This window comes from Lithobates pipiens, unplaced genomic scaffold, assembly GCF_037356315.1.
Source record: "Lithobates pipiens isolate NorthernLeopardFrog02 unplaced genomic scaffold, aLitPip1_a1.2 Scaffold_23, whole genome shotgun sequence".
Lineage (NCBI taxonomy): Eukaryota > Metazoa > Chordata > Amphibia > Anura > Ranidae > Lithobates > Lithobates pipiens.
The window spans coordinates 267843410-267915498 of record NW_027507785.1 but is presented as its reverse complement, the minus strand read 5'-3'; the positions used below and the strand labels follow the sequence as shown (position 1 = coordinate 267915498).

Here is a 72089-nt window from a genome sequence, read left to right as displayed (position 1 = left end):
GCAAAAAATCCTACCAAGCAGTGTAGAATGAGCGGCGCTAAATACTCAGTGAATATGCTAATAGTGCACACTCTAAACTCAAATGTATCCAATAAAGTATACACATAACATAAGTAACAGTGATTATTACCACTTTAAACTATAATAACAGCACCCTGTGAAGTAAATAATTGCAACAAATTATATGAATAAATAAATAAATAAAGTGTTCAGTTTTTAAACACAAAAAGTCCAACGTCCATTAGATGGTGGCCAGTGAATCAATTATAATTATAATTCATAAAGACTTCCAGGAACACTCCTCCACCACACCGCCATGACTGTGACTTCAATCTCCTTTTGTGCACACAATCACCAACTGTTTATGCCTCACACTGCCGTGTTTGGCTATAGACGCTTAAACCCTCTTTTCACAGGGATGAAGAGTGACGGATATTCAGGTATCAGTCAGATGCAAATGCACAGCTCCCGATTAATCCTCTTTACACACAGCTGTTTATGCCTCACACTGCCATGTTTGGCTATAGACGCTTAAACCCTCTTTTCACAGGGATAAAGATTTTTCACAGATGAATTACTAAACTTGTCCTTATCTGAGTGATTCTTCTGTCGTCCTCTGACCATAACTCTAAGGATAGGAAGAGTCACCCTTTAAGTGAATACACTTTTTATTACATCTACAGTAGGTGCCACCGATATTGTGTTTCCAGCGAGATCCTGTCGCGCTGGTTCCCGGGGTCAGGCTTCTCTAACCAGCGCGATCCTATCGCGCTGGCTGCAATAGGAAAATGTAATTTTCCTATAGTAGCGAGCGAGAGAGATCGGCGACAATTTCGCCCCACGAATGAAACCTGCATGCCTCCAGGGGCATATCAGGCCCTTAGGTCTGGTAGGCAGGGGCAGACTGACAACTCATGGGGCCCCCGGGCAACAGGAGATAATGAGGCCCCGCCCACACTCAAGCCACACCCACACAAAGCCCCACCCCCCAGCTTGCATTGCGGGGATGCCTCAATTCTGGGTTGAACATGAGATAAACAATGCACAGGAGGCAGCAAGGCAGAGCATGGGATATTAAGCAAGCACAGTACACAGGGGGCACCAGGGCAAAGCATGGGGGAACCATGGAAAAGTATATATGTCAGTAGGTCATATCACAGGGGGTCAGGAGGGCAGGAGGGCACACAAGGGCACATTACAGGTTGGGGGGGGCACAGTAGGACACATTACATGGGGGAGGGGGCAGCAGGACACATTATAGGGCACATTACATGGGGGGTGGCAGAGGGACACATTATGGGGCACATCATAGAACATTACATGGGGCAGGAGGGCACATTATGGGGTACAGCAGAGTATATTACATAGGGGCATGAGGGCACATTATGGGGCACAGCAGAGCACATTATGGGCTATATTACATGGGGGCAAGAGGGCACATAATGGGACACAGAGCATATTACATGAGGGCACATTAAGGGGCACAGCAGAACACGTTAGGAGGGATAAAATCTCATATTATGGGGCACAGCAGGGCACATTATAGGGCATATCACATGGGGGCAAGAGGATACATTATGGGGCACAGCGGGGGATATTACATGGAGCAGGAGGGCACATATAGGGCACAGTATGGTGCACGCAGCAGAGAACCCAATGATGCATCATGGGGCACACAGCAGAGAACATCATATGGCACACAGCAGGGTACAGGGCACATCATGGGGCATACAGTAGGGCTCAGGACACATCACAAGGCCCACAGGAGGAAATTGGGCACACAGTGAGACACATAGAAGGGCATGGGGCACATAGTAGGACACACCATGGGGCACACCACAAGGGCATACAGTAGGGCATATCACGAGGCACACAGCAGGGCATGGAGGCACACATCAGAGCATGGGGCGGGCAGACATCTGGGCATGGTCAGACAGCAGGCCATGGGGCACAGAACAGAGTGTGGGGTAGACATCATGGCATGGGGGCACAGAGCAGGGCCTGGGGGCACAGAGCAGGATATGAGGCAGACATCAGGGCATGGGGGCACAGAGCAGGGTGTGGGGGCATGGAGCAGGGCATGGGGCAGACAGCAGGGCATGGGGACACACATCAGAGCATGGGGGCAAAGAGCAGGGCATGGGGCAGACATCAGGGCATGGGGGCACAGAGCAGGGCATGGGGCAGACATCGGAGCACAGGGCAGACAGCAGGGCATGGAGACACACATCAGAGCATGGGGGCAAAGAGCAGGGCATGGGGCAGACATCATGGCATGGGGGCACAGCAGGGCATGGGAGTGCAGGGCATGGGGCAGACATCATGGCATGGGGCAAAGAGCAGGGCATGGGGCGCAGAGCAGGTTAAATTGTAATGTAATAGAGGTTTGTACAGCTTTCATGAAGGTATCCCTGGTTCTCACTGTAGTCTTCGATAACAGAGATTATGTTTCTAGCTATGAACAGGCTCCTAGAATTAGAGAAATTCACAGAGGAAGCTTTGTAGAGAACAAAAAGTACAACAGGATAACATTTTTGTGTAAAAATACAGTTTTCACCTTCTTCTGTTCATGTTTTCTCTCCTCTGCAAATGCACATGTCAGTTATGCTGCTCAGAAGGTTAACTTAACACGGGGGAAGTCACTGTAAACATACCTCTTGTGATGCGTGCCTCCCCACCAGCCCCTCCTCTCTTCTCGTCAGTCTGAAGTGATGACAAACACAAGCACCTGGAATAGAGGGGAGGGAAGGAGGGGCAGGCGGGGAGACGTGCATCATGAAGTCTGTTCACACTGCAATCTCTTCTGCAGGGAGCAGTATTCGGGACCTGATCTCCCCGTCAATCACAGCTAGCTGACAGGTAGATCGGTTTCCGAAGTGGAAGCTATCATGGGGCCCCCTACTGGCCACGGGCCCTCGGTCAGTGCCTGAACTGCACTATGGTCAGTCCGCCCCTGCTGGTAGGGATTTTAAGTGGAAGCCCCTTCGTCGAAAAAAATGGCGTGGGGGTCCCCCCAAAATCCATACCAGTCCCCTATCCGAGCACGCAGCCCAGCTGGTCAGGGAAGGGGGTGGGGACGAGCGAGCGCCCCCCCCCCCCCCCTCCTGAGCCGTGCCAGGCTGCATGCCCTCGACATGGGGGGGTGATCAGGCCGCCGCCAGTAAAAGAGCTGGAAGAAGGAATGGAAGCCCGGCAAGAAGAACCGAAGAGGGGGACAAGACCTCCAAAGTCGGAAGAAGAGGCGGCGGCGACAGAAGACCGGGCCACCGCTAGTAAAAGAGCTAAAGGAAGAAAGCGGAGGCCCGGCAAGAAGAACCGAAGAGGGGGACAAGACCCCCGAAGTTGGAAGAAGACCCCCGGGCAGCGACAAAGAAGAAAGCCGGGCTCCTCCGCTAGTAAAAGAGCTAGCAAAAGAGCAGAAGATAGCGGAGTCTGGCGAGAAGACCCCCCAAGACGGAAGAAGACCACCGGAGCTGTGCAATAAATTATTTTAAGAACATGTGTTGTGTTTATTTTTACACTTTTTCCACAGGTGAATTAGTAGGGGTACATTGTACCCCATACTAATTCACATAGGGTGGGGGGCCGGTATCTGGGGGCCCCCTTCTTAAAGGGGGCTCCCGGATTGCGATAAGCACCCACACGCAGACCCAACAATCAATGGCCAGGGTTGTCGGGAAGAGGCCCTTGTCCTCATCAAAGCACCCACCCCCCCATGTTGAGGGCACGCTGCCTAGTACGGCTCAGGAGGGGGGGCGCTCGGTCATCCCCACCCCCTTTCCTGACCGGCCGGGCTGCGTGCTTGGATAGGGGTCTGGTATGGATTTTGGGGGGACCCCCACGCTGTTTTTTTCAGCATAGGGGCTTTCCCTTAAAATCCCTACCAGACCTAAGGGCCTGGTATGCCCCCGAAGGCATGCAGGTTTCATTAGTGAGGCGAAATTTTCGCTGATCTCTCTCGCTCGCTACTATAGGAAAATTAAATTTTCCTATTGCAGCCAGCGTGATGGGATTGCGATGGTTAGAAAAGCCTGTCGCCGAGAACCAGCGCTACAGGATCGAGCTGGAAACACAATATCGGCTTCCCCTTAAAATACCTACCAGATCTAAGGGCCTGGTATGCCTCCGGAGGGGGAACCCATGCCAGTTTTTTATTTAAAATTTGGCGTGGAGTTAAGATTCATACCAAATACAGTGCCTGGTATTGGCGGGAATACAATTCGGATCCTCGCACCAGTATGAACCCAGCCTTAATGTCATCAATGCTTGTCGCTTATTGGGAAAAGAAAATAAACATTTTTCCTTTGCCGATGCGAGCCGGCTCGGCGCTGGCTCCCACGACGGGGCTCGCAGGGTGTCAATCTTGCCGATAACAGCGGCGAGATTGACACAATATCGCAGTCACCAACTGTAGAATCTGCTTGCATAGATATATATACTGAAGGCTAGTGAAACTGCTTCACACACCATGCTTTGCAAGTTTCTTCTGAAGTCTGCAAGAAGCAGGATGCGCCTATAGTCAAAGCTGACATTTAGGTATTTCATACATAGAACATATAGGAGTGTTAGGAACATTGTGCTGCAGTCAATGTTCAAGGTAAGAGCTTAAAGAATAAAAACATTGTTGTGAATTCATTAAGGGCCGGTTCACACTGCGAGCCGCGGCGAGGCGTCTCCGACTTCCTCGCCGCGACTTGCAGGGGGGGTCAGCGGCGACTTGCAGAGGACTTCTGCATAGAAGTCAATGCAAGTCGCCCCCGAAGTCGCCCCGAAGTAGTACAGGAACCTTTTTTCTGAGTCGGAGCGACTCGAGTCGCTCCTCTCAGAACGGTTCCATTGTACTCAATGGGGACAACTTGCGGGAGCGAGGCGAGGCGAGCCGTGTCGCCTCGCCTCGCGCCGCAGTGTGAACCGGCCCTAAGAAAAAAAAATAATAATAATACATTTAATATTTACTGTCAGAGAGGTGAGATTTGTTTAGGCCTCAAGAACAGATGAACCACGATTTTGCTATCATTGAACTATTACCTCTTGGAGAACACAAAATACATGATCTCATGTTTACTACATCAACTATTGAAAACTTTTACAAGCATGCATTGGGACAGAAACTCGCTGAAACAATGGTATTTTCTGTCACCAAACAAAAAGCTGTTTACTTATTTTGTTGGTTAGAGTGAGAAGACCAAACTTGCATAAGTATTTATCGCATGGAAATAACCCTTAACTAGAAAACCCCATTGTGCGTAAGTAAAAAAGACTGTTTGGATAGTATACAACCATGCAAATATATATGGCAAGGTTTGGGCTATACTTTGGAGTACCTGTGACCAACAGCCATTAAACCTGAATGACCAGAACAAATATCCCATTGTCTCAGAAAGTGAGAGATCAATAAGCCAAGTAGTCAGTATTGTCCTAGCTTCTCATGAGACAATGGCAGGAGAGATTTACACGCTAGGATGATAACAGTTATAAAAACCGAGAGTCGAATGACAGGTGCATATATCTGGGGTGTTGTGTCACAATGTTGGAGTAAGATTCATATACCAGTATCATCCATATTTTTCTAAGCCATTCAAATTATATATATAGGTCACAACAAGGAGATATTGTGGTTTGGTATCTAGTGATCTGGGGAACTTTGTCATGGAGAAATTATATATGAAAGTGTGATCATAAGTAGAAGTGTTTTAGCAACAAATTAGTATTATGAAAAACATATAATCATGATTATAACTGTATAAGAATTTAACCTATGTTTAGATAAACAAATATTGATTGGATACCCAAATTATACATGTTTCCATATAGATAATAATTGTATGTGATATTGTTTGATATATATCTAACCTGTGTCCTTTAGAAATGGACTAAAGATTAACAGATATACATTGATATGCATATATATCACCATTTTATGCAAGTGATTATTCAAAATTATGTTAAGCGTATTTTATATTATACTATCATTCCTGAACACGCAAGATATATTTGTTAGAACATATATAAACAACGAACGCATATTATAGAATAAAAATATTAACTTAACCACTACAATACAGGGCACTTTCGCCCCCTTCCTTCCCAGCACAATTTTCAGCTTTCAGCGCTCTAGCGCTTTCAGTGACAATTGCGCAGTCATGCTACACTGTACCCAAATGAAATTTTTATCATTTTGTTCGCACAAATAGAGCTTTATTTTGGTGGAATTTATTCACAACTCCGTTTTTTATTTTTTGCGATATAAGCGCAAAAAGCGGAATTTTGGAAAAAAAAACAATATTTTATTTTTTCTATTTTAAAAGAAATCCAATAAAATCAAATTTTGTCATAAATTTAAGCCAAAATGTATTCTGCTACATGTTTTTGGTAAAAAAAATTCCGTTAAGTGTATAATAATTGGTTTGTGTGATCACGGACATATGTACGCAAATGATCATGTACATATGTGTGCAGGTGATCACGTACATATGTGTGCAGATAATCATTGGGACATGTGATTTTAGTGGGACATATGTGGGGGACATGTTTTTATTATTAGTGACATGTGTTTTTATTATTTGGGGACATGTATGTTTTGGGGACATGTGTGGGGACATTGTGTTTATACTGTGTGGTGTGTTTACTGTGTGGTGATTTGTGTGTACACTAGACTAGTGATCAGTGAGTAAAAAGCTGTAAAAAAACAGCTCATACTCACTGATCATCAGCCAGCTGCAGCGATCTGCTCTCCTCTCCTCAGCGATGACTTCTGTGTGAGGAGAGGAGAAGCCGATTGCCTAGCAACCGGCTGTTTGTTTACATCACATGACGGCCGTGATTGGACACGGCCGTCATGTGATCAGGAGGGCCAATCACAGAGCCCTCCTGCCGATCTGAGATGCGCCGTGTCCGGGTGACACGGGCGCATCGGGATCGTGCCGCTACACGAGCGCGCGCGCGCGCACGATCCCGCTCCTCCTGATGGACGTTCCTGAACGTCCTATCAGGAGTAGACGGCTCCCACCCGGCCGTATATGTGCATTGGCCGGGTGGGAAGTGGTTAAAGAGATAAAACACCAAACACATGTGAGACACCTGGTGGTTGAAGGTACTATTACATTAAAATCACGAGACTACTGGGAAAGGATCCTTAAGTCTGCCTGCCAATAGGAAAGGGACACATACCCTCTGTGCAGAATTTAGTATAATTTTATGACCTTTTTGTTTAAGAGGATATTTAAGAAACTAAAAAGTTGGAAAGCTCGGAGGAGAGCTGGGGGGAGAGAGTCAGGGGGAAGCTTAGGGACCCCCCCCCTGAGAAGGGACACTGGAAGACATGCATGAATACACATTTTTACATTCATGAAGATCCCTGCTCCTTGGAACTCGGAGGTCACACAAAGTAATTCCTCTGTAAGAGAATCCATGTTGAAAGCCACGGCAGCCATCTTAAAATTCCTGGTAACCAACACTCCACACTAATAGCCATATTGGAAATGGGTAAATATATGTTTATCATCTATTCTATGTTCTCTTAAATATTGATTTTTTTGAATATTCTATTATTGAAATATTTCTCCCGAATCAATAACCGCCTTTTAGATTTTTCTCTAAATTAAATTTTTCATTATAAATTTCTTTTTGCATAGATGCCAATTTTATTGACAAACAAATGTCTAATTTATTTCACATTGTTAACCACTTACTTACCTGCAGTATAGTAACGGTTGGACGTGTGAAATACAGACATTCTGTTTAATTGTCAATTATCAAAAGGTTATTGATTCTACCGAGAAGTGATAATGGTGATAATTGTGTCCAAGGTACTATTATGCCCAGTTTGAGGGTGTTTCCATTAATTGTCAAAATGATCGAGTAATGCAATCTGTATTTTAATATTTCATGTAAATATTCGTTTTCTGTCAACCAATAAATGTAGCTATTTTGTATGATCACTCGTCTCCGTGAATAAGTTTCACATACCGTATATACTCGAGTATAGGCCGACCCGAATATAAGCCGAGGCCCCCAATTTACCCCCAAAAAAACTGGCAAACTTATTGACTCGTGTATAAGCCGAGGGTGAGACATGCCTGTCCATCCCTGTGTGTGTGTCCGTCCATCCCTGTGTGTCCGTCCATCCCTGTGTGTCCGTCCATCCCTGTGTGTCCGTCCATCCATCCCTGTGTGTGTGTGTGTCCATCCATCCATCCATCCCTGTGTGTGTGTGTGTCTCCATCCATCCATCCATCCATCCCTGTGTGTGTGTGTCTCCATCCATCCATCCATCCATCCCTGTGTGTGTGTGTCTCCATCCATCCATCCATCCCTGTGTGTGTGTGTATCCATCCATCCCTGTGTGTGTGTGTGTCTCCATCCATCCATCCATCCGTGTGTGTGTGTCTCCATCCGTGTGTGTGTGTGTGTGTGTGTGTGTGTGTGTGTGTGTGTGTGTGTGTGTGTGTGTGTGTGTGTGTGTCCAGCCTACCTGTGTCCCGAGCCTTTGTCCCGAGCCTTCGTCCCGTCCCGTCCCGTCCCGTCCCGTCCCGTGCCGTGCCTTGCCTTGCCTCCGTCCCGTGCCCTCTTCGTCGGCGGCCATTGTAAAATTCAAAAGCCGCGCCTCCTCCTTCGCCTGTGATAGGCGGAACACTGAATTTCCCAGCAGCCTGTGTTCCGCCTATCACGGACGTCGTATCATCCTCGTCCGTAGTACGAGGATGAGACGACGCCCGTGATAGGCGGAACACAGGCTGCTGGGAAATTCAGTGTTCCGCCTATCACAGGCGAAGGCGGAGCCGGAGGCGCGGCTTTTGAATCATAGAATGGCCGCTGTCTGTCTGCTCGACACGCTGATCGAGCGGGCAGACAGCGATGACTCGAGTATAAGCCGAGGGGGGCACTTTCAGCCTCAAAAAAGAGGCTGAAAATCTCGGCTTATACTCGAGTATATACGGTATATAGACTGTGTCATATAGACTGATTCTGTATCTTAAAAATATCTTTGTTAAAAATTACTTAGTAAATATTGTGCGGGAAATTGTCCTTAAAAAGCACAACAACATATTTAGACATGTTCCACAGAAATTATTTCTGGGCAGAAATCCCCTAAAAATGTTGCTTATTGTATGACTAACATAGATGTGGATGTATACGATTGGTTGTGTTTTGTGTAATTTGATTGGTTGACCAAGGGGCCTACCCCCTTGGCCTTCTGTAATGTCTGAAGTGCATAAATTCTGTATTCAGGAAATAAAGAATCGTATTCTTAACAAAACTGGTTGATAGGGCTTTCCAGTGTCCAATAAAGTCCAGCTCGAGCAGAACCAGAGGGGCACACCTTACAATAACTTGATGCCATCAGTCAGGACGTTGTACAGGAGACTATCTAATCTCCAATCCGTGAAGTCCACTGATGGCAACTCCAATATTTCTACAAATTGTTGCAGATCATCTTTGGTTCTAAGTATCGCTGTTTTACCATCCCATCATGGGCCCCTGGGCAAAGTAATGCACTGGGGCCACTACCAGGAAATGGTGACCCGCGGCTCGCTACATGCACCGTGGGAAAAAGGGTGTGGCTAAATCATGCTATATATTGGACCTGGCTTTTTGGTTTGATTAGAAACAAAAAAAATACAACCAGGGAATTATCCCAAATTAAATTCACTCCCTATACACACACTACACCTTTGGGACAGAGAAAGGGACTGGGGACATAGATTCCCCAATCCCTTTTTCCGTAGCCTCAGCTGCACTGGAGAATAATAGGAAGCACTCTGAGGATTCCTGTTTATTCACAAATTGAACCATAGTAAACTATTTACTATGCTTCAGTTATGAGTGAACACAGTGAGCGATGGGTACACAAAAAGGAAAGGAAAAGGAAGGAGCAGGCAAGTATGATATATTTACCACTCCTCACCCCTTTTCCCTGCTCTCCATCTGAAGATCCCCTGTGCCCCGTAACAGCAAGCAGTGATGCGGGGGGGGGGAGCGCACATTGTATGACAGACACATGGCGGGGGGTATTCAGCGGGGGCCTGGACAGCAGGGGAATCTCATGTGGACAGAGCAGATGATCAGTTCAGGGTAGAGGAAATGACTGGAACCAATCTTCGGTGTAGCTCTCTCTGCAGCAGCTGAAAGCAAGCATGAGGGAGGAGGAGATTCCAGGTTTCAGCTGCTGAAGGAAGAGCAACACAGAAGGTCAGATCCAATCATTTTCCCCAACAGCTACATGAATCAGCAGCACCCCATTCAATGCGGCCCCAGGGGCACATGCCCCCCTCTAGTTTCAGCCCTGGGCTGAACCATTCTACCATTCACAAATCACAGCATAAAGGTCGTCACTGTGCTGTGCTTTGTTAATGGGACAGCAGAGTGAGGAGGGCAGAACAAACTGGTGTGGTATCATTCATAGACTCTGTTTCGAAGCAGCAAGGAGCTACAAGTGTGTAAGTGGGACCCATATTCACTGCCCACAGGGGAATAGAACTCACATGGAAACTGGTTGATTGTGTAACATGTACTAACGTGATAATGCTGATAAAGTACAATAACTCGGAAGACACGGCCACACTGAACCAAAGCACTTACAATAAACCAGGCAAGGGATATCTATGCACACTGTAGACATCTGATGGGGTCCCTGAATGAGGAAGGCTACTGCTTGAGACACAATGACAGTCCATACTCTGTCCCTCCTCCACAGGAACCTGTCCCTATGCTAATCCAGCTGTTACTAACCAGTGGGAACTCTGTCCTTGACCTACCCACTATGCAGAACGAAAGTCAACCCAAGGGGACAGTGGTATTTTTTAATACCATCCATACCAAAGATGGTCACAGAAGTGAGGACGGCAGCATCCAATTGGGCAGCTTCACCCCTAACGACACCTACAGAGACCTCAAAGGAACATTGTCCTCCACCCTATCTGCACAGCAGCTTCTAAACAGCGCCACCCTTGCAGGGAGGCCAAACCACACCTGCCTAAAACTGCAGCTTCTGCTGTACATCAGTGGAGCTTAGAGAGAGCTCCTAGAGCAGTGATGGTGAACCTTGGCACCCCAGATTTGGAACTACATTTCCCATGATGCTCTACTACACTGCAGAGTGCATGAGCATCATGGGAAATGTAGTTCCAAAACATCTGGGGTGCCAAGGTTCGCCATCACTGTCTTAGCCCTTGTACACACGGTCAGACATTCTGACAACAAAATCCGTCGGATTTAGTCCGAAACTTTTGTTGCATACACACGGTCGGACAAAGCTGTCGGAAAATCTGATCGTACATAACGTGATGACGTTATTTTGTTACGACAGGACTACTTTCAGGCTAGTAGCCAATAGCTTTGGTCTAGGAATTTGATCTGAGCATGCGTGGCACTTTTTCCGATCAGAATTCTCTACACAAAATCAGACAAAGTCCGATCGGATCATGTTGTTGGGGGAAGTTTTAGAGCCCAGGAAACAGTCCGATGGAGCCCACACACAGTCGGATTATCCGACAACACGGTCCGATCTGACATTTTCCGTCGGAATGTCCGACCGTGTGTACAAGGGCTTAGAGGAATAAAAATATTTGTGCTTTTATTGCAAGAATTACATATTAAAAGAAACAGCAGCTATAGCTTTGTCTGGAGTTGAGCTTTAAATAGTAAATCCACTTTCGTGGGGAAAAAAAAACTAAGTAAAAAAAAGATTATAATATGGCATATACACTACTCAAGTCATATTGTAATTGAATATTATTAAAAATGACCTTTCCTTTTCAATCTGCAGGTCTGTAATTTTCTGTAAAATGCAATGCAATATGGCTACCTGGAGGTATTCTGTACACACAATGTGCACAGAACACCCCTCAGTAACATAATTTCCTGCTTGTGTGATTGGCTCACTGATTTTTCCAGAAGTCTGCACTAAGATACAAGTCAGATATTAGGCATGCCCTGCAACAAATATTTCATTTTGGTGAGATACTCCCAAAGGGAAATCACATCTAGAAGGACACAGACCCTGCCTTTTCTTCATTAGAGTCCTGCAAGTGCAATAGCTGATTGATAATTATGAAACCACTCCCATAAGATTCACTTACCACATGGACACAGACAAAACCAGGGATTTCTTCAGAATAACAAAAAGGTAGGAATCTCCAATAAAGTTTGTTAAAACCCTTGCAATGTACATAGACCACCCAGAGGATAACAAAAGTGGAGTTACTCTTTGTCAATTTTAAGTTTCATACATTTTTTTTTTTTTAGGTTTTTACTCTGTTATTATGTTTGAAGATCGTTTTCATAATTTTTTACATTTTATTCCTCATTACACACTAGTTCATGAAGACTTTTGCACTTGCTCTGTTCCTCTATTGGCTGTGTGTAGTGCTAAAAGCTGAATGATTGTGATGGGACTACATCATTAAACACATTGAATTACTAAAAAATTACTAAAACTGAAGCACACAGAATCTAGTGCAGCTGTGCACAGTAACTAATCAAATTCTAACTTCTGCTTCTTCAATTAAGCTTTGAAGTCGCACTGAGGCGGCTTTGAAATCATGCAATTTCAGATGAAGTCACATGATTTACAACTCGCATTCAATGTGAACGAGGGCTAAAATCTAGAGGTTGATTGGTTACTACACACAGCTTCACCAGATTCTGTGTGCACCAGTTTTAGTAAATCTCCCCTATAGGGGGACAGAATCTTCACTCATTGTGTTAATGTTCATGTCCAAGATCCACTTGTTTGAAATGCAATTTCCTTTTCACTTTGAATACCCAATCAAGTGCAGATGCTTATCACAGGATTCGAAAAAAGTGAATATTCACACAATTTTTTAAGATGGGATTCTCAGTTCCTTTAGTATATCAGCCGTATTAAGTTGAAATAAAAGTGTAATTTCACGGTGGTTTAAACAGCAAGCACAGTATGTATGTGTGCTGTAAGGTTTCCCCTTGTGTATAATTAGAAACCACAAAATTTTTTTAAATATAAAAAAACACAGAAAATATTGCTTTATTTTGTACATTTATACAGATCTTTAAAAAAATAAATACATAAAGAAAATATTCAATCAAAAGGCAGTTTTACCCTGATGTCATTGTGAGGTCACCCCAACACAATATATAATATCTATTAGGCTGGCTGTTCTCAACTTTTCTAAGTCGGGGGAACCCTACAAAACATCATTAGGTCTCAGGGAACCCCCAAAATAATTTTCTGATCTATAGATCATTATTATAGACATTATTGGAATCAGTTTGATGTAGATGTAATAGTAAATCACCTAAATATAAAAATTTACATTAAAGTAGTTCTAAAGGCAGAAGTTTTTGCATTGAGATAAAAAAAAACTTCCGTGTCCAGCTCCCCCTCAGCCTCCTAATAGTTACCTGAGCCCCATCTCGATCCAGCAATATTCCACAAGAGATTTGGCTGTCCGGGACTCTCCCTCCTGATTGGCTGAGACACACAGCTGCACCATTGGCATCCACTGCTGTCAAAGTCAGTGAGCCAATGAAGAGAGAGAGGGGGTGGGGCCGAGATGCAGCTCTGTGTCTGAATAGACACACAGAACAGTGGCTAGGCTCGGGTGCCCCATAGCAAGCTACTTGCTGTGGGGGCACTCAGCAGGAGGGAGGGGCCAGGAGAGCCAGTGAGGGAACCAAGAAGATGAGGATCTGGGCTGCTCTGTGCAACACCACTGCACAGCGCAGGTAAGTATAACATGCTTGTTATTTTTAAACAAAAAAATACAAGACTTTAGTATCACTTTAACCCGGTAGCTAAGAGAACTCTTCTAAGCCTCCTATTATTTTATGCATGTAAAGAAATCGCAAAGTGTACTGGAAGCAGGCCTCTCCTCTCACGATACACTTCTGGATGCATTTGGTAAACTCTAACCTGCCTTTTATCATCAAGTCACGTATGCCAATAGGGGCTATCCCTGTAAGTTTCGGTCTTTCTGGTTAGCCAATACTTCCACCGCTGCAACGGTAACAGATCATATGACTTAGGAGGTATAGGTATACGTTCTCAGCATTTTGGCTAAGAGCAAGTGTAGTACCTGTATTATCAGTGTCCTTGCTGGAGTGACTGGCTATGTACCCCTGCTGGAGTGACTGGCTATGTACCCCTGCTGGAGTGATGGTGGCTCAGGCTGTCGGGGCATGTGTGTAATTCCATTGAGTAAACTAGAAGAGCCCAGTTCCTCCTTTTTTGAGTGTATCTATATTGTCTGGCCATGGGCTGGGAAGGCAAAGAGTCTGCATTGTCTTTGCCTCCTTGGAGTAGTCGCCCTAGGGGTGCGCTTCATAACACTTGGGTGTGGTGCCCCACTATGTGAACAGGCACATGATCACAGTCACTAAAACTTTTTCTGCACTGCGCCTTTTAGCTAATTCCAGGCCAATTTTTGTCTTCCAGGTCTCAGGGTCCAGCCAGTGCACATGAACGGCCACTTATTTACTTTAAATTATTTTCCCTCCACTGTTTGTCACTTTCCCTTTTATGTGTGTATTTTCTCATTAAGATTAAGGGTGCGAGTCTGCCATAATGTCACAGTCCCAATAAAAATCGCAGATCACCACCATTACTAGTAAAAAAAAAAATGTATAATAAAAATTCCATTTATCTATTTTGCGCAAACCAATCAATATATGCTTATTGCATTTTTTTTTTACCAAAAATATGTAGAAGAATACATATTGGCCTAAAGTAAAAAAATTATATATATTTTCGGGGGTATTTATTATAGCAAATATTGCGGGGTTTTTCAAAATTGACGCTCTTTTTTTGTTTATAGCGCAAAAAATAAAAACCGCAGAGGTGATCAAATACCACCAAATGATCAAATTATCAAATACCACTTGTAGTGCAAAGTGGATTTGCCTTTCGTAAATAACCCACATTGTTTCCTTCTCAAGTTTTTCTGATTCCATGCTTACAAGTATTTAGTCCTGGTGGCTCAAGTGCCCATTCAGCTTTGCATGTAGTATTCCTCAAGAGGGCAGCCACAGACAGGACCATCAGACCCTACATCAATATTGAAATTCCTTGCTCCCCTAAATTTTACATGGCCACAAGTTTTTTTTGTAGCTTCCCAGTCAGGTGCAAAAATTTGTCCAGGATTACCACTAGTATACTAGTCTAAAAAGGCGTAAAAACCTATAAAAAAATATTAAAAGAAACTAAGCAACTAGTAGAATTTCCTTTTAATCTTGAAGGGTTGCAAGAGAAGCAAGTTGAGCAATAAGCCTATTCTTCCCTTTTCCCGGGTGAAACTGTAGAATTTCTAAAGGATTCCTAGGTATTCCAGGCTATTTGGGAGATATTCTACCAGAAAGATCTAAGTCTCCTGAGGGTCACCTTGGCTTTCACGTGATTGACACAAAGTCTTAGAAAACTGTCCATACAATATAATCCAAACCACAACTGGTAATTCTTTATTTGTAGGAGTAAGTTCTCTCTTTTAAAAGTGCTCATACTTTTCCAAACTTCTCCCTCTACTATAGACAGTAAAGTCCAGCATATCTGCAATGCATTTTTTTTCCATTTGCATTGCAAACTCAATCCTTTAAGCATAACTCATAGTTCATGACCTTATTTTAAATTGGGAATGTGGATTGCTTGGTAAAGCTCATTAACTCAAAAAAGTTGCTTATACCTGTCTACTATAGATCACATGTATTAAAATATGTTTGCTGATTCAATCTATTTTACATAAACAGCTCTTTGGGTACTGTGTATAGCGTATTTTCTTCAGTGTATTCACTAAAGGGTGAGCAACACAGAGGTCTAGAAGAGAAATATATATATATATATATATATATATATATATATATATATATATATTATAATATAATATAATATAATATAATATAATATATGTATGGTCCCTATACCCTTTCCAAAATTACAGCCAAAGGAAAATAACATAGTGCTATGGGGTTCCCGATATGGGAAAATGCACTGCAATTTCCAGTAAACGAGGGTGTCTTTAAGAATTTATGGCACCCCTGCACATATGCTAACAGAAATGAATTTTTAGTTAGGGACTGCATGCGATTATACACAGTCCCGTACCCCCATATAGTGTGAACCTAGCCTTATGCATGACTATGTATGTAGGTATTAGAAGAAGCCATCATTTTTTTGTTTGAACAGACCTAATTGTTATTTTTTTTTAAGAACCACTGACTCCTGGGGGGGGATTTTAAAAGTGTCTGAGACAAATACTATCTCAGCTGGTACCATTGCCCATAGCAACTAATCAGCTTCTTTCTTTCATGTTTTCCACACAGCTTACACAATAAAAATTTAAAAGCGAATTGGCTACATTCTTGTTATCAATCCCCCTCCTCATGCGTTTAAAGCCCCTTTTACATGAATGTTCCAATCGGGTTCTCCTGTCTGTTTTTCAGGCACACCTGATCGGAACCTCCATTCTCCTCTGTGTTTGTTTACACCTGCATACATTCAATCCGATTAAAAACAGACAGATGAGGATCTGTTCCACTTCAGGGATCGGATAGCAGTCAGGTGTAAATGGACAGGCAGTCTTCTTTACATCCAACCACCTATGCAGAAGAGCGGGCTGTATCAATGTCCGCTCTGCATAAACGTAGCAGACACAGACCTATAATCTGCCTGCTTAGCAGGGGTCAGAGGACATATCCCTTGCTAAGCATGCAGATTGCAGTCCACCCCGTTTAAAAGGGTCCCAAGGGTGGCCATACATATAATTTTTTTGCGATCAGCCAGTGAGCCGATCAAAAATATATGAACGGATCCCCCCATCCACGCAAGTGTGGTAGCTGGAGCAATCCTTCCCCCTGTGCTATTGTATTCTGTCATCGGGGACTCCTTTGCTGTCACTCCAATTGGCTGCAGATGCTGAACGAATGAAAAATTTCCAACAGCCCTGGTCAAGAGACGTTGATCAGTAGAGTTACTTGTCCCTGCAGAACTGCCTGAATTACAATCCTCCCATTGCCAGCTTAAGGCCCCTTTTACACTGGGGTGGTGGATGCGTCAGCGGTAAAGAGCCGCTATTTTTAGCGGCGCTTTACTGTGAATTTCACTGCGCTATTCGGCCACTAGCAGGGTGCTTTTACCCACGTCTTGCGGCCAAGAAAGGGTTAAAACCATGGCAAAGCACCGCTGCAGCAGCACTATGCTGGCGGTATAGCCACGCTACTCCATTGATTTCAATGAGCAGGAGCAGTGAAGGAGTGGTGTTATACACCGTTCCAAAGATGCTGCTAGCACGACTTATTTTAACGCCCTGCCAGTGCACCGCTCCATTGTGAAAGGCCTTGGGGCTTTCACATTGGAAAGACAGCAGCAGCCCTTTCAGGTCACTTTGCAGGCGCTATTTTTTGTGTTATAGCCCCTGCAAAGCGCCCCAGTGTGAAAGGGGTCTAAGTCAAATCAAATAGAAACTTGGCCAAAATGGCTCTTAGATGGTGTTTGTTGTGACTGCAGTAAAAACAGTGACCTCTTTGGTTACTAACTAGTAATTTAGGGATGCATGACATCAATTGAACAGTGCAGTGACTCTTTGTTTATTCTCTACAATACATGGATGCTATTTATCTTTGACATTTCTATTTTAGCCTTTAAGCAGGAACCTAATTCTCCAGACTGCAACATCATGTTTAAAGTTCAAACCACTTTTTTTTTTCTTCTTAATTAATAATGAAACTGATAAAAAAAATTCCATTATATGTACATTTTCTTCTTCAACAAAAAAATATGCACAGCTGGTTGACACCTGGAGCTAGGTGGTGCGACTATATTCCAAGGCACATGTATACCGAGAATTATTTATGGATCGAGATCAATTTTGTTTTGCAACAAAATGCAAATTAATTAAAAATGTTCATTCCAACAGTAATAAAATCCCTGATTACCCTTTTTTAACAAAGTATGGTATGAAGCTTCCATAATAAGTGAACCATAATGAACTCTCATTATTAACGAAAGAAAGGCTATGTCCATTGTATTAAAGGTCCTCATTCTAAAGAATGGTAATAAATTAATACACTTGGTTCCTTGTGAAATGGCCAGAACATTTTAGTTTCTTACTTCCTCATGGTTTTTATGTACTGCTAAAAATCGTTTTCTTTTTATTAATTCGCCATTGGGCAAATTTGTGTCCCAAATATATTCTGGAGAAAGTACTTTGGTAGGTTTATTGTATACCAAATATCTGTTGAGATGGGACTCCTCCTGCCAAACGGCTTCAATGTTCTTTTTCTTGTCCTCCTTGATTCCATTATGGCAAGCTGTGCTAAGCTTGTAGATTTCTTCCACCCTCCCACCATACAATGCTGCCATATAATAGAAGTCCCCTTCCCCATAGGGTATGTAAGCAGCAGAAATAGGCCGTCGCTCGTATGTAAATCCTTGTTGATCAGCAAGGAAGTACCCTGGATGGATTGTAGCAAATAGGTCACCAAGGATTTCCACTCCCATATGATCATTAAAGACCATGTCCACATCAGCACATACCAAGTAGTCAATCTCATTTGGCATCTGCTCCTTTGTAACGGCTTGCAGAATCTCCATTCGTCGCATGGACACATCTTGCCATCGCTTGTCAGCAGACACTTCATGCAACTGCAGATTGCGACCTTCACCCATTTTGGGTTTAACTAAATTACTGACATTGTCAGTAAAAACATAATACGTAACATTGTGGCCAACCATAAAGAAACGTTCTGCTGTTTCTAGAAGTGGACCAAGAAACCGAATGTACCTGTAAATAAAGATTCCATTGTTAAAAAACACTCTAAACACAAATTTTTTTTAAAAAAAAATCTGATATTGTCAAATACAGCTGTACGAATTTCAATTAACCATTTTATTTTCCCTTTGTATTTAACTGATGGAAACCTAAATAATGACATTATCAGTACCAGGTCAAATAAAACCAGCAACACATTTTTTTTGAAGCTGTCATGACAGTGAGCTGCAGAGATATGTAGCAGTGCCCCCAAAGGAGCTGCTAAAAGTTGTGGCCCACCTGTCACTCTGCCCAGCCCAGCATTCACTTTCCAATCACCTTGGAGACAGTGAACACTCCATGTGCTTGTTTGTGTTTTGTGTTGAGGGATTTGAACTTGGATAGAGATGGGACTATATGGGATGCCCAATAGTATTATAGAACAGTCAATTTGGGACAGAACTATGTACACTCCTTGTACATAACACTTCTCCAGTCTCCTCCAGCACATCTCCTGCTTGAATACTTTCACTCTCTCTCTTGCACAATACTTATGGATTTTGTCCTAAACTGGTGTTGCATACACACGGTCAGACAAAGTTTTTGGAAAATCCGATTGTTCGGCACGTGATGACGTTCGTTACGACGGAACTACGTTGAGGCTAGTAGTCAATAGCTTAGGTCTTGTAATTTGATCTGAGCATGCGTGGCACTTTGTCCGATCGAAATTCTCTACAAACGATCGGAAAAAGTCAGATCGGATTTTTTTTGTCAGAAAATTTGAGATTCTGCTCTCAAATTTTTTCAGTCGGAATTGCTGACGGAAAAAAAGTACAATAGAGCCCACACACAATCGGATTTTCCAAGAATATAATCCGATCGGACCTTTTCCGTCAGAATTTCCAACTGTGTGTACAAGGCATTAACTCCAGGCACAGCTAGCACATGGTTAGGCCAAACTCTGACCCAGTCAGGTCTTATAACTTGCCATTTGCAGGCAGGGACCACAGGTCCCTTCGTAATGAAGAAAAATAGAATAGGAAGTCTTTAGTGAGCTGTCCTATGGTGGACTACTGCTCCCAGAAATCCCTCTCCAGTCCCTGCCAGCCCTCCTGGCTACAGGTGCCCAACTCCACTGCCTGTGACATTGCAATCTTCACAGGCTCCACACCCAGCTCTGGCTGTTTTCTCTCAGCCCTCTCTGGCATGCATTTCCAGCACTCCTGATAGCACATGTCACTCACTAGCCTTCCTGGCTGCTCACACACCGGTGGTTCCCTCCTGAAGACTTGTCTGGCAACACTAGCTCCTGTTGTCTTCTTTGGTTCCTCTCTGTGCCTCCTGACCGCATCCTCCATAATTTCCAGAAGGGCTCTGTCCTGCACTCAAACCCCAGGCCCAAGGTCACCCCCCCCAGAATGGGGAGTGCCCTCAAGGGCCCCCAATAACCTAGTGCTCCATCTGCAGTTCTTTCACCCGACAACTTCTCCCCAGCTGGGCTGACTCTAGGTATTTAAGAAGGCCTTGCCCCTGTCAATGTGAGTTGGAGATTGGTTAGGGCTCCTTAGAAAACACCCAGACAGCTCCACCTCTCTTCCCCTCCTTTCTTCGAGAATTTTCTAGAAGCCAGAGGGAGGTATCTGAGAAGTGATGCTATATGTGAGTCACCAGCCTACCCTGAGCCACTCCCAGCCCACACAGATCAAAACAGCTAGGCCTGCCTAAATTGACCTGCTCTTACCTACCTACCTAGGTAGAGGGAGCTACAGATATGCAAAAGGCTATGTCCCTCAAATTGACCACTTGGCTTCCAGGAAGGTTTTAACCCCATAATGACCAGACCATTTTTTGCTCTTCAGCACTGTGCTACAGTAACTGGCAATGCTACTGTAACTGACAATTGCTCAGTCATGCAACACTGTACGAAAATAAAATGTATCATATTTTTCACATACATAGATGTTATAAAACATATCCAATAAAATCTATTTTCTTTGTAAATGTAGGCCAAAATGTATTCTGCATCATGCTGCATGTGCTGGCAGTGATTGAGGTGATCCTGCTAACACTGCGTTTTTGGGGTCACTATACCATTAGTATAGTTCTGATCATAAACAGGATACAGAAACTATACTAGTAATGACGGTGAAAAGCGACTTGTAGTGTGACTGTGATAGGGTGGTGGGCAGTCAGGGACTGGTGCTAACTGACACTGGCTGGGAGCGACGCTAATTTAATCTGACACTTTCTGATGTCACTAGTGACACTAAGGCCTTGTACACATGGTCGGAAAAGGTCCAATCGGATTATATTGTCAGAAAATCCGATTGTGTGTGGGCTCTATCGGACTTTTTCCGTCGGAAATTCAGATGGAAAAAAATTTCCAACAACAAAATCCGATCAGACTTTTTCCGATCGTTTATAGAGAATTCCGATGGACAAAGTGCCACGCATGTTCAGAATAAATTACAAGATGAAAGCTATTGGCTACTGGCCTCTTTATAGTCCCGCCTTACATGTTTTACGTCACCTCGTTCTGAACGATCGGATTTTCTGACAACTTTGTCCGACCGTGTGTATGCAACACAAGTTTTGGCCAAAATCCGTCTGAAAAAATCCGAAGGTTTTTGTGGTCGGAATGTCCGACCGTGTGTACAGGGCATAATACAGAGATCAAGGATGATATTGTACACGGTCACTGTACTATGGCACTGGCTGAGTGACAGGGGTGATCAGGAGGGCAATCAAAGGGTTAACTGTGTGCCTAACAAGCATATGCATGCTTATTTTACTCACAGGCTGGCTGGCTTTTCTTCCCGATTTTAGCTTTGAATGGCAAGTGAAGTCAGAGAAAAAAAAAAAACAGCCAGATCTGGATTGTGTTTACTAACATACTCAAATCTGTGCTGTGATTGGCTACAGCCATCAGCAGATTCACAGCCCAAATCATTTGCTGCGAGCCTGTAGACAAACTGGTGCTGTGGTTGATGCAGGGGGTGCCTGTAAACCAAGAAGTTCCTCCACAATGTACGGGTACATGGCAGGGGAACAATAAAACCGTTGGCCAGCAGTAATAGTTAAGCTGCTCTTCTGCAAGTGGTTAAAGTGTATGAAAACCCCCAATAATGAATAAATTTTATTTGTTCACCTTTGGTTTGTTAACTATACTCTACTACTGAAAGCGTTTTGTAATAAATGTTCCAAAAGTTCAAAAAAATACCGGTAATCCTGCCAAAAATATTGTGAGCTAATAACTTCCTGTGCACTCTGCCTTTACTGATTCTTTCAGTTAGCATTGTTCCCAGTTATCTTCGTGGACTGCAGACCACCTCCCCCATATTATGGAGCTGAGGAGAATATGTTCTGTAGTCCTAATACTTTCTGTTGTAGGATCCAAATATACTGTACAGTGAGTGAGAATTGTCACCCTAGGGCAGGAAGACATCTGCTCTGTACCTAGGGTTGCCACCTTTTCTTCAAGCCAAACCCGAACATTTTAGTGGTGCATGGCCCTGCGCTTGCTTAACTCAACCCATTCACCTGAATGGGGCTGCGCTATAACCGTGTGCAATGCACATGGCTACAGCACAATGGCAAGGGTTTTTAGGGATTTAAAACAGGTGATGAGGAGGCAACATAACTCTTCTTCACCACCTGTCAATACCTTCAAAACATGATCCGCTATGGATCACTCTTCAGAGTGCTTTACGACTCCGTTTACACTTGTGGTTGGGGGTAAAATTTACACCCCAAATCAAAGCCCAAACACACATGGGTGTATGATTATATATATATATATATATATATATATATATATATATATAGCAGAGTGACAGGGTGGAGGGGGGCAGGCAGAGTGACATGAAGAGGGACAGGTAGAGTGACATGGAGAGGGACAGGCAGAGTGACATGAAGAGGGACAGGTAGAGTGACATGGAGAGGGACAGGCAGAGTGACATGGAGGGGGACAGGCAGAGTGACATGAAGAGGGACAGGCAGAGTGACATGGAGGGGGACAGGCAGAGTGACATGGAGGGGGACAGGCAGAGTGACTTGGAGGGGGACAGGCAGAGTGACATGGAGGGGGACAGGCAGAGTGACATGGAGGGGGACAGGCAGAGTGACATGGAGAGGGCAGGCAGAGTGACATGGAGGGGGGCAGGCAGATTGACATGGAGGGGGGCAGGCAGAGTGACATGGAGGGGGGCAGGCAGAGTGACATGGAGGGGGCAGGCAGAGTGACATGGAGGGGGGCAGGCAGAGTGACATGGAGGGGGGCAGGCAGATTGACATGGAGGGGGGCAGGCAGAGTGACATGGAGGGGGGCAGGCAGAGTGACATGGAGGGGGGCAGGCAGAGTGACATGGAGGGGGGCAGGCAGAGTGACATGGAGGGGGGCAGGCAGAGTGAAATGGAGGGGGGCAGGCAGAGTGACATGGAGGGGGCAGGCAGAGTGACATGGAGGGGGGCAGGCAGAGTGACATGGAGGGGGCAGGCAGAGTGACATGGAGGGGGGCAGGCAGAGTGACATGGAGGGGCGCAGGCAGAGTGACATGGAGGGGCGCAGGCAGAGTGACATGGAGGGGCGCAGGCAGATTGACATGGAGGGGGCAGGCAGAGTGACATGGAGGGGGCAGGCAGAGTGACATGGAGGGGGCAGGCAGAGTGACAGGGAGGGGGACAGGCAGAGTGACAGGGAGGACATGTGGAGGGGACACACCATTCTCTCTCATATACAGGACACTGTATTATGCTGGCACCAGCCCTGACTCCCGATCATCACAACACAGAGGTGATAGCAAAGAATTCTAAGAATTCCCCCCTCTCCCCCCTCCCTCCTCAGATCAGTGTATTTCTTACCCAGCCCAGTAGTGTGGAAGGAGCAGATGCTGCGGCTGGTCTCCTGCACGGTCTTTTCCCGGTCAGCTGTCTGTGTGATAAACTACATATTGTACCTACTGCTCGGCCAATCATGAAGCTCATATCCCTGATCCAGCGCGCTGTCCTCCAATCCTGCACTGACACCCGAACACTGGCAGGTCACTGCTGGCCGGACATTTTCGTCTATAGCGGTCTCCTCGTCTGTAAAGTTGTCCGGGTTTGAGTGTCCTCAGTGTCTGCTGGCCGGGCACCTCTTCTGACCTGTGCATTCTCTGACAAAGGCATGTGAGCTGCGGTTCCCGACAATTACCTTCCCCGGCGGATACTATAGAAGTGGGGTCCAGACTGACTAAATTGTCCAAACAGCTATAGTAGCATAATAACCTGTAGTAATGCTCCTGCCCGGCCCCCAGCTGAACAGATGGAACTCTGAGCCACAGTGCGGTCTGGATCATGTGTCCGGGTTCCAGGCGGCAGGAGCCCCGGACACGTGATTCAAAATTACTCTAAACCCGTACTGTCCGGGTGAATCCCGGACAGGTGGCAACCCTATCTGTACCTCTGGGTGGCACCATTTTTAAACAGCAAGCCTGCAACAACACTGACAAGGCTGCAAATGACTGACAAGGCTGCAATGCAGGGCTGCAAATGACTGACAAGGCTGCAAATGACTGAAAAGGCTGCAATGCAAGGCTGCAAATGACTGACAAGGCTGCAATGCAAGGCTGCAGATGGACACTGATAAGGCTGCATTGATGGGCATTTAAATGTATGTTTTTTTTCTTAAACTTCCCTCCTAAAAGTTTTTTTCCTTAAAAATTCCCTCCTAAACTTGGGGTGTGTGTTATACACTGGTGCATGTTATACACCGATAAATTTTTTCCTGAACTTTTTTTATTATTATTATTACTTTTTGATGTGGCCAGCAAGAAAGACATGGGAAAATGTATATTGATGCATACGCTCGTATAGTAAGTTATTGATCATACCTCTGTTTCTACCAGGCAAATTAGTAATCTGATCAAAATAAGATTGAATTTGGCATGACTGGTAAACTGCAATATATGATTTTTTTGTTTTGGGTTTAATACAGCTTTAAATTAAAGCAAAAACATCTGAATTACAGTTAACTTTTTACATTGCTTTTCTTATATTGCTTAATACCTTTTGTAATTGCTGAACACATGGAGGATATGTCGAAAAGCAGTTCCCTCTCACAAGACCAGTATATTTACTCATACTTACTTTTTCACAGCAAATACAAACAGTCCTATCCTGGTGTCCTTGTGTTGCGCATTTAAAGTTTTTAAATTATATATTCCATCCCAGATGATTGGAGCAAGCCAAGAAGTGAGAACATTCAGACTTGCTTTCCTAATGACAGATAAAATCTATTAGAACAACATTAAAAAACAGTACTCCAGCTTCCTTTTAACAATGTCATATTGGTTGTCCTGTTTGCCAGTGCTGGACATGTTGAAGTTGACTTAAATGACAATTCCAGGCCAATCTCTAAATGCATGCCTAAAAACTAAGTATATAGCATTTGTTTACCTTTTAAGAGTTTAATAAAGTGATGTTCACACTCTTATGATCATTTATACCTGCTGTGCTATACAGGTACATAGCAGACAGAGAAGGAATATGCTTCTTTTTTTTAGTCCCTGGGGCCTGCCTCTTGTGTAGCTTATTTGCCAAACCTGAGCAAACTCCAGATTTAAGAAACTGCAAATTTGCTTGGGCGATTTAAACTCCTCTTGAGAGCAACACACCACCAATCACCACCGAACACTTTGCTTCGCGCCGCCCCAGGGGAGCGCACAAGTGGCATGTTATGAAGGACATCATAGGACATCCAGTCACAACAATTAAACCACTCCCCGGCCGTCATTTTGCTATAGGCTAGGCGGTATGTGGTTAAATTGACTCCTCTTTTAACATACTGTATTTCTGTGCCTTGTTTACTAATTTCCAACAGCTGGAATTTGACAGCTTAATGAGAGGGAATGGGCTTAAGTTAGGAGGACTGTTACATAAAAAATTATAAATGCACATATTTTTTCCCAGGTAAAAAGTGTACATTTATTATTTTTTAAAACAGAAGCTTGCAAAGTATTGCACCTGTGATCAGCAAATCACGGGTGTGGTGTCAGACTCCTGCACACACTACCGACAGCTCTGTTGCCCATACCTGTGTACAGTAAACATATACACACTACTGGAAATGAAATAAGCATCCACTTACAGAGAGAACAAAGCACCGCTTGCAGAGCTATCAACAGGAATGGGAATAAAAGGCTTGAAAAAAAAGGGGCTTGATGCCCAGGAACACATTGCCATTTTTATTCCCATCACTGTTGACAGCTCTGCAAGTGGTGTTCTATGCCTCTCCCCCGATGCTTCCTACTCCGGTTCCTAAGTGCTGCAGACATTGCTATTGCTGGCTCTGTACTCTCATATTGGCTCTGGGCTAAGGCTGTGTGGGTGAACTTATATACCAAAAATATCCACGTTACTGATCGCTATATTAACAGCTGCTGCGTAAAACACAATTAATGTACCTTTAGTTATTAAACCTCAGCACTGAGGTTTAATAATTATAAAAGCATTGGGTGGTTGAATGGCCTTGGAATCCCGGACCTTTTCCATCCGGTTTGTCTTCAACAATAGAGTTGTTTGACTCCAATTGATGTTGACATCTCTGACCTTTAATGTAAGTAGATGCTTATTTATTTCTAATAGTGTTGTATATGTTGCTGACATCTTTTTGTGCTCTGCTTCTTATATTTAAAGCTGTGAGGCTGCACCTTCCCAAGGTGGCTCTTTTGTGGACGCTGCATCTTGATGTACGACAGATCCCCACTCATACATACAAGAAATAAAAAGGATCATTAGCAAAAAAATGGAGTTTGTTTGATGGCAGAATGGGAAGAGTTATTATAAGCAAACTCGGCAATGGGGAGTAAAGCGACCCAGTCATCTTGTGAGAACGAAGAAAAGCAAGGGAGGTACTGCTCCAGGGTCTGATTGGTTCTTTCCATTTGCCCATTCGTCTGAGGGTGGTATGCAGAGGAGAAGGCCAATTCTAGGTACCGACACAGAGCTTTCCAGAACCAGGAGGTGAACTGGACACCCCGGTCAGACACAATGTTGGCTGGGACTCCATGGAGCCTTACGATTTCTTTGATGAATATTTTTGCAGTTTCCACAGCAGAGGGTGTTTGTTCCTTTCATGGGCAAAAAATTAGCCATTTTGGACAGCCTGTCCACCACCATGAAGATGGTAGAAAAACCCTCTGCTGGAGGGAGTTCCACAATGAAGTCCATTGAGATAATTTTCCAGGGTCTCTCTGGAAAGGGCAATGGCTTCAGTAAACCCCAGGCTTTTACCCTGCTGTTCTTGCTTCGGGAGCAAGTAGTACAAGACTCCACATAACTCTTAAGCCCCATACACACGATCGGACTTTGTACGAACTTTCCCGTGGACTTTTGTGCAAAGGACATTGGCCGTAAGTTTGTATTGCATACACATGGTCTGACTTTTTAGGCAACAAACATGAACATAGTGACGTTTCAACGTACTGATGACACTTCAAAAGAGGATGTTCAATTACTCCAGTGCCACCTTTGGCCAACTTCTGTATTGTTGTCTGATCTTTGGCATTGGTTCTGAGCATGCGTGTTTGTAAAGTCCGATGGTTTTCTGTACACACGATCGGACTTTGCTCCATCGGACTTATATTGTCAAAAAGTTTGTCCGTTCGCACAGCCAACAAAAGTCACATGAAAACCGAAAAAGTTTGTCCGATGGAGCGTACACACGGTTGGATGTTGCTCCAAAACCGCTAATTTGCATGTTTGTTCTCAAAAGGTCAGATCGTGTGTATGGGCCTTTACAGTCGCCTACCACCTGAGGCCACCAGAATGTGCGTTGTACCAGTTCGGCTGTCTTCAGGGCACCAAAGTGCCCAGCCAGCTTGTGGTCATGACAGAGCTCCAATACTGCCACCCTTAAGTCCTTAAGTACACCAATTTTATCTTCATGCCACAGTAGGCCATCCTGTGCCTGGAATCTGGTTTCAGAAGATGAAGCAACCTCAGCAGAAGCCTGTTTGATTTGCCATATCAGATTCTCCTTTAGTAAGAGAAAGTTTCCTCAGGGAAGGATGGTGTATGGAATTGTGGACCTCTCAGAGTCATTGAACATACGTGAGAGTGCATCTGGTTTTGTATTCTTCGACTCTGGCTGTACGTTACATTGAATGAGAATCTAGAGGAAAAAAAGTGCCCACCTTGACTGCCATGGTTTTAATCTCTTAGCCGTTCTCAGATATTCCAAATTCTTGTGGTCTGTATAGACCAGAATGGGATGTGCTGCACCTTCAAGTAAGTAACGCCATTCTTCTAAATCGGCCTTGATGGCCAAATTCTCTCGGTCTCCCACATCATAATTTCTTTCCGCTGTAGATAGTGTGCGGGAAAAGAAAGCAACTGGGTAGAGTAGGGCTTTAGCTCCTTGCCATTGAGACAGCACAGCCACTACTGCAACTTCCAAAGCGTCAACTTCAAGAACAAACAGTAAGGCAGGATCAGGGTGCTTCAAGATGGAGGCTGAAGTGAACAGTTTTTTGAGGGCTTCAAATGCCGATTGCGCTTTGGGGGACCAGAGGAATCGGGTTCCTTGTTTAGTTCGTTTCGGTAATGGGGGCAATAATAGCAGAGAACCCCCTAATAAACTTCTGGTAGAAGTTGGCAAACCTGATGAAGCGCTGAACCCCCTTTTTGTCCACAGGAGCTGGCCAATCTAAGATGGCAGTGACTTTCTGGGGGTCCATCTTAATGCCTTCAACAGAGATTATCAGACCTAAGAACTGGATACACTGATGTTCAAATTCGCACTTCTCCAGTTTGGCGTAGAGGCCATGCTGACGGAGTCAGGTTAGCACATTTCGGACATTCCTATGGTGGTCATCCACTGTGGAGGAGAAAATTAGGATGTCATCCAGGTACACAATGACGTACAAGTCCAGATAGTCACGAAAAAATGTAATTGACAAAGTGCTGAAAGGTGGCTGGCGCGTTGCATAACCCAAAAGGCATGACTAGGTATTCCAAGTGCCAGAATCGGGTACAAAAAGCAGTTTTCCACTCATCTCCTCAAATACAAATTAGGTTGTATGCTCCAAGGAGATCCAGTTTAGTGAAGATGACTGTGCTTCCCAGTCTTTGAAACAGTTCTGGCACAAGAGGCAGAGGGTAACGGTTTTTGGCAGTAATCTTGTTCAATTCTCGGTAGTCTACGCAGGGGCGTAGTGAATGATCTTTTCAACAAAGAAGATGCCTGCGCTAGCCGGAGAAGTAGATGGGCCAATAAATCCTTTTTTAAGGTTGTCATCAATATAGTCCTTCAGCATGCCCAACTCAAGCTCGGTTAAAGGGAAAATCCTTTCGAAGGGGACCTCAGCCCCTGGTAACAGTTCAATAGGGCAGTCGTATGATCTATGGTTAGGAAGGGTCTCTGCACCCTTCTTACTGAACACATCCAGAAAATGGTGGTATGCCACTGGGATTGATTGCCGTAATTCAGGATCTGTTTCAAGGCAAAGCAAGGGTGAGGGGTTGACTGAGGTCTCTTGCAGGCAATGTTGCTGGCAATAACTTGAAGGAAATTTGATTTCTCCAGTGGCCCAGTTGATGTGGGGATTATGGGCCTGCAGCCAGGGCATACCTAAGATAATGGGGAACAGAGGTGATGAAATGGCATCTAGGCGTAAAAACTCTTGGTGATGAGAACCAATGATAGCCAGCAAAGGGAAAGTTTCCTGTGTGACCGGACCGGATTTAATGACAGAGCCATCAGCAAGATGTACGGCTAGTCCACAGATCTTTGGTTCAAGTGGAATGAGGTGTTTGGCTGTAAACGTCAAGTCTATGAAACAGCTGCAGGCTCCAGAATCAATTATGATGAATACCTGGATACTTTTTCCTGGGTGCTTTAACATGATGAGGAGAGCAAGGTGAGAGGCTTGGTTAGGTAAGGCAGAAACATGCATTGAAGAGATTTAGAGGCACTTATGCATCTTTGCAGGACAAGACCTCACATAATGCCCAGGTTCCCCACAGTACATACAGAGATTATTGATTCGTCTGTGCTGTCATTCCTCCGTGGTGAGAGAGGGATGAAGCAAACCCAACTGTATGGGCTCGGAGGAATCCAGAGAAACTGGAGCGGGAGGAGTCTGGCTGGAGAAACTAGGAACTTTAGGTAGCATCCAAGTTGGCTGATATTGACCAATGGAACTTTTTCAGAGCGACGTTCCCTTAGGCATCGGTCGATCTGAATTGACAAAGTAATAAGTTCGTCCAGGGATTGGGGTATCCCTACTCATGCCAGTTCATCATTAAGAGGATCAGATAGTCCATTGGAAATAGACAACGAAGGGCCGCATTGTTCCAATTGGTATCAGAACTCCAACGCCTGAACTCGGCCACATAGTCCTCTGCCACTATGAGGCCTTGCTGAAGTGCATGTAATGCAGCCTCAGCAGTGCAAGTCAGCTGGGAGTCCTCATAAAGTTGTGACATAGCGACAAAGAATGTGGTGAGGTTGTTTAACAATTCGGCCTTTTGTTCCAGAAGGTGATGTGCCCAGGCATGGGGTTCACCAGTCAACAGGGAGATAACAAAGCCCACTTTAGTGGCTTCCAAAGAAAAGGTGTGGGGTTGTAGGGCAAAATAGAGATCACAAGCATTACGACAAAAGGTCACTAGATGGCAGCATGTGAACTAAATATAAACATCCATAGAAAAATGGTTAGGAAAACAATATACATATATATATATATATATATATATATATATATATATATATATATATATATATATATATATATATATATATATAAATTCTATGCCCCATTGGGGCAGCACACTCCCCGTCTGGCATGGTAAATGCCAATATATACATCAGAACGGTAGTGATGCAACTGCAGATAACAACAGTGTAATTTGCTGGAAGACATAAAAGAACATGCATGTAATGCAATAACAATAACTCTTAATCAAGGCTTCAGGATATGTCAACTAAAGTTCAAGACACTTTCAGGGATACGCCTTGATGCTTAGCACTGGAGTCAAATACTACCCTGATTTGCTTTAGCTTACATGAATGATACACTCCGAAGAAAGGCAGGTACCAATACTCATAGTGTCTTTGAAGTGGTAGAGCTGGTTCAGCGTGATCATTGTCAAAGATCCTTTTCATAAAAGCAATGAAATTGTTCTTCATTTCAGGCCTGTTCTTTAGTGATCGTTGAAGCGAGTTGAATCTGGATAGAGCCCGTTCACGATTGTTTCAGAGTTTAACCCTTGCCCCACGAAGAGGTAATGGTGCAACCCAGCTGTTAGACTCATCCTGGAAGAATTATTTGTCCATTATTTTGATGAACTCTGTCTTCGACTGACAAGGATATTTTGTTGTTATCGCTTGTAGTACAAAACACTGTGGTACCTAGGTTGTCATCACAAAAGGTTAGGAGTGACATCTGGTACTTGGATGATGTCGAGAGGCTTCTCTTTTACTTTGTAATGGCGAGGGCACTGTTTGAAGTGGGATGCATGTCCATTTCCTAACATGTACGTTTTGAAGGAGTGGATCTCGGATGATGTACGCATTCTATCCAAGCATACACTGCCCACGATTACCCAGCCTAGATCAAGTTTTTGTGCGTAAGGGGCATCATCGGGTCCATTGCACTGCTTGCGTACTTTGTGTACTCTGAGAATGTCTCTTCCTAGCAAGATTAATATTTCAGCATTCATGTCCATTGCAGGAATTTCATTAACAAGGTGCCTCAAGTGAGGATGGTGATATGCAGCCTCTAGAGTAGGAATGTCTTCCCTTTCGTCTGGTATCTGGTCACACTGATGTTGGTAAGGGTATGCCCTCTCCCTTATTGATATGAGAGACCATGAACCCATTGACCCTTCTACCGAAGGTCTCTTCACGACCAGAACAGGTTTGAGAGAATACAAATACTAAAGATCTCAAAGAATTTAGGCTTAACCAGGGATCTGTTGCTCTGTTCATCTATTATGGCATACATCCTCATAGCTTCCTTGGGTCAACCCTTCGGGTATACCTTGACTAGACATATCTTAGCACAGCATTTGTGATCTAAGCCTTCCCCACAGACTTCTGTGCATGAAGAAGAAATGTTAGGTGTGGCTGGAGCATGACCTTGTTGCTCTCTGCCATGACTTGAGACAGGGCTATAGGTAGGAGGCTGCTGTGAATTGTCTGAGGGTGGGCCCAGATGCATAGCTGTAACAAGTCTGTCGCTTCTGCATTCTGTGCACTTAATGACAACCTTACAGTCTTTAGCAAAATATCTATAACAAGCACAGCACCTGTAGCATATTCCACGTTTCTGAAGAATTTCCCTGCGCTCTTGTAATGTCTTTGCCCTAAGCCCACAACATTTCTTTAGGGGGTGAGGCTTCTTGTGGATAGGACACTGATGAATAAGGTCTTTATCTCTGTCATCCAAATTGCTATGGTGAGCGGGAGAGGATACAGGTGGTCAGATGTCTGTCCTTTTAACAGATATTGCTCTATTAAAGTCTCTACGTTTAGCTGCTATGTTGTCATACCCTAATGAAGATGATGATGACGATGAAGCAGGCAAGTTGGGTTCAGTGAAGCTGAAGCTGGGATCGGTTCTTGTCCAGGCTTGATCACTGATGAGCCTGCAAAAATATCCGAATGGAGAAAAATATACGTTATAGTCTCTTTTGTCCCTTGAGCCCTGTTGTGCCCATTTCTCTTCCAGGTCATATGGTAGTTTAGACACCACTGGATAGACACCATGAGCAGTGTCCAGGAAGCTTAGTCCAGGTAGACATGGGCCTGTCTTTGCCAACTCCAGTTCCATGAGAAGGTCACTCAGATCTTGGAGCTTGCGATAGTCTTTGTTCCATATTTTTGGAAAGTTTTGTAGTCTCTTGAATATAGCGCTCTCTATTGCTTCAGAGCTACCATAGGCTTGCTCAAGTTTTACCCATGCAGCAACAAGACCTGCATCCGGGTGATCAACATGCACTGTTCTCAGTCTCTTAACACGATCTGCAGATTCTGGCCCTAGCCACTTTATGAGCAAATCAAGTTCCTCCTTGGTATTAAGATTGAGACCAGCAATAGCAGCTTTGAAGGTTGATCTCCAGGCCCTGTAGCTCTCCGGACAGTCATCAAACCTTGAGAGGGTAGTGTTAATGAGCTCACGGTGTACCATATATCATTCAAGTCTGGTCTCTCACTCTTCGGTGCCAAAGTAACTTGTGTAACCCCTCGGGTGTGAAAGTTCTCTGGTGAAGTAGAGTGAGGTTTGCCAGGATAAATCGATGTTGCAAGAGCGTTTAACTGTGGTGTAGTCCCTAAGGCTTGTGCTGGCTGTGGCTTGAGCTGCGGCTTGTCACTGGAGGTCACCTTGTTGTCATAAAGAGGTGATGAGGTTTGCTGCATAGATGCACTTGTGTTGTAGACTTAAAAAAGCTTAGGCATTTGGAGCTGAGAGGTCTCTGTGTTGAGAGTCAGAACAGTGTTGCTAGTAAGACATACAGGCGATAACTTCATTGCAAACATTATGCTTTAGTACATATTCACTGGTGCGTTCAGCTGGGTCTTGCAGTTCTGCTCGGATGGACCAGTCTGAGTTAGCACTTTCTCCCATCGCTTGTTCGAGAACTCTTAGCCTTTTCTTTGAGCATCCAGCTCTGCTTGACAAGTTTTGCTCTGAGCTTCCATCTCTGCTTGGTGATTTACCATGTTTGCATGGTGAGCTGCCTTGCGTTTCTACTTCTGCTTCCTTTCTGGTAAAGGAGCTTCGCACTTTATTTGCTTCCAGACTTGCATGGGCCTCCATTAGCTTGTCGCTTAACGTTGAACTTCTGGAGCGAGAGGATCTAGAAGAACGTGCCGTGCACTTGGTTGATGTGGATCTCTGAGATCCGGTCTCCTGCAGTTGAGCAATGTTGAGTTCTGCCTTACACTGGGCCTTTTGCACTAAGGCCCCATACACACTATCAGTTTTTCTGCTGAGTTTTTCCTTCAGATTTACCAAAACCACATAATATGAGGTCAAACCTTAGGAGTTTCAATGTGTATGCAATCAGGCAGGCCCTTCTACTACATGGTTTGGTAAACCTGAAGGAAAAAATCAGCAGATAATCTGATAGTGTGTATGGGTCTTAAGAGATCCCTTTGTTGATTTAGTGCATCAGCCCTGGTCAGTTCTGCTGAAGAGTCGTCTATATTACAGTCCTGCAAGAAAGCTTTGCATTTTGCAAACAGCCGCTGGTGGCATTCGTATGCAGCAGATAAGTGATCTAATGAGTCTCTTCGTTCAGCTGGTTCATCATTCAAGTGTGACAAAACTGACATGCAGTGTGAAGTCCAGTCCCATATGTCTGACGGATTGCTGGAAAACTCATCTCTAATGGTTTCATAATTTTCTCTGAGTTTCTGTGTAGGTTTTATTGTACATTTCGGTCTTACACTCTGTTCAGCAATATCTGCAGAGTCTGCTCCCTGTACATCTGTGGGTTCAGAGGCATGATGAATCTGTGTTGGTTCAGCTACAGAAGGGTGCTCAGAGTCTTGTCTAGACATTTTTCACGCTTTTGCAAGAAATGGTACTTTCTCTTCAAGAAGACGAAGAGCAGCTTAGACTGGACGGGGTAACAGTTCAATGTACAGAAATGGTTTTTAACATTCACATGAGGTGCAGTAAACTCGTGCGACCATGTGCTTCACAAGATGGCGGATGGCACTGAGCTTGATTGCAGATCAGGCAACTATATACACAGCAGGCTGTGGGAATTCTATACATATTTTGACTATTCTGACTCCAATTGTTGTGAAGCGATCTATCCCTTGTGAGACCTCTATGCCTGGCCTGTATAAGCAGATATAATCACTGAGGACAATCCTCATCAGATAGCTTGAACTCACCAATACCAATTTCCATCCACAAGATGTTTTTATTCAGAACATCAGATTACAGGAGATGACAGGATACAAACAGATGAACAGGCTGTGGTATTGTGTGGTCAAAAAATTATATTGTCTGTAGCTTACAATCTAGAATACATGTGCTCTACTACATGAGGCTTGTTACTCCATTGATGACACAGGAAGTACAAAAACACAGGAAGAAGGGTGGAGCATTACATACAAAGGAAGTGCACACTATGTCTCCAATACGACATCATTTGCGGTCTGCAAAACTTCTCACTAAAAGGAAAACATCATGCATAAGGCCCGCAGAAATGAACAAATCATTTTTAACAGAGAGACAATTATGCTTTTCCATGATCTCTCTCAGATAAACCTAAAAAAAAAAAAAAATCACAGGGCTTTACATCCACACATGAATAAACTAAGAGAGAGGGGCTTGAGCTATTCCTGGTGCTGTTTGCTTTACTAGTACATCGTAATGGGAGGCAATACTCCTATCTTTCGCTAGAGGATCTCTCAGAATTCTGCCATTCACTTCAACTGGGACCGGTGGACCACCTAGAGTGGACTCAATAATTAATTCTGCCTCTCCCCCCCCCGATCCCCCTTTGCTTCTCCAAAAACGCCAATTTAAAAAGAGGAAAAGATTAAATTCTCCCGCCCAAGTGGCCCACAAGTAGGTACGCTGAACAACAGGGTCCACTTTTCCAGGACAACTGATGATGCCTGAAGCCAATCACAAACATTCGATAACCCCAGTTGAAACTCTGCAAATGATTTCTACTACAGGCTTCAGCTCCCTATATTCTACAGTTAACCTACACCCCTACTTCATCTATAGCCCATAAGGAGCAGTCTGATTGCTATCACTCACCTGCCCCAATACCTGCACTTCTACAGCTCATCACCCGCAACAAGATGAGAAGAGACGCGGCCCGGATCTCCACATTTTCCTGGCCCGAGACCCAAGGAGACATCTTCAAGACTTTTCATCCTTAATTTCAATACCACCCTCCATATTAAGGCGCTAAGGCAGTTACCTTTTAACAGACGGTTAGACAGGTTAATTTGGTTGGTCAGCAGACCAGTTATGAAGGCCAGTTATGGGTGTGGGCAGTGGCCAGTTTTTTTTTTACTGTTTGTATATGTGGTTCCAGTGGGCTCCTGTTACATTAAGGGGGCTGGGGCAGCCTCCAGGCTCACCTGCCCCACATCTATCCATTCCATGCATGTGCTTACACTGTGGAGACACTTAGAAATTTGTAGTGTTAGGACTGCAAGCAACACAGGGTGCCGTGACGAGGCCTTGCAGCTTTCATAGGCATTTGCAAATGTGTGCTAAGTAAACCCCTGCTTTTAACAGACGGTTAGACGGGTTAATTTGGTTGATCAGCAGACTGGTTGGTGAGTTGAGCTATGGAATTGTTTGTGTCTTACAAGCAATGGCAAAGGGCATGTATATTTACTCACAAATGCTTCCTCAGTACTAGAACACAGGAAATAGCAGATAAGTTGCTCAACCATTGGTATGCCACACCAGTGAAACTACATTCCTGGTTCCCGCTTGCCCCTGACACCCGTTGGCGTTGTCAAATCGATAAGGGTACTCTTTTTTCACATCTGATGGCAGTGTCCTTTATTATCACCATTCAGGTCTAAGGTCAAGGATATAATATCTCAGATCACGGAGACAAAGCTGAAAGTTGATACGACATGTTGTCCGCTCCATATTTATTTCATGCTTTTCATTCAAGAAACATAAGAACTCATTGTCTAAACATGTACTGAACACAGCTAAATCCCTCATCCCACTTTTCTGGAAATCCTCCCGTGTTGCAACTATTCAGGACTGGCTGTATAAAATAATTGATATCTGTGAGATGGAGGAGACCATTGCTTGGTCAACTGACAACTCTGAATGCTACCACAAAACCACAAAACCTGGCCCCCTTGGTTCTTGTTTAAATATTCTCAGACCTATAAAAACCTGAATTCTGAAGGTTCTCTGAATAAGATTCAAAGCATTCTATAAACTATAACTACTGTTAATTTTACCTAGATTTGTTTGTATGTCTGTTTTAATGCTGAAAACAGTTTTAATGATGACACACAGTCAGATCTTTATAGGCTACATTGGCACTCATGCTTCTCCCACCACTTCTCTAACACCCCTTCTTTTCCCCATCTCTCTTCTCTTATTGAACTATTACTTCACCTCCTTAAGATATCCTTCTCCTTTAAGTTACAATCTTAAAACTTGAGTAATTTACTTTTATATAAAAAGTTTTACACACAAACTGATTCCTAACCTCAGGTTATTGCTTGACAGACTAGGTTTACTCACTAATAACTGCATAGATTCCGATTGTACATGTTATTCAATATATTAATTCACCACATATTTGTTACTTGCCAACTTGGATCTGTGACTTCATACTTGTATTCTCGTTTTCTTCAATAAACTTTAACATAGCCTTTGTGCCTTTCATCTTCTCACTTATATATTGTACTTGGCCTTTATCATCCCGTAACGTCTGTTCACATTTATGCAAAACAGCTGTATTCATATTGTTATTTGTACCTCTATGCGGGGTGTAATTTTCAGAGCTGTACGCAGTATGAATGAGCTACAGACTTGCTGATCAGTGCACCTGCAGTTCCTTTAAACTACAAGCGCATCTGCCACGGTGGAAGACTGTACTTGTAGTTCATTCAGGAATCTATGAATGAATGATGTGGCTGTGTGGGTGGGTTAAGGGAGAAAAACCCCTGCCCGCTGTCACAGGGAGCGGAGGATCTGAGGGAGAGGGGGCAGGAACAGGAACATGTTGCATGTTCCACTCTAAATACGGGTGGAACGTGTAACAAGTTCCAAAGCTGAACTTATTCTTTAATTTCAAAAGAAGTCTATTGTAGTCAAATCTTCTAATTTTATTCTGTAGACTCTCACAATTTATCATCAATTCTCATAAGTTATCATCAAAATCTGATTCAAAAATCAGGATTTGAGAAACCCAGCACCACACATTGAGTCAAGCCCTCTTCCAGTTCCACTGTGAGGCTTACAGTGTTCATAGTATAGTAGAACAGCTTGGCATTTTCTAATTGACATTGACTACTGCTGTTATTTTCAAGATACTGTATGTTTATGGCGAGCTTATTCTATCTACGATTATGTATTTGCATTAAGCATAAATATTTTATATCCTACCTTCCATTTAGATCATGCACAAGTAGTTTCCTCTCACAATGCGCCAATTCTGTGGACTTGTCATCTACTTTCTGTGAGCAGATGTCCATTTTCTGTGAGCAGTCATCTGCTTTCTGTAAGCAGACAATCTTTTGTTTGAATTGAGACACACTCTCTGGGTTGTATAAACTGCAAGGTAACAGAAAATTAGCTTAAAAAAAAAAAAAAAAAAAAAAAAAAACTTATATAGTAACGTACTATATTAAAACATTAGCTAAAAAAAATACAAATGATAATAAAAATGACTTCGAATTTCTTTTGTTCACACTAGTAGAGATTCGGTCCAGCAGCCGAGTACATAGGGTGAAAATAATTTGCATAGCATTCTATATTTATGACTATAATGCAGTCAAGCTGCTTATACTGTATTATATATGTTGCTGGTTGGGCATTTGTAGTTGCTAAATTCTGCAGCAAGGGTTAAAATACACACTCTCCAGCATACTGCTCCAAACACTACCATAGCTGCTTAGGGAGCAAAAACGCAGTTGATTGGAGCGGCATGTAGGTAGGTGCATCAGACCAATGAAGATCTGGTCAGATGCTGATGTGTTATGCCACGTACACACAATCGGAATTCTCATCAGAAAAGCCTTGGATGTTTTTTCCGAACGGAATTCTGACGGAATTCTGCTCAAGCTTGATTTGCCTACACACGGTCACACCAAATTCTGACCGTCAAGAACGCGGGGACGTACAACACTATGTTGAGCCGTAAAAATAAAGTTCAATGCTTCTGCTCATGCGTCGGAATTTTGCGCGTCGGAATTGCCACAGGTGATTGGAAAAAGATAGAAACGTTTTCAGTCGGAAAGATTGAGAACATGCTCTCAATCTTTTGCTGGCCGAAATTTAGCCAACAAAAGTCCGATGGAGTCTATACACGGTCGCATTTTCCAATGAAAAGTTCTCATCGGTCTTTTGCTGGCCGAATTTCCGATCGTGTGTACGCGCCATAAGAGTTCATGGCTTAAATTGGGGATTAAGAATGAGCATTGGGCGTCAGTCACTTTTTGTCTTTTCAATGATTTATTGCAGAATGGTCAAGAGGTAAGGGGCAGGGGTCCCAGGTATGGCGCATATATACTTACTATGCTCCAATTTGGACTGATGCAAGCATGTAAAAATTGCCATTACTGAGATCCAGCTTTTACAATAAAATGTCTCTACCAGAGTGTAGGCACTACTAGGTGGACAGAATATTTGCTGGGATCTATTAGCATTACAGTGCAAAACTTTGGAAGGGGTTGCATCTAAAGCTACCTTTAGTACACATGTATGTCCTCCTACATTTATCTTTAGGGGCAGAATTTGCCAGAAGTGAACCTCTGTAGATGTCACTAGAAAAGCTGTGGTCCAACTGGATGCTGCCACACCAGTTGACCGCAGCGGCCATCCTTAATGAGAGCAATGCAAATAAATATCAGTTTCCCGCTGCAGATGGCATGCAGTTGGAAAGTGTATAGAGTAGGGACAGACTCAAACCTGGATAGGGACAGCATATTTAGCCTAGGGAGAGGTTCCTGAAGAGGAGGAACAGCATTGAGACATCACTGCCAGTGATGTTAATCCTTGGCCCCTGTGCTGTGACTTAGAAACCACATCAGACTTCTATTGGCAGATACACCACCGCTTTGCCTACAGCCACCCCTCTACTTAATTATTGTTATTTATATTATTTCTCTAAATTTCTGGTTTCAGTACCAGTCCAGCTGGGTTGCACTGGGTTCTCCTTGACCGCAGGTGTCACTGTCACCGCCACTAGTTCTCTGGGAACCAGCCCAGTGGGAGTATTTTCCTGCTGTGCATTCTGGGGGGTGATATTTAAGGTACCGACATCATGTGGCTGGGGGCTTTTTAGTTTCTGTCTGTTTGGCTCTGGTGGTCCTCCTGATCCAGCCCCATGGCCCTCCTGGCCTGGGGTGCGGAACCATGCATCCTGAGTCTCGGGGGCCGGCTGGGCCGAGACGACGCAACTGCAGGGACAGGCCTGACTGGATTTCGGGGGCCTTGTGATCCAAGGGTGGTCCGGTGCAGACTCATTTGAAGGGAGAGGCCCAGCAAATGAGGAACCCCAGGGGAGGACTCTTCAGGAGAAGGTCGTGCGCAAGGCTGGCTTCTCTGAAGGAGCCTGAAGGCTTAGTTGAAGGACGCAACCTGGATCGACACACATGCAGTATCGCCGGATCGGCTGAGAGAACCTGGCACCGTATGTTAGTTTTTTAAATGTATCTACATCCCTCAGTAACGCTCACGTGTACATCACAAGTCTGTGGCAGAGACTTTGTCAAGCACCCTACCAGCTGGGGGTAGGTAAATCCAGGGGGGTAGGTAAATCCAGCTGTGAAACTGTCTTTATTCTCTGGATTATAGGATAGATAGAGATATAGATAGATAGAGATATATAGAGATATATATAAATAAAAAATGTTCTCCAATAAGTTTACCATGATACTCATAAACCATAAAAGTACAAATGTCCACTTTCAGGTTGTGTTCACACCATTGTAAATTAAATTTAGGATCCTCGCATCCAATTCGCAATAGCAGGAGATTTATACCAGCTCTCTATGGAGCCAGTATTATGCACATATCTCCGCAGCAGGTTTGGTGTGTTTTGGTCCATTTCAGGTCTGAATTCAGCCAAAAATTTGGGATGAAATCGAACCTGAAACAGTGAACCAGTACGCACTGGACCCCTGCTGTGAGCCCCATGAGGCTCATATGTGAACTGAGCCTAATGCCACGTACACACGATCAGAATTCTCGTCGGAAAAAGCTCTGATGGTTTTCCCAACGGAATTCAGACGGAATTCGGCTCAAGCTGTCTTGCCTACACATGGTCACACCAAATTCCAATAGTTTATAACGCAGTGACGTACAACACGTACGACACGAATAGAAAAAGGAAGTTCAATAGCCAGTAACCAATAGCTTCTGCCTAATCTTGTAATCTGAGAATGCGTGATTTTTGGCATGTCGGAATTGGATACACACGATAGGAATTACGGATAGAACGTTTTTCCGTCTGGAAAATTGAGAACATGGTATAAATTTTTGGCTGGCGGGAATTCGGACAGCTAAATTCCGATAGAGCATACATACGGTCGCATTTTCCGATGAAAAGCTCTTATTTGTCTTTTTCTGGCCGGAATTCCAATCATGTGTACGTGGCATTAGAGTTAGAATTTCAAAATAAAGTGCTCATTCAATGTGTCCTCTCCTCCATTGTCCATCACCATGGGGTTATAACTCCTCACTCACCAGATGATTTAACCCTCATAGCCCTGGGTCAACTTGTGCTCTTAAACAACAAGAGGGGTTTTAAAAGGTATTTAGGGACCAGCCTTGAGCCATTTGATGAGTGATGGACACGAAGTGGAGGAATGGTGGAAACCCCTGTTCTTTTTTTGTGAGTGCAGAAGGGCAAACACATTCAGGAGTGAAACTCCAAAAGGGTATGAAGGGAGCATGGAGGACTGTATGTATAGTTGGTATATTTAAACACACTGGGTGGACATTTGAAGCTGGAAATAGAGTATTCCTCTTCATGTTTTATATATGAACACTATATTTTAAGTGAATGTAAATTATGGATACAATACCTGGGTGTTTTGAATGTATACTGTATATTGAGTGAGCATTTTGGCACTAAAAAATGCAGCCACCATGACTAATGACTGCAATATATTCCTTTTTTTTTGGGGGGGGGGGGGGGGGGGTGTTTAAGACTAAAAACTAAAATGCTCTATTAGTTTTAAGAGGACAATTAAAAAATGCTCCAAGATCACTGTGAATAGGGGAGAATATGAAGCGGAACTATACACACTTTGGCTGCAGCAACATGCCGCCAGCTGCTGACATCTTTGAGCGGCCAGCTTCCGGGTAGTGAATGCCGACTGCTTTCATTGGCTGGGGAGGAGGGGGGGTGACATAATTTCCAGCATTAACTAATTTCTACAGAGAGCTGTACAGTGGTAGACAGGCAAGTAAGTAATTGTAATGCAGAAGAAACAAAGCATGCCTCTTCTGCATTAAAAATTCTGCTTGTTGACCATTTTTATTACCCAACGTTCCACCTTAACAACTGTCCCTCATGTTCCACCTTAACAACTGCCAGTCAAGAGTCATATCTCTGCCACTCATACAGGCTTCTTCAATTCAACTTGCTAATATAATTGAAGGAGAGGTGAAGTGCATTACAAATAGGACACAATGAGGATAAAGCCTTCCAGATCTCATATCCGGTCCCTGGAGAAAAGCCTTTATTAACGGAACAACTACCAATTACTCATTTGGAAACCTGACAAAGGTAGGAAGATTATGGTTTTGGACAGCCATGGTTACATTGAAGAATGTAAAGAAAAAAAGGGGGGGAATCCTATTTATAGCCCCCCCCCACCCCCCTTCCTCATGGGATCTGAGACAGCAGTAATGGTCTTAAATATATCCCAATAGTTTTGAAAATGGGATAAATTCATAGGCTAGCATGAGTTATCCAATAAAATTATATACATTTAATATAGGAAAGGTCAGTTAAAAATCAGTTAACCCACCAATGAATGCATGTATACTGCAAAATACTCCTATAAATAGGGGCTACTGGTTATGGACAGTTGCCAGAAGAAAGTGAAGAAGACAGCTCCCCACCTCAAATAAAGAATACATTGAAGGGAGAGGAAAAGAGAGGGAGGAACAAAGAAAAGGGGGGAGAGAGAGACGGCTAGAGAGAGGGATGGGGCAAAAAAAAACAAAAAAAAACAAGAAGTTAGGATAGAGAGAGATAAAAGGGAAAGAAAGGAGAACAAAGAGAGTGGTACATACTAAAATGTGCCATACAGGGTTTTAATACTGTACAAGTGGAAGGGACTCAGGGAGTGCTAAATGTCTGTGGGTTAGGGTGCAAATTACTTGTCTTGCCTTGGGTGCTGACAACTAGGGTTGCCACCTGTCCGGGATTCACCCGGACAGTACGGGTTTAGAGTAATTTTGAATCACGTGTCCGGGGCTCCTGCCGCCTGGAACCCGGACACATGATCCAGACCGCACTGTGGCTCAGAGTTCCATCTGTTCAGCTGGGGGCCGGGCAGGAGCATTACTACAGGTTATTATGCTACTACAGCTGTTTGGACAATTTAGTCAGTCTGGACCCCACTTCTATAGTATCCGCCGGGGAAGGTAATTGCCGGGAACCGCAGCTCACATGCCTTTGTCAGAGAATGCACAGGTCAGAAGAGGTGCCCGGCCAGCAGACACTGAGGACATTCAAACCCGGACAACTTTACAGACGAGGAGACCGCTATAGACGAAAGAGTCCGGCCAGCAGTGACCTGCCAGTGTTCGGGTGTCAGTGCAGGATTGGAGGACAGCACGCTGGATCAGGGATATGAGCTGCATGATCGGCCGAGCAGTAGGTACAATATGTAGTTTATCACACAGCCAGCTGACCGGGAAAAGACCGTGCAGGAGACCAGCCGCAGCATCTGCTCCTTCCACACTACTGGGCTGGGTAAGAAATACACTGATCTGAGGAGGGAGGGGGGAGAGGGGGGAATTCTTAGAATTCTTTGCTATCACCTCTGTGTTGTGATGATCGGGAGTCAGGGCTGGTGCCAGCATAATACAGTGTCCTGTATATGAGAGAGAATGGTGTGTCCCCTCCACATGTCCTCCCTGTCACTCTGCCTGTCCCCCTCCCTGTCACTCTGCCTGCCCCCCTCCATGTCACTCTGCCTGCCCCCCTCCATGTCACTCTGCCTGCCCCCCTCCATGTCACTCTGCCTGTCCCCCTCCATGTCAATCTGCCTGTCCCCCTCCATGTCACTCTGCCTGCGCCCCTCCATGTCACTCTGCCTGCGCCCCTCCATGTCACTCTGCCTGCGCCCCTCCATGTCACTCTGCCTGCGCCCCTCCATGTCACTCTGCCTGCCCCCCTCCATGTCACTCTGCCTGCCCCCCTCCATGTCACTCTGCCTGCCCCCTCCATGTCACTCTGCCTGCCCCCTCCATGTCACTCTGCCTGCCCCCCTCCATGTCACTCTGCCTGCCCCCCTCCATGTCACTCTGCCTGCCCCCTCCATGTCACTCTGCCTGCCCCCCTCCATGTCACTCTGCCTGCCCCCCTCCATGTCAATCTGCCTGCCCCCCTCCATGTCAATCTGCCTGCCCCCCTCCATGTCAATCTGCCTGCCCCCTCCATGTCACTCTGCCTGCCCCCTCCATGTCACTCTGCCTGCCCCCTCCATGTCACTCTGCCTGCCCCCCTCCATGTCAATCTGCCTGCCCCCCTCCATGTCAATCTGCCTGTCCCCCTCCATGTCAATCTGCCTGCCCCCCTCCATGTCAATCTGCCTGCCCCCCTCCATGTCAATCTGCCTGTCCCCCTCCATGTCCCTCTGCCTGCCCCCCTCCATGTCACTCTGCCTGCCCCCCTCCATGTCACTCTGCCTGTCCCCCTCCATGTCACTCTGCCTGTCCCCCTCCATGTCACTCTGCCTGTCCCCCTCCATGTCACTCTGCCTGTCCCCCTCCATGTCACTCTGCCTGTCCCCCTCCATGTCACTCTGCCTGTCCCCCTCCATGTCACTCTGCCTGTCCCCCTCCATGTCACTCTGCCTGTCCCCCTCCATGTCACTCTGCCTGCCCCCCTCCATGTCACCCTGCCTGCCCCCCTCCATGTCACTCTGCCTGCCCCCCTCCATGTCACTCTGCCTGTCCCCCTCCATGTCACTCTGCCTGTCCCCCTCCATGTCACTCTGCCTGTGCCCCTCCATGTCACTCTGCCTGTGCCCCTCCATGTCACTCTGCCTGTCCCCCTCCATGTCACTCTGCCTGTCCCCCTCCATGTCACTCTGCCTGTCCCCCTCCATGTCACTCTGCCTGTCCCCCTCCATGTCACTCTGCCTGTCCCCCTCCATGTCACTCTGCCTGTCCCCCTCCATGTCACTCTGCCTGCCCCCCTCCATGTCACCCTGCCTGCCCCCCTCCATGTCACTCTGCCTGCCCCCCTCCATGTCACTCTGCCTGTCCCCCTCCATGTCACTCTGCCTGTCCCCCTCCATGTCACTCTGCCTGTGCCCCTCCATGTCACTCTGCCTGTGCCCCTCCATGTCACTCTGCCTGTGCCCCTCCATGTCACTCTGCCTGTGCCCCTCCATGTCACTCTGCCTGTCCCCCTCCATGTCACTCTGCCTGTCCCCCTCCATGTCACTCTGCCTGTCCCCCTCCATGTCACTCTGCCTGTCCCCCTCCATGTCACTCTGCCTGTCCCTCTTCATGTCACTCTGCCTGTCCCCCTCCATGTCACTCTGCCTGTGCCTCTCCATGTCACTCTACCTGTCCCTCTTCATGTCACTCTACCTGTCCCTCTTCATGTCACTCTGCCTGTCCCTCTCCATGTCACTCTACCTGTCCCTCTCCATGTCACTCTGCCTGCCCCCCTCCATGTCACTCTGCTATATATATATATATAATCATACACCCATGTGTGTTTGGGCTTTGATTTGGGGTGTAAATTTTACCCCCAACCACAAGTGTAAACGGAGTCGTAAAGCACTCTGAAGAGTGATCCATAGCGGATCATGTTTTGAAGGTATTGACAGGTGGTGAAGAAGAGTTATGTTGCCTCCTCATCACCTGTTTTAAATCCCTAAAAACCCTTGCCATTGTGCTGTAGCCATGTGCATTGCACACGGTTATAGCGCAGCCCCATTCAGGTGAATGGGTTGAGTTAAGCAAGCGCAGGGCCATGCACCACTAAAATGTTCGGGTTTGGCTTGAAGAAAAGGTGGCAACCCTACTGACAACCCACACTACAAAAATAACTTTACTGTTAGGTGTCACCACACCTTTGGAAATTTTATCAAGGGGTCACGACACTAGAAGGTCGAGAACCACTGCAAAACATGAGGGTTTACAACCCCTTTAAAAGTTCACCTTTTGAATGTTAAATGTTCCACCTGTATTTAGGGTGAAATGTGTAACATGTCCCAGCAGCTTCAGCCCCTCCCCCACTCCCTGCGACAGTGAGCAGGGGATATTCTCCTCATGCCTGCTGTCACTATTTGAAAATAGGGTGGCCGTGTAGGCAAAGTTTGCTGTGAATGCCCCCCTCCATGTCACTCTGCCTGTCCCCCTCCATGTCACTCTGCCTGTCCCCCTCCATGTCACTCTGCCTGTCCCCCTCCATGTCAATCTGCCTGCCCCCCTCCATGTCAATCTGCCTGCCCCCCTCCATGTCAATCTGCCTGCCCCCCTCCATGTCAATCTGCCTGTCCCCCTCCATGTCCCTCTGCCTGCCCCCCTCCATGTCACTCTGCCTGCCCCCTCCATGTCACTCTGCCTGCCCTCTCTATGTCACTCTGCCTGCCCCCCTCCATGTCACTCTGCCTGTCCCCCTCCATGTCACTCTGCCTGTCCCCCTCCATGTCACTCTGCCTGTCCCCCTCCATGTCACTCTGCCTGTCCCCCTCCATGTCACTCTGCCTGTCCCCCTCCATGTCACTCTGCCTGTCCCCCTCCATGTCACTCTGCCTGTCCCCCTCCATGTCACTCTGCCTGTCCCCCTCCATGTCACTCTGCCTGTCCCCCTCCATGTCACTCTGCCTGTCCCCCTCCATGTCACTCTGCCTGTCCCCCTCCATGTCACTCTGCCTGCCCCCCTCCATGTCACTCTGCCTGCCCCCCTCCATGTCACCCTGCCTGCCCCCCTCCATGTCACTCTGCCTGCCCCCCTCCATGTCACTCTGCCTGTCCCCCTCCATGTCACTCTGCCTGTCCCCCTCCATGTCACTCTGCCTGTGCCCCTCCATGTCACTCTGCCTGTGCCCCTCCATGTCACTCTGCCTGTGCCCCTCCATGTCACTCTGCCTGTCCCCCTCCATGTCACTCTGCCTGTCCCCCTCCATGTCACTCTGCCTGTCCCCCTCCATGTCACTCTGCCTGTCCCCCTCCATGTCACTCTGCCTGTCCCTCTTCATGTCACTCTGCCTGTCCCCCTCCATGTCACTCTGCCTGTGCCTCTCCATGTCACTCTACCTGTCCCTCTTCATGTCACTCTACCTGTCCCTCTTCATGTCACTCTGCCTGTCCCTCTCCATGTCACTCTACCTGTCCCTCTCCATGTCACTCTGCCTGCCCCCCTCCATGTCACTCTGCTATATATATATATATAATCATACACCCATGTGTGTTTGGGCTTTGGTTTGGGGTGTAAATTTTACCCCCAACCACAAGTGTAAACGGAGTCGTAAAGCACTCTGAAGAGTGATCCATAGCGGATCATGTTTTGAAGGTATTGACAGGTGGTGAAGAAGAGTTATGTTGCCTCCTCATCACCTGTTTTAAATCCCTAAAAACCCTTGCCATTGTGCTGTAGCCATGTGCATTGCACACGGTTATAGCGCAGCCCCATTCAGGTGAATGGGTTGAGTTAAGCAAGCGCAGGGCCATGCACCACTAAAATGTTCGGGTTTGGCTTGAAGAAAAGGTGGCAACCCTACTGACAACCCACACTACAAAAATAACTTTACTGTTAGGTGTCACCACACCTTTGGAAATTTTATCAAGGGGTCACGACACTAGAAGGTCGAGAACCACTGCAAAACATGAGGGTTTACAACCCCTTTAAAAGTTCACCTTTTGAATGTTAAATGTTCCACCTGTATTTAGGGTGAAATGTGTAACATGTCCCAGCAGCTTCAGCCCCTCCCCCACTCCCTGCGACAGTGAGCAGGGGATATTCTCCTCATGCCTGCTGTCACTATTTGAAAATAGGGTGGCCGTGTAGGCAAAGTTTGCTGTGAATGCACGAACTACAACTACTTCCAGTCATTGCGGCTGACGGCTTGTAGTTTTGAATAGGCTAAAAGGTTTCTGATGAGCGGCCTCGTAGTTTATTCACAAGCCCTGCAGCTTGTAAATAGTCAGCCCATAAGCAGGTTGAAAGCTGTAGTGCTTGTCTGCAATTGTATTCTGATCCACTGATTAAGGATCCAATATTTCCAGACTCCCTAGGGAAAAAATAATCGATAAGCATTTTTTTCCCTGCAAAAATTTGTGCATTTACAATTTTTTCCCTAAAAGGTGAAGCTATCCTTTTAAAGTGGTTGTAAAGGCGGAAAGTTTTTTACCTTAATGCATTCTCTGCGTTAAAGTAAAAAAAAAAAAAAAAAACCTTTTAGGTGCAGCTCCCCCCCCCCCCCCCCCAATACTTACCTGAGCCGGATTTCGATCCAGCACTGTATCTGAGAGCAATATCGTTCTCTCTCCTCACTCGACATAGAGGCAGCACCTGAAGTTATTGGTTCCTGCTGCTGTTAATAAAATTCTATGAGAAGGGAGTGTGGGGTGGGGCAAAGCCGTGCTGTGTTTTTTAATGGACGCACATAGCCCAGTTCGGGAGAGCTGAACTCTAAACTTCGCCTCACTTACTACCTATCTCTGAATTCTGCATCACTTACTACTGACCTCTGAACTCTGTGTCATCTACTGATCTCCAAACTCTGCATCATTTACTCCTGACCTCTGAACTCTGTGTCATCTACTACTGATCTCTGAATTCTGCATCACTGACTCCGGTCCCATGAACATTGCCTCACTTCTGAAATCTGCATCACTTAATGCTGACCTCTGAACTCTGCATCAATTAGTACTGACCTCAGAATTCTGCTTCACTCACTCCTGATCTCACTCCTGACAGTGGTGCCTGTCTTTCGGCAAATATCTCCTAAACCGTGTAGGTTTAGGAGATATTTCTTGGACCTACAGGTAAGCCTTAATCTAGGCTTACCTGTAGGTCAAAGTGGTTTGTAAGGGTTTACAACCACTTTAAGGACTGAGCCTTTTTTGAGATTTGTTGTTTACAAGTTAAAAACAGTTTTTTTTTTTGCTAGAAAGTTACTTAGAAACTCCCAAACATTATAAATTTTTTTCCTAACACCCTAGAGAATAAAATGGCAATCGTTGCAATACTTTCTGTCACATCGTATTTGCGCAGCGGTCTTACAAGCGCACTTTTTTGGGAAAAAATAGACTTTTTGAATTAAAAAAAATAAACAGTAAAGTTAGACCAATCTTTTTTATATTGTGAAAGATAATGTTACGCCGAGTAAATTGATACCCAACATGTCACGTTTCAAAATCGCGACCCAGTCCTGCAATCTGTGACCATGGCCGCGGGACCAGCGGACCCGATCGTGGTCGGTGTCCAGCGATTGGGTCACAGACCTGAAGAACGGGGAGAGGTAAGTGTAAACAAACCTCTCTCTGTGCTTCCTAGTGAGCTTGTCACTAATCTACTGTTCCTGCCATAGGGAACGAGGATCAGTGACGTCACACACCAAGCCACGCCCCCTACAGTAAAAAAAAAAAAAAACACACACACACACACACACACACACACACACACACGTGTCAGGCTGCCGGGATTCCCGCAGTGTCTCCGGTGGAGACAGGATGGATGCGCTGCGCTGGTCCATCGGGAGAGATCACCCATCGCAGACCCCCAAAACATCCTCCCAATGTTGAGGGCATGTGGCCTGGTACAGTTCAGGAGGAGGGGGCGCTCTCTCACCCCCCCTTTTTTCCTGTGGCCTGCCAGGTTGCATTCTCAGATAAGGGTCTGGTATGGATTTTTGGGGGGACCCCCACGCCAATGGCATGGGTTCCTTCTCACGCTCTAAAGACATGTTGATAGATCAATTGGCTCTAGTATGTTCATGTATGCAGTCATGGCTTAGTTGTCAGCACTCTTTATGATGTGCAGAGCCCTGTGTATAATGTGCAGCCTGGTATATGATGTGCAGAGCCCTGTGTATAATGTGCAGCCTGATATATGATGTGCAGAGCCCTGTGTATAATGTGCAGCCTGGTATATGATGTGCAGAGGTTGATGTATAATGTGCAGAGGCCGGTGTATAATGTGCAGCCTGGTATAAGATGTGCAGAGCCCTGTGTATAATGTGCAGCCTGATGTGCAGAGGCCAGTGTATAATGTGCAGCCTGGTATATGATGTGCAGAGCCCTGTGTATAATGTGCAGCCTGGTATATGATGTGCAGAGCCCTGTGTATAATGTGCAGCCTGGTATATGATTTGCAGAGCCCTGTGTATAATGTGCAGCCTGGTATATGATGTGCAGAGCCCTGTGTATAATGTGCAGCCTGGTATATGATGCAGACCAGGTAAAATCTTGTAGTGGGTCGGATGTGGTTCTCATGCCATAGTTTGGAGACCCCTAGTCTATACTTCCTTTCGAGTGTGCAATCTAAAAGGGAAAATTAATAACAACTGATAGATATTGTTTTTCCCAAGATAAACTGAAAATTTCTGCCTGTGTTTTTTCACATGACAATATTGAATAAACTTGCATAAGGAACAGCTTGAAAAATGTGGTGATCAGGTTGAACCTACATAATGTACCCTGTACACTTGTTCTCTGTAGTCTATTGCCAGTATAAAAGACAGCCACGATCTCAGCACAGGCATGGTGGGAACCCCTCATTATGGGCACAGCAGGTGTACAGACCCGGTAACTCAGCACAGGCATGGTGGGAACCCTTCATTATGGGCACAGCGGGTGTACGGACCTGGGAACCCCTCATCACATAATGAAATAGACACTTGGATTTGGCAGCCATACCTATCTCTTAACCACTTAAGCCCCGGACCAATTTGCAGCCAAAGGACCAGGCCCCTTTTTGTTATGCGGCACTGCGTCACTTTAACTGACAATTGCACAGTCGTGCGATGTGGCTCCCAAACAAAATTGGTGTCCTTTTTTTCCCACAAATAGAGCTTTCTTTTGGTGTTATTTGATCACATCTGCATTTTTTTTTTTTTTGCACTATAAACAAAAATAGAGCGACAATTTTGAAAAAAAAATGCAACATTTTTTTACTTTTTGCTATAATAAATATCCCCAAAAATATATAAAAACATTTTTTTTCCTCCGTTTAGGCCTTCTTCTACATATTTTTGGTAAAAAAAAATAAAAATAAAAAAATCGCAATTATTGATTGGTTTGCGCAAAAGTTATAGCATTTACAAAATAGGGGATAGTTTTATAGCATTTTTTTTTTTACTAGTAATGTCGTGATCAACGATTTTTATTGTGACTGCTACAAATATGGTGGACACATTGGACATTTAAATCAGTGCTATTTAAATGCACTGATTTCTGTGTAAATTACACTGGCAGTGAAGAAGTTAACCACTAGGGGGCGGGGTGGGGTTAAGTGTGACTTTTTTTTTTTACTGTTGGGGGCGTGGCTTGGCATGTGACATCACTGATCGTCTTTCCCTACAAGAGGGAACAGGCGGTCAGCGACAGCCACACTAGGAAGCATGGGGAGAGGTTTGTTACCTCTCCTCGTTCTTCAGCTCTGTGACCCGATCGTGGGACACCAGCGGCGATCGGGTCTGCGGGTCCCGTGAGCTCAGCGGTTAAACTTACACTAAACTAACAGGGTAATTTTTCAGTTTGTTTGCGCCGATCTGTAAGGCTGTGCTATAGACCATGATTTGTGATGCTGGGGCTGTGTACTCTGTCCTGTGATGCTGGGGCTGTGTACTCTGTCCTGTGATGCTGGGGCTGTGTACTCTGTCCTGTGATGCTGGGGCTGTGTACTCTGTCCTGTGATGCTGGGGCTGTGTCCTCTGTCCTGTGATGCTGGGGCTGTGTACTCCTGACACTATGATGCTGGGGCTGTGTACTCCTGACACTATGAGTGGAAGCAAATGGAATACAGGGGACGGAGTGGGTGGATTCTATAAGGGGTGTGGCCAAACGTGGAGGGGTGGGTTCTTGTGCTCCCTCCCTATATCTTTAAAACTTCACCAGTCACCACTGGCTGGGACCGACAATTCATTATAGCCGCGAGTACTTTTAAATGAGTTTTTTTCCCTTTAGAAATGTTATTTTGTGCAGGGACTGTTGTAAATACGGGAAACATGCTCCATTTTACAGATATACTATAGACACCCCCCAGGTATGAAACTTAAAGGAATATTTCACTTTTATTGTTTCACTTTAAGCATTATTAAAATCACTGCTCTCAAAAATACGGACGTTTTTAAAACTTTTTTTTTTGCATTGATACATGTCCCCTGGGGCAGGACTTGGGTCCCCAAACACTTTTTATGACAATACCATGCATATAAGCCTTTAAAATTAGCACTTTTGATTTCCTCCATAGACTTTAAAAGTGTGTTCCGCGGCTTTCGAATTTGCCGCAAACACCCGATGTTCAAGACAAACTTACATTCGTCTCGAACATTGGGCTCATCTTTATTATTTAGTATACTTTTCATCCAGCTATCTGTTTTAAGACCCCTTTCACACCACACTGCTCATAGCATGGGTGGTAAAACGCTGCCATTTTTGGCACATTTCGGCCGCTAGCGGGTGCTTTTACCCCCGCTAGCGGGTGAGAAAGGGTTAAAACCGCCGGCAATACGCCACAATAGCTATTGCGGCGTATTGCCGGCGGTATTACAGTGCTACCCCATTGATTTCAATGGGGAGCAGCGGTAGAGGAGCGGTAAACACACCGCTCCTTCACCGCTCCAAAGAAGCTGCTGGCAGGACTTTTCCCTGACGTCCTGCCATCACCCCTCGGGCTTTCACACTACAAAGAATGGTGCAGCTTTTTTAGGGCGGATTGCAGGCACTATTTCTAGCACTATAGCGCCTGCAAAACGCCCTGGTGTGAAAGGGGTCTAACAAGTCACACTCCGTATAAAGTCATTAGCACATTCCTTCTTGAAAGCTCCTCAAGGCTTCATGCAACTTTACATTTATTAAAACGATTGCGATCTGCTCCATTGAATACTACCTGTCATAAAACAAGAAACTGGCGCTGGAGTGATATGGTGAAATAAAAATATACAAAGTAAATAAATGTGCAATATTGCAGCTGCTGCTAGATAAAGTGCTAAAACTTTCAGAAATAAATAAATAAATCGCAATTCTCATTTTGGCCAGAATCGTGCAGCTCTACTTCATCATCATTCAAACATGGTCTTTTGTCCTGTTTATCGGCTGTTCCTAGTGCTGAATTCGCATGCCCTCGTCTCAGTGTTAGATCTTTTGCTTTTTATTCTTTAATTTTTATTTTATCACCCCCCCCCCCCCATTAATATTCATTATTTACTATCCATATTTATAGATGGTATTGACATCATACTTCTGATGAGAGGATTGATCCTCAAAACGCATAGTTCTTTTTTTATCACTACAGCCTTTTTTTTTTTTTTACCCAGATGTAAACTGCTTATGTATGCCATCATGTATCTATTGAATATGTAAATATATTATTTTTTATCAATTCTACGTATGCTAGCTGTCTATGGAATTTGTTTTTATGATTGCATTATGTACTCGGAGAATATTTTTTATTTGTTTTGTATAATCTATTATTTCATATACTGTCTGTACCTTTAGAGCCCATTCACACAGGGGCAACTCCTGATCCGACTTCAGGTCGCCCCTAGTCGCCTCAGGTCGCCTCAGGTCGGACAACATTTAAAAATCAATGTAAGTGAATGAGAGCCGTGTTAATGCACACTACTGAAGTCGCTCCGACTTCAAAAAAGGTTCCTGTACTACTTCTATCCGACTTGTAGGCGACCGGTACCCATTGATTTCAATGGAGGTCGCCTCCAAGTCGGATCTCTGTCTATACGGAGGCGACTTTGACAGAATTATCAGCTCTCAAGAGGGAACTCCACGGCAAATTTCTGAAAAAAATTTGGCGTGGGTTCCCCCTCCGAGAGCATACCAGGCCCTTAGGTCTGGTATGGATTCCAAGGGGAACCCCCTACGCCGAAAAAACGGCGTGGGGGTCCCCCCCAGATCCACACCAGACCCTTATCCGAGCACGCTACCCGGCCGGCCAGGAAAGGGGGTGGGGACGAGCGGGCGGCCCCCCCCCTCCTGAGCCGTACCAGGCCGCGTGCCCTCAACATGGGGGGGTGCCTTGGGGGAGGGGGGGCGTGCGGCCCCCCCACCCCAAAGCACCTTGTCCCCATGTTGATGAGGACAAGGGCCTCTTCCCGACAACCCTGGCCGTTGGTTGTCGGGGTCTGCGGGCGGGGGGCTTATCGGAATCCGGGAGCCCCCTTTAATAAGGGGGCCCCCGGATACCGGCCCCCCACCCTATGTGAATGAGTATGGGGTACAATGTACCCCTACCCATTCACCTGTGAAATAAAGTACAATAAAACACACAACACAGAGAAAAAGTATTTTATTGCACAGCCGGGGGTCTTCCGTCTTCGGGGGTCTTCTCGCCGGACTCCTCCGCTATGTGTGTGTAGCTCTTTTGCCAGCGGAGGAGTCCGGCTTTCTTCCTCCCCGCCGCCGGCCTCTTCTCCCGACTTCGGGGGTCTTGTCCCCCTCTTCGGTTCTTCTGCCGGGCCACCGCGCCTGGTCCGGTGGCCCGGTCTTCTGTCGCCGTCTTCCGTTCTTCTGTCGCCGCCTTCGGTTCTTCTGCCGGGCCACCGCGCCTTCTTATAGCTCTTTTACAGGCGGTGGCCCGGTCTTCCGTCGCCGCCGCCGCCGCCTTCCGTTCTTCTCCTTCTTCTTCTCCTGGAGATGTTGACTCGACGAGCTCTCCGGCCACAATGCCAGGGACGCGCTCCGCTGCCTCTTATATAGGGACAATGGGGCGGTGTCACATGGGTTGATGTCACATGGGTTGGTCACATGGGTTGATGTCACATGGTGACCCCGCCCCCTTACCATGTGACATCAACCCATGTGACCAACCCATGTGACATCAACCCATGTGACACCGCCCCATTGTCCCTATATAAGAGGCAGCGGAGCGCGTCCCTGGCATTGTGGCCGGAGAGCTCGTCGAGTCAACATCTCCAGGAGAAGAAGAAGGAGAAGAACGGAAGGCGGCGGCGGCGGCGACGGAAGACCGGGCCACCGCCTGTAAAAGAGCTATAAGAAGGCGCGGTGGCCCGGCAGAAGAACCGAAGGCGGCGACAGAAGAACGGAAGACGGCGACAGAAGACCGGGCCACCGGACCAGGCGCGGTGGCCCGGCAGAAGAACCGAAGAGGGGGACAAGACCCCCGAAGTCGGGAGAAGAGGCCGGCGGCGGGGAGGAAGAAAGCCGGACTCCTCCGCTGGCAAAAGAGCTACACACACATAGCGGAGGAGTCCGGCGAGAAGACCCCCGAAGACGGAAGACCCCCGGCTGTGCAATAAAATACTTTTTCTCTGTGTTGTGTGTTTTATTGTACTTTATTTCACAGGTGAATGGGTAGGGGTACATTGTACCCCATACTCATTCACATAGGGTGGGGGGCCGGTATCCGGGGGCCCCCTTATTAAAGGGGGCTCCCGGATTCCGATAAGCCCCCCGCCCGCAGACCCCGACAACCAACGGCCAGGGTTGTCGGGAAGAGGCCCTTGTCCTCATCAACATGGGGACAAGGTGCTTTGGGGTGGGGGGCCGCACGCCCCCCTCCCCCAAGGCACCCCCCCATGTTGAGGGCACGCGGCCTGGTACGGCTCAGGAGGGGGGGGGCCGCCCGCTCGTCCCCACCCCCTTTCCTAGCCGGCCGGGTAGCGTGCTCGGATAAGGGTCTGGTGTGGATCTGGGGGGGACCCCCACGCCGTTTTTTCGGCGTAGGGGGTTCCCCTTGGAATCCATACCAGACCTAAGGGCCTGGTATGCTCTCGGAGGGGGAACCCACGCCAATTTTTTTTCAGAAATTTGCCGTGGAGTTTCCCCTTGAGCTCATTCTCTGCTTGGCCGCGGCAAAAGTCGCCTGGCCTGGGGCGACTTGTAAGTCGTCCCAAGTCGCGCTTGAAGTCATCACAAGTCGTTTTGAAGTCGTCCCAAGTCGCCGCTGTCAAGTCGTGTCCAAGTAGCCTGATCAAGTCGCCTACAAGTCGTGTTGCCCCTGTGTGAATGGGCTCTAACTGTTATTGTAGTTTCCTTGATGGTGAAATCTGGTGGTTTTAGAGAAAACCATGTGCATGGTAAAAAAAATAACGTGCACTTTGTTCTTTTAATCTAGTTGCGCTGTTCTTTCCTAATGCTTATCCAAAAACAACAAGTGCTAGCATGCCTCATAGTGCAGATAAGTGGATGCTTAACATACTAGTTCATTATGGAGAACACACCCAAACAAAGATGTCAAATATAGGAACATTAAACAGACTTTGACCACTGTGTAATTATTACTGCTGTGGTATGCGAGACTGATGTGCTTAAACAGTTGTATACAAAAGGGTCATGGGACTTTGAGTGAGGCCAGTCACTAAATTAGGTAAAGTTACAGACAGTATATGAAATAATAGATTATACAAAACAAATAAAAAATATTCTCAGAGTACATAATGCGATCATAAAAACAAATTCCATAGACAGCTAACATACGTAGAATTGATAAAATATATTTACATATTCAATAGATACATGATGGCATACATAAGCAGTTTACATCTGGGTAAAAAAAAAAAAAAAGCAAGCTGTAGTGACAAAAAAAGAACTCTATGTGTTTCGAGGCTCCATCCTCTCGTTAGGAGTATGATGCCAATAGCATCTATAAATATGGATAGTACATAATGAATATTAATCGGGGGGATAACATAAAAATTAAAGAATACAAAAAAAATAAAAAATTATATATATATATATATATATATCTATATATATATATATATATATATCTATATCTATATCGACAGAAGTCAGCCCAGTCCTCCAGGAACCCAAACCCCTCCTTACTACACCAGCTCTTCAGCCACATGTTTATTTCCCTAATCTCCCTCTGCCTTTCTGGTGTGGCTTGATGTACCGGTAGTATTCCTGAGAATACTACCTTGGAGGTCCTTTTCCTCAATTTAGCTCCTAAGTCCCTAAAATCGTTCTTTTGAACACTCCATCTGCCTTTGACTTTGTCATTGGTGCCAACATGCACCATGACAGCTGGGTCTTCCCCAGCCCCTCCCAGTAATCTGTCCATCAGATCCGTGATGTGCCGAACCCAAGCGTCCAGTAGAAAACATACTGTTTGGCGCTTCAGGTCTTTGTTACAGATTGGCCTCTCTGTCCTTCCAAGAATTGAGTCCCCTACCACTAGAATCCGTCTTTTCTTTCCCTTCGTTTCGCTCCCACTCTCACTGGAGGAGTTATTCACATGGCAGCTGGAGAGTCCCTCAGCTCCAACATGCTGATCCCTGGCTGGTTTCACCAATTTCACTCAATGGAGCGTACTTATTGGGATGCTCCAGATCTGGATGGCCTCCCTGGCACTTCCCCCCTCTACCCTTCCTGACTGTCACCCATCTACTCTTTGCTAGTGCTGCACCTCTTTGACTCCACCCGCCTCTGTGCTGGCCCCAGCCAGCACCTGCCGTGTACGTTCCTGGCTCTCCTTTAGTATGGGAGGGACTTCTCAGTGCTGACAGTTGCTTCCCCAAATTCAGAACCTGGGCTTCCAGGGAAACAATATGCTTACATTTTGCACAGCAGTATTAACCCTCGATTGGATGATCAAGGAACACATATATGCAGCAAGATGTACAAAGAGTCGCCTCTCCACACCCGCCTGGGCATCGTACCTATTAAATTTAATGAGGATTGGGGATTATACCCTGTCCAAATTACCTAACAACTAGCTTCCTGACACTAATACTCAACAAGATAATACAGAGGTACTCAACAAGACAATACACAGGTACTCAGCAAGAGGGTCAGACTGCGTGGTCAGAGTAAATGTATCTATTGAATATGTAAATATCTTATTTATCAATTCTATGTATGTCAGCTTTCTATGGGATTCGTTTTTATGATTGCATTATGTACTTTGGGAATATTTTTTGTTTGTATAATAAATTAGTGAGCGAGGTCACTCAAAGTCCCATGACCATAGCTCTTTGTATATTTACCGGGGTGGAGGCCTGTCACTGTGGTTGTGTCAGCTCATACCTTTTTTGTCCATGCTTAAAAGGTTGTCTGAAATTTCAAACAGTTTCGCATTTAAAGCGTTTTAAAACACAAAACCAAAAATGTAATATATTGCATCTAACCAAACCTTAGATGTGGTGGCTGCATTTGTTTTGTTTTTCTCCCCTGTTTTCACCTAGTGATCTGGCCAGTAACACACCTCCTGTATTAGAGTGCCCCCACTCTGGATGGAGTACAGGGGGCACATTTGGACAGCAGAATTGTTAATCTGGGGGAGGGGGTGTTAGATGTGCTAGCAGATTTATATACATTAACAAACTGAACCCAAACTCCAGTTCACAATGCAGCTACAGCTACAGGTTTTATTAAATTTTGGGGGTGGGGATAATAAAGGTTTTACATGAATAAAACATGCAGCCCTAAGCCCTCTCCTCTCTGACCTGTCACTTGACACAGAAGCCAGTAGAGCAAGTTTTCTATCCTACTTCCTCCACCGGCAACTGTGTACTAGCGCTGGCACCCACAGCAGGTGCCCCATATCTGTTGATTGGTGCCCTGGGTGCGGACATGCTTTTATTGTGAGGATTATGGAGGCAACTTCTCTCCCTGCCTGCTGCCTGTCAGACCTCTGTACACAAAGTAACTCTGATAGGCAGAGTTGCACAGATCAGATGGCAGTGGGCTGAAAAAAAATAAGCTGACTCTACTGAACAGAGCAGTGGATTCACCACTGTAATGCATCTGGTGAGAACTGTGGAAGGAAAGGGGGCCAGATGTGCAGCGATACAGCTGTGGGGAGGTTGGGGGTATTGTGCAGAGGTTAAAGCTGGGGGGAAGTTGTGTGGAGTTAAGAGAGCTGTGGGGGGGGGGAGCTGGGGGTGCAGAGATGAAAGATGGGGGGTTGCAGAGGTTGAGAGCTGTGGATAGGGGTGTGCTGTATATGGGGGTGCAGAAGTGAAATTTGGAGGGGGCAGAGATAAACTGTGAATGGAGGTTCACAGGTGACATGTTGGCAGGAGATAAAAAGGTGAGTTGTGAATGGGGTGCATGCTAAAGTGAACTGTGTGTGGAGGGGGGGAGAAGGCCCGAGCTGTGGGTGGAGGGGAGGAGAAGGCCCGAGCTGTGGGTGGAGGGGAGGAGAAGGCCCGAGCTGTGGGTGGAGGGGAGGAGAAGGCTCGAGCTGTGGATGGAGGGGAGGAGAAGGCTCGAGCTGTGAATGGAGGGGAGAAAAGGTGAGCTGTGAATGGAGAGGAGAAAAGGTGAGCTGTGGATGGAGAGGAGAAAAGGTGAGCTGTGGATGGGGGAGAAAAGGTGAGCTGTGGATGGGGGAGAAAAGGTGAGCTGTGAATGGGGGAGAAAAGGTGAGCTGTGAATGGAGAGGAGAAAAGGTGAGCTGTGGATGGGGGAGAAAAGGTGAGCTGTGGATGGGGGAGAAAAGGTGAGCTGTGGATGGGCTGGGGGGCTGGGGGAGAGAGATGGTGAGCCCTGGAGGGAGAGGGAAAAGGTGAGCTGTAGACAGGAGGTACAAAGTTGAGCTGCGGATGGGAGCACAAATGTAAGCAAAGAGGTGAGCAATAGATGGTTACTTTGGGGGGGGGGGGATTACTTGAGAGGAGGGGGATTTTTTCTTGTGGAGGAAAAGGAATTTGCTGGGGAGTGGCAAAGCTTACAGAGTTCAGTGATCAAAGTATGTAATGAATGGCATGGTGTGCAAGGTGCAATAATTAGGATTTTGTAACATACCTTGTGCATTACATACCCAGAACTGCTATAATCTGGATGCTGTGCTAATTGGTGCATACCTGTTGCAGTTGTAAATTGCATAATAATGGCCCCTGGACAGTACTCCTGAATGCTGCACAATGGGTTTTATGTTGCATATCCCCCCCCCCCCCCAATCCCCATAGCTGTGATCTTCTGATCTTGCTGTGAGGGTTAATAGAGCTGCGGGACTTGTCATGGGGGACAGTTTTCAACTAAAACAGCAGCCAACAGCACAAGGGATGCTTCACAGTGAATGCAAGTACTGTCTCATGTGCTGATTTTTTTTCCCGCTCTGATACACTCCTCAGCCCCGCACAATATGCGCTCCTGTGGGTTATGCACTCCCTCCTGAGTCCTGTAATCTGTCCTGTAATCTGTATGTTACACATTCCTAAACTTTGTGTCAGGTGCAAACTACATTTCTGAGCCTTGACCATTATTTGACATTGCTTTACTTTTTCCTTGAGAAAGGGCAAGGAGTTGTCTGGGGGTTTGAGTCCCTGCACCTATTCTTTGAGAAAAAAAAGCCCTGGGTAAATGGGATTGTCTCAGCCCTCTAAGTGATACATTTGCAGAAGAGCTTGTTCTGTTGAAAAACAGACTGGCTGGATCACCAGGTGAAAATAAGGTTACTTTCACACTGGGGGGGGGGGGGGGGGGGCATTAGCGGTAAAGTGGCGCTAATTTTAGCGGTGCTTTAAAGGGTCAAAAGCATCTGCAAAGCGCCGCTGCAGAAGCGCATTGCAGGCGCTTCGGCAGCAAGCCCATTGATTCCAATGTCAGGGGTGGTGGAGGAGCGCTGTATACACCACTGCTCCACCGCCCGACAGATGCTGCTTGCAGGACTTTTTCTAACATCCTGCAAGCGCACCACGCTAGAGTGAAAGCTCTCACACTGGGGCTGCAGGGGAGGTGTTTTTTCAGGCGCTTTTAGCCCAAAAGTGCCTGAAAAATGTCCCAGTGTGAAAGGGGTCTAAAAGAGAAATTCTAAAAAAGAAAACGAATGCACTCATCACATCTAAGAATTGGTAAGCTACTCTTTAAGAAGGGGCCATGTGCACTGAGAGTGGGTGATTAAGAGGTTAAACCTTTGCACCTTTTATCAGTGTTCCTAGGATGTAGGCTGGACTTCTGTCTTTTTTCAACCTCACCTACTATGTAACTATATAGCATTCAGCAGCCAGGGTACGTTCAGTGTATAGCAAAGTGCAAATAAATACTGAACACTTCACCTTCATCTTAAAGAAAAGTTGTTACCGTGGTACTTTTCCACTCTATGTTCAGAAAGTCCCAGGAAAAACATTGAAAAAAAAAAAAAAAAGTTGATGATCTGCAGACCATGTTACCGATCTAAGTTATACATTTGAAAAGCTGTGTGTATTGCTATGGTCCTTGAAAGACCGAATCTAGTGACCGGACACTCTTCCTCTGCTTCCTGTCATTGGTAGCAGCAATCAGTGTCCACATCACACAGCCCATCCCCCAGACAAAAGACACACTTAACCCCTTCTCACTGCCAGTGACATTTTTACAGTAATAAATGCAATTTTATAGCATTGATCGCTGTATTATTGTCAATTGATCCAAAAATGTGTCAAAATTGTCCGATGTGTCCGCCATAATGTCGCAGTCATGATAAAAAAATCGCCGATCGCCGCCATTACTAGTAAAAAAAAAAAATAATAATAAAAAGGCCATCAAACTATCCTCTATTTTGTAGTCGCTATAACTTTTGCGCAAACCAACCAATAAACGCTTATTGCATTTTTTTTTTTACAAAATATATGTAGAAGGATATGTATCGGCCTAAACTGCAAATACACAAAAAAAAATTTTTTTATATATTTTTGGGGGATATTTATTATAGCAAAAAAGAATGCATTTTTTTTCAATTTTTTTTCCACATTGTCGCAATTTTTTTGTTTATAGTGCAAAAAATAAAAACCGCAAGAGTGATAAAATCCCCCCAAAAGAACGCTCTATTTGTGGGGGGGAAAAAAGGACGCCAATTTTGTTTGGGAGCCACGTCGCACAACTGCGCAATTGTCAGTTAAAGCAACGCAGTGCCGAATTGCAAAAAGTGCTCTGGTTAGGAAGGGGGTAAATCCTTCCGGGGCTGAAGTGGTTAAAGGAGAATTAACCCCCAAAAAAGGTTAATTGAATCCACAAGGGACTTTTTTTTTACCACTACTATTCCTTTCTATTGGCTTTTAAAATTTACAAATGCAGCCATTTATAATTTGGATGGGTTTAGCACTGGGAAACACTTTTTGAAAGATAAAAAGTACATTTTATATACAAGACCAAAGCAAAATAAGGGACAAATGAGGGGGACAGAGGGACATTGCTACAAATCAGGGACAGTCCCTCGAAATCAGGGACAGTTGGGAGCTATGTGTTTTTGTGTCCTTTTAACCGCTTCCCGAATGGCGCATGACGATGTACGTCGGCAGAATGGCACAGACAGGCAAATTGGCGTACAGGTACGTCCATTTAAAATTGCCACCATGCCATGGCGTGTGCGCTGCCAGCGGCGCGCACGCCGATTGGGACCCCCGTGAGTCTGACCACGGGTCCCTGGACTCGATCGCTGCTGGGATACCCACGATCGTCTCACGGGGAGGGAAAAGCTGATGTAAACAGCATCTCCCCATTCTGCCTAGCAACAAGTGACACTGATCTCTCCCTGTGATTGGAGCAGAGATCAGTGATCTGTAAATCACAGCCACGACCCCCAGAGTTAGAAACACACCCCTAGGATACACTTAACCCCTACACTGCCACCTCCTGGTTAACCCCTTTACTGCCAGTGTCATTTACACAGGAATCAGTGCATTTGTATAACACTGATTGCTGTATAAATGACAATGGTCCCAAAAATGCATCAAAAATGTCCAATGTGTCTGCCATAATGTCGCAGTCACAATAAAAAAATCACTGATCGCCACCATTACTAGTAAAAAAAAAAATATATTAATAAAAAATGCCATAAAATGCTATAACTTTTGCAGCAACCAATCTCTTATTGCGATTGTTAAAAAAAAAAAAAATATATGTAGAAGAATACGCATCGGCCTAAACTGGGGGGAAATTTTTTTTTTTTTATATATTTTTGGGGGATATTTATTATAGCAAAAATAATGCATTTTTTTCAAAATTGTCGCTCTTTTTTTGTTTATAGTGCAAAAAATAAAAACCGCAGAGGTGATCAAATACCACCAAAAGAAAGCTCTATTTGTGGGAAAAAAAAAGGACATCAATTTTGTTTGGGAGCCCTATCGCGCAATTGTCAGTTAAAGCGTCACAGTGGCGAATCGCAAAAAGTGCTCTGGTTTTAAGCCAGCAAAATGGTCCGGGGCTTAAGTGGTTAATGGGACGCAGTTCAAAAAAAGACCCAATTGAATTTCTGAGCACCATGCACCAAATAGATCCTGATGAAAGGGGATTGCACACCTGAAGATCGTTTTGGTCTCTACCCCAATAAGGCCTCATTCAGACAGGCGTTGACACCCAGAGCCCCTTGTTTAGGAGGCTTTGGCTGCTAAGTGATGTGTGCAGTCACCTCATTCATGGATAATGGGAGGCAGCAGCTGCACGGATACAGACACTCATCTCGATTTCAAAGCCGTGCGGGTGGGTTTGCTGTGACTCAGCATGAGATTACTAAGGAAATACAACAAAATAAAATAACTTGCTCCGTAGCGAGCACCTTTAAATCAGTATAAGATGAGTAGATTCTCTTAGAAAATCTCTCCTGGATCTCAGTGCTGCTGATGATGCCGAGATTGTGTAAACACAGCAAACACCACTAAACACAATACTGTAGCAAGTTATGTTTATCAATTAAAAAGAAAATATAAAAAGCCACAAAAATGTAATTGATGCTGCTGCGATAAAAACATTTTTTTTAGCACGACTGGAGTCATTAAAGGTTTATGCCAAATAACGTAAATGCACAAATCGTAACAAAAAAAGCAAAAAAAAATAAAAAATGTCCAGGACATCCAATAAAATGTAAAACAGATTTTCAAATGCCATAAAAGTTACTTACAAGAAGGACACAACAAACAGCACCATCACCACCATAGCTCCTATCACATACTGTCTGGATGGCAGCATTTTCTTCTTACAGTTGACAATGACTTCCTGGGAAAGCTCCAGCAATTTTCCTTCCAACGATGAGAGAACAACCTAGAAATTCAAGTGATCTATTTTATAAGAGGCAGCAGAAAAGAGGTGTAAAGGTGAGTGTCCTAGCCAATATATAATTGGTAATGTATATAATGGGTAAAATGCAGCAAAGATATCATCTCATAGTGTCCTCTCAGACTGAATTCAGGAACAGATTGGCAGGCAGTATGAAGGGAGTGAACCTTTTGTATGTGTTCCTCCTCTATCTCTGACATTACAAGCACAGAGCACCAAGCTGCTACACAGGAAAAAACACACTATGACCCCTAGAAATGTTCCTATTGTTAATCTTATCATGTCATGGGAGCAAGGAAAACTTTCTGGAAAATTATTATTATACAGGATTTATATAGCGCCGACAGTTTACGCAGCGCTTTACAATACATCAGGGTAGACATTACAATACAATACAATTCAAGACAGGTGGAATCAGAGGGCCCTGCTCGTTAGAGCTTACAATCTAGGAGATAAATATATTTAATAATAATGCAAACATACATCCCCCTTATCCATACGAGCAATTTGGAAGAAATATAATTAAAGTGGAGGGCCACCCAAAAAATAAATAAATGCATTAATAAAATAAAAAATAAAAAAATCAAGCAAATGGTGTCATGCTACAGTTTACCCAAATAACATTTTTATAATTTTTTTACACAGATAGAGCTTTCTTTTGATTATATTTAATTGTTGCTGGCTGGATTTGTTATTTTTTGCTAAATAAAACTAAAAAGGACCAAAAATTTTGAAAAAAAACAACTGTTTCATAGTTTATTATAAAGTGAAACAGGTAATTTTTCTCCTTCACTTATGTGCACTGATAGGTGACACTGATGGGTGGCACTGGCAGGTGACACTGATTATGAGACATTGTTGGGCATTGATTGGTAGAATTGGTGGGCATTAATGGGTGGCACTGTGGGCACTGGTAGGTGGCATTGGTGGCACAGTGGGCATTGGCAGCTGACACAGAAAATGCAGCCACAGCTTTCTGTGTGAGAGACCGATGTCACTCTGACAGAAGCAGGGATCGGCTGACAGCTGATCAGGTGGTAAGAGGCTGGGATTGACCCCTTATTCAGACCTGTGACCAGCTGGGTCTCAGACTCGGTAATCACAGAGAGGGTCAAGCAGACATCACTTGCTCGGGAGGACATCCATGGATGCCCTCCTGGCAATTAAGGCCCGTGCTGTAGCTGTCTTTTGCGGGTGCTGCAAGTACCTACATAGTTAGTAAGGTTGAATAAGACACCAGTCCATCCAGTTCAACCTGAGTGAGTGTCCACAATTGTCCCTGTACACTGCACACTCACATCGTTCCCTACCTTCAAGGAGCCCACAATCCAAGGTCCTCACTCATATACTGGGGCCAATTTTGGGCAGAAGCCAATTAACCTACCTGCATGTCTTTGGAGTGTGGGGGGAAACCGGAGTACCTGAAGGAAACCCACGCAGGCACAGGGAGAACATGCAAACTCCAGGCAGGATGTGTTGTGGTTGGGATCGAACAAGCGACCCTTTTTTACTGCTAGGCGAGAGTGCTAACCACTACACCTCTGTGTCGCTTTAGTTATGCAACCTATTACAATAAAACTGGCTTAAAGTCAGATTTTAGGAAACCTGCCATTTGGACTGCCTTTTTCCCAGGGAAGGTGATCCCCTTGAGAGAACCCCTGACATATGGTGGAGGATGTGGGCATCTTCCTGAACAAGGGGAAAGATGGAGGACATAAAAGCACTGCTGCATGCCATTACAACTCAGCAGGAAACCAATCGCCAAGTCGCAGAGGCCACCGCGGCCCAGCAGGAGGAGAATCGCCAGCAGCAGGAAGTGAAGCACCAGTTTGCGGTGGCCCTGCTGGAGTTAAAGAAAGGGTCCGCAGGTCCTTTTGCCAATGGAACAGAAAATGGTGCTTGCCAACTTACCTGCAGATGATGTGTAAGCTTACCTAGCACCATTTGAGAGAGTCGCTTTTCGAGAAGGATGGGAAAAAAGAGCAGCGGGCAGGGCTGCTAGTGCCCTTTCTGACAGGAGAACCCCAAAAGGCCTGTTATGACCTGGAACTGGATGCTGCCCAAGATTGAGACACTGAGGGCTGGGATACTTGCATGCCTAGGTGTCACCATTGCAGTCTGGGCTCAATGGGTGAATCTGTGGTCATACAGTGCTGACAAGCCACCCTGCTTCCAAGTATTTGCCTTGATACACCTCACCCAAAAAGTGGCTACAGCCAGAGACTTTGGCAGGAGCTAAAATTGAATAGTCATGGACTGGTATTTGCATGCACTCCGTGCCACTGTGATGAAATGGATGAGCCATGGGGAACCTAAGACTGCAAACCAGCTGGTGGACCTGGAGGAGAAATATACTGCTGCTGAGGACTTAATGAACTCATCTGTGCCCCACCCCAGTGGCACTAGGGGTGAAACACCGCCCAGAGGATCCGGTAAGACTGTTCTGGGGTTCAAGGGCATGGGGCGGGGGGGAATTACAAGACTGTTGGTATAGATACTGAGACTATGGGCTCAGGACTTGGAGACTGGCCAATTAGGTCAGGAAGGTCTCTGAGGCATTTTAGAGGGCTGGGTACAGAACATGTAAAATGTTATCGCTGCCATGCCTTAGGTCATACTGTTTGCATTTCTCTTTTTGCACAGGTGGCATTTACTGCATCACGTCAGGGACGCATGGGAAAAACAAATGTGTATGATTTCTGTTGGTGGAAAGCCAGTCACTGCTAGGTTCCGGTGGTGTTGTGACATTAGTCAAAGATAATTTTGTAAATCCTGCAAAGTTACACCCTAGCACTATTGGGATGATTTGTATACATGGTGATACACTTGACTACCAGACTGCTGTGTTCGAGTTTGATACCCCTTGGGGCACTGTGACACATGCAGTGGGGTTGGTACCCTCACTACTTCATGAAGTCCTAGTGGGGAGAGATTTTCCCCACTTTTGGAGTTTATGGGAAAACAAAAGGAGTCAGAAGGACCGAGCTCCCCCTGCTGAGGAAACCCTGGAACTCACTCCAGACCCTTTTGATTGCAAAATTGAAAGGGAAAGGGTTGGTGTGCCAAACTGAGGGTAGATCAGTTTCTCTTTTCCGTAATGGCTGGGGAGCAGGAGGAGCTGGAATCTAGCCCCCAGCTTGAGGTTAATAAGCAAGAAATTATCTCTGACTCTACCAGTGAGAGTGGTCAGAATGTGGTGCCTGACTTAGAAGTCAGGAAAGATGATTTTTGTATGAAACAACTAAGAGTTCACACTCAATAGAGCCAGAAATTGTTTTTAAAATGATTGATGGTGAATCTGTTGAACCTAATGTAGAGGTGTCTTTTTTCTACATGGTTCGTAAAAATAACCTGCTGTATCAAGTGGTAAAGCAAGGGGAAGAGGAGGTAGAGCAACTTGTGGTTCCCAAACCCTTTCGTTGGATGGTATTAGATTTAACCCATGGTCATATAATGCGTAGACACCTGAGTATAGAAAAACAGGAGAGAATAACCCAAAGATTTTCTTGGCCTGAGTTATATGCAGTTGTCAAAGAATATTGTGAGTCATGCCCAGAGTGCCAGTATTGTGCGCCATCACCCCATTTACGCAGTCCGCTGGTACCGTTCCCAATCATTGAAGTGGCTTTTGAAAGAATTGACATGGATCTGGTGGGACCAGTAGTAAAGTTTGCCGGGGGCCATCAGTACATACTGGTAATACTTACTGGACTTTGCCACACAGTATCCTGAAGTCATTCCCTTGTGTAATACCTCAGTTTAGATTATTGCCAAAGAGCTTGTCCATGTATTTAGTCATGCGGGTATTCCAGAATGGGTATTACCAGATCAAGGCACACCATTTATGTCCAGAGTCACTAAATAATTGTGCAAGTTGTTCAAAATCTCCCATCTCCATACCTCTGTCTACCACCCCTAAACTGATGGTCTTGTGGAGAGATTTAACAAAATGCTCAAAAACATGTTAAAAAAGGTGGTGGACAAAGATGGGAGAAATTGGGATTTTTTTTGCTGCTGTACCTCTTGTTTGCTATACGAGAGGTACCTCAGGCCTATACAGGTTACTCCCCGTTTGAAGTATTGTATGGTAGACATCCAGAAGGATTGCAAGATGTCACAAAAGAAACGTGAGAGGGAGAGACCACACCTTTTATAGAAGCATCATTGAGCATATCTCATTGATGCAAGAAAGGATTGCCTCTGTCATATGTTCCCGCTTGTACGGAACATATGGAGCAAGCCCAGAAAAGGCCCAGTTTATAATCCCGGGTGCCAAGACCAGAACCTTCAACCTTGGGGATAGAGTGCTGGTACTAGTCCCCACAGCTGAGAGTAAATTTCTGGCAAAGTGGCAAGGTCCCTTTGAAATTATGGAAAGCATAGGGGAAAGTAAACTACAAAGTTTACCAGCCAGGGAAAAGGAAATCAGAGCAAATCTATCACGTTAATCTCATCTCTTGAAACCTTGCAAAGACAGAGAGACTTTACTGGCAGTGCCAACCCCCCCCCCCCCCCCCCGATAAGGACATGTGACACCTGTGGTACCCATAACTGAAACCTTAAAGAGACATTTTCGCTCACCTACACGGACAGACCAGTGTTATACAGCGTGGCATAATTACAGAACCAGGTGTCCGTGTAAGTGTAAAGCCCTATATAATACGCAAGGCTAGGCAAAAAGCAATTGCAAATGAAATAAAAAAACAGATTTGGATGTGATAGAGGAGTCCCACAGTAACTGGTCAAGTCCCATGGTGTTGGTCCCAAAACCAGCTGGAACTATACGATTTTGTAATGATTTCAGGAAGTTGAATAGTTTTGACGAGCTTGTTGACAGATTGGGAAGTGCCCAGTACATAATTACTTTAGATCTGACTACAGGTTATTGGCAGATACCCCTAAAAGAATCTGCTAAAGAGAAGATGGCCTTTTCTACCCCTGAGGGGTCATTCCAGTATAAGTGGATGCCTTTTGGTTTGCATGGTGCTCTTGCCTCACCCCACAGAATGATGGACAAGACAAGACCACATCACCAATAAGAAGCCACCTATTTGGTAGAGCTGCACGATTCTGAGAAAAATGAGAATCACGATTCTTTTGCTTAGAATGAAGATTACGATTCTCTCACGATTCTCAAAAAACGGTTTTATTTGAAAAATGTACAATCTCTGAGAACATTAGGTTATCAAACCAAATGGCAATAAAATAAGCCATATAGAAAAGGGAGATCATCACTATAACACTTGATAACACACGAATGTGATTATGCATGTAGTGGCCACATCCCTGCATTGTATAGAACATACAAAGGACTGTTCCCCCTTGGATGGGACTTTTAAGGCACAAACACTGAAGTGCATTAGAAAATTGATATATTTTACATAAAGATAGATCACATACAATGATCAATGGTTAAAAAGCATAATTTGTTTTTCTTTGTTTGTCACATGTATTATACCACATCTTGTGGTCTATGCCTTTTAACCATTGATCATTGTTGTGTATCTATCTTTTTTTATACAAAAATTAAATAAATGTTCTAATGCACTTGAGTGTTTGTGACCTTAAAAGTCCCATCCAAGGGGTATTGGGGAACAGTGCTTTGTTCTAAAATAACTTAAGCCATAATACTCTGGCTTCAATCAAACAAAATTTGAAATAAAGAAATTTACAATTACTTCAAAAAACATTCAGGTAATGGATCATCTTCACTGTCAGTGTTGCCCAAGAACATATAAGCATGTAAATTCAAGGACAAGCGTTCGCATTGTTGTTGCTGTGAGCCTGAGACTGGAATTGGTGCCCCTTCACTTTGTGCAGCTTTGAAAAAGGTTCAAGTTGTGAATGTAGTGGCTACATCCCTGGATTATATTAAACAAAAATCTGCGAGATGAATGGATCAATCAATTCACCCGTAGAAAAAACAGCGCATAATACTTCATAAAAAAAGAAGAAAAAATTATATGTGATTTGTGCTAATACGAACTATGGAAAAAACATTTATATCTTCCCAAATGCAGTCATACACACTAAGTATTGTCCATGAACACTGTCCATATATCCAAATCAGGCTGAGTGATTGGGATAGTTTCAGCAAAAAAGTTAAAACGAGATATCTATTTCAGTCCATCAACAGACAATAGAATTAAAGATCAAAACTGAAACAAAGTGTCCTGGTACAAATCACAGGGAGTGTACGCTGCAATCCTTCCTTAACATGATTATACTTCCACTAGTATGATGCAGTAATCCCGAATTTACTGGGGTGCAGTCTCAAGGATGAGGTGACCCCCCTTAGTAATATTCTTACCAGATATGCCTGGTTACATAGGCTCTCAGAAATTACTCCTCATCGGTTCGATCTCATCAGCTTCATAAGCGCCAGGTAATACACGATCGGATGTGCTTGGTTACACGGGATCTCAGATGTTACTCATCGGCTGGATCTCATCCACTGCATAAGTGTCGGGTGATTCAAGATCTCCGAAAGAAGCAATTACGGGAAAACAAACATAGCGTGATACTGTCTTATAAAAATACGATTTATTTAAGTAAAAAATGTTGCACTCACACAAAATTAATTCTTTAAGGCATTGATTCATTCAGCGTGCATAGTTCTTAACCACAGTCTCGGGGGAAGTAATAGCATCAGCTGCTAATGGCCGGCACCACTTAGTAGCTCACGGTTAAAAAAAAGCCGATCACCGGCGGCCGTGATCGGGACATCAGTCCCGATCACGGCCAGCAATACAAGGGACCATCTGCCACCTGCCAGTGCCCACCTGCCTCCCGCAGTGCCATCCTGAATAAAAGTAAGTGCCCCCCGTCAGTGCCCCCCGTCAGTGCCCATAGTGCCCACAGTGCCACCCCACAGTGCCACCCACAGTTCCACCCACAGTGCCCACAATCTGCCTCAAAGGTGCTGCACCCCAGTGCCGCCCATCAGTGCCCAGCAGTGCCGCCCATCAGTGCCCAGCAGTGCCGCCCATCAGTGCCCAGCAGTGCCACCTATCAGAGCCACCTATCAGTGCCACCTATCAGTGCCCATCAGTCCCATCTATCTGTGGTACCTATCAGTGCCCATCCGTGCCACCCATCCGTGCCACTTATCCGTGCCACCCATCTGTGCCATCTTATCTGTGCCCATCTTTGCCCATCAGTGCCGCCTTATCTGTGCCCATTGGTGCCGCCTTATCTGTGCCTATTAGTGCCGCCTTAACTATGCCTATCAGTGCCCACCAGTGCAGCCTATCAGTGCCCACCAGTGCAGCCCATCAGTGCCCACCAATGCAGCCCATCAGTGCCCACCAATGCAGCCTATCAGTGCCGCCTAATCAGCGCACTTCAATGAAGGAGAAAAATGACCCGTTTGCAAAATTTTATAACAAACTATTAAAACATGATTTTTTTTTTTTTTTTTTTTTGCATCTTTTTTTGTTTGTTTAGCAAAAAATAAAACTCCGAGCTGTAACTAAATACCACCAAAAGAAAGCTCTATTTGTGGGAAAAAAATGATAAAAATTTCATTTGGGTACAGTGTTGTATGCCCGCGCAATTGTCATTCAAAGTGCATCAGCGCTGAAAGCTGAAAATTGCTCTGGGACTGAGGGGGGTTTAAGTGCCCAGTAAGCAAGTGGTTAAAAAGAGAATTTTTTTTGCTTTGTTTGTCACGTGTATTATACCACATCTAGTGGTTTATGCCTTTAAGTCTTTAACCATTGATCATTGTTGTGTGATCCAACGCACTTCAGTGTTTGTGGCCTTAAAATTTCCGATCCAAGGGGGATTGGGGAACAGTCCTTTGTTCCAAAATAAGCCATAAAAAACAAGAAAAATAGCCCTGGGACTTTAATTGAGGTGAGATAGGTTTAGCCAATGTCCACAGCAAACACTAATGCCGTATACACGGAATTCCGGCCAGAAAAAGACAGATGAGAGCTTTTCATCGGAAAATCCGACCGTGTGTATGCTCCATCAGAATTTAGCTGTCCGAATTCCCGCCAGCCAAAAATTTATAGCATGTTCTCAATTTTCCTGACGGAAAAACTTTCTATCGGTAATTCCAATCGTGTGTATGCAATTCTGACACGCCAAAAAAATCACGCATGCTCAGAATCCAGTACGAGACGGAACAGCTTGGTCTGGTAAAACTAGCGTTCGTAATGGAGATAGCAGATTCTTCACACTGCAAATTTTTTAATTGCTCAATGCTGCACATTCTCTTCTTTATATAATGCTAGAAGAATGAAGTTGTTTTGCTGCTCATATTCACACAGAGTTATCACAAACTTATTTTTTTTATCATTTCTAGGTACTTCCGGAATAATCT

The 72089-nt window shown here is 45.1% G+C and overlaps 1 protein-coding gene across 4 annotated transcripts; it reads right to left on the bottom strand.

The window, feature by feature from the left end:
* Positions 1–15399: 15399 nt before the first annotated feature.
* LOC143928330 (histo-blood group ABO system transferase 2-like) lies at positions 15400–63923 on the bottom strand. Of its 4 annotated transcripts, none has more exons than XM_077453183.1 (4): positions 63606–63923; positions 37823–37935; positions 24843–24971; positions 15400–18749 (listed from the first exon to the last, which is right to left on the bottom strand). In XM_077453183.1, the coding sequence occupies exons 2-4, from the start codon at positions 37909–37911 to the stop codon at positions 18065–18067; spliced, it is 903 nt and encodes a 300-aa protein (XP_077309309.1). In that variant the 5' UTR covers positions 37912–37935; positions 63606–63923; the 3' UTR covers positions 15400–18064. The 4 variants fall into 4 exon arrangements, with proteins under 4 accessions (XP_077309309.1, XP_077309308.1, XP_077309306.1 ...); XM_077453182.1 differs by having other exon boundaries at positions 37823–38012; positions 63606–63922; XM_077453180.1 differs by having other exon boundaries at positions 37823–37990; positions 63606–63922.
* Positions 63924–72089: the final 8166 nt, after the last annotated feature.

What these genes read in the sequence shown, in the direction of transcription:
- LOC143928330 (XM_077453180.1), bottom strand. Translation starts at nt 63,673, where the DNA reads ATGCTGCCATCCAGACAGTATGTGATAGGAGCTATGGTGGTGATGGTG. An exon ending in CTGTTTGTTGTGTCCTTCTT is followed by an intron (nt 37,991 to 63,605) that starts GTAAGTAACTTT and finishes GTTACCTTGCAG; the next exon opens with TTTATACAACCCAGAGAGTG. An exon ending in GTGCATGATCTAAATGGAAG is followed by an intron (nt 24,972 to 37,822) that starts GTAGGATATAAA and finishes ATCTGTCATTAG; the next exon opens with GAAAGCAAGTCTGAATGTTC.